Source organism: Zingiber officinale, chromosome 5B, assembly GCF_018446385.1.
Source record: "Zingiber officinale cultivar Zhangliang chromosome 5B, Zo_v1.1, whole genome shotgun sequence".
NCBI classification, from domain to species: Eukaryota; Viridiplantae; Streptophyta; class Magnoliopsida; order Zingiberales; family Zingiberaceae; genus Zingiber; species Zingiber officinale.
Genome location: NC_055995.1, coordinates 35,648,874 through 35,720,962, shown reverse-complemented (window position 1 = coordinate 35,720,962; position 72,089 = coordinate 35,648,874). Strand labels below are relative to the sequence as shown.

The window sequence follows — 72,089 nt, the reverse complement described above, 5'->3', positions numbered from 1 at the left end:
CTGGTCCTGAAAGCTGTCTTGGGTATATCACTTTCTTTAACTCTCACCTGGTGATATCCCAATCTGAGGTCTATTTTAGATAACACTGCTGCTCCCTTTAGCAGATCAAACAGGTCATCTATCCTGGGAAGAGGATACCTATTCTTAATCGTGACCTGGTTTAGTGCCCAGTAGTCTATACACAGGTGCATGCTCCCGTCCTTCTTCTTCACGAACAATACAGGCGCTCCCCATGGTGAGCGACTAGAGCGTATGAAGTCATTGTCGAGCAGCTCCTGTAGTTGCTCCTGAAGTTCCTTCAGTTTTGCTGGAGCCATGCGGTAGGGTGCTTTGAAGATGGGATTTGTACTTGGGACGAGTTCTATCTCAAATTCAATCTCTCTGTCTGGTGCTAGGCCCGGTAACTCCTCAGGGAAAACTGCTGGGTAGTCACATACAACTCGGACCTCTTCTAGCTTCTGGTTCTCATCCTGACTGGTACTGGCTACATGTGCTAGGAATCCTGTACATCTTGAATCCAGTAGTTTCTGTGCTTTCAGAGCTGAGAGAAACTTCTTGGCCTTTCTCTTTGGTTCTTCGATGTACCCAAACTGCACTCCTGCTTCAGGTTGGAATACAACTTTCTGTTTACGGCACTCTATGGAGGCACTGTACTTGATCAGAAAGTCCATTCCCAAGATGACATCATAGTCAGCTATATCTAGCACTATAAGATCACCAAAGAGTTCTCTATCGACTATAATAACTAGCACTGCTCGGAGCCAGTGCATGGATGCCATGATTTCTCATGAAGGTAGTGTTGTCAAAAACTGACCACTGAGTACCTCTGGAGATATTGCCAACTTTTCGGCGAATGCCCTGGATATATAAGAATGGGTTGCCCCAGTATCGAATAAGACAGTTGCACTTTGCTATAAAATACTAATATGACCTGTAACAACTGTCGAGGCATTCGCTACATCCTCTCTGGTTAGTGAGTAGATTCTCGCGTTCGTTGTGGCTGAGGGGGCTTCTAGTCGGCCCTGGCTGATGTGTGGACCATCTAAACCAGTTTGCTTCTGGTGTAACTGTGCTGGGTTACCTCCGTACTGAATCGACTATGGTGGGGAAAAGCTGGTCTTGTTCGGGCATTGTTTGGCCATATGCCCTTCCTGGCCACATTCGAAGCATCCTCGTGTGCCCTTGCGATAAACTCCTGGGTGGAATTTCCCACAAGTGGAGCACTTGGGATAGCTAGGCTGTTTACTAGCTGGCCTTCCTTTTGGGTAACTCCCTGGTTTACGTTTGTGACTGGAGTTCCCTTTCCAGTTAGAGCTGTGGCCCTGGTGTTTCTGAGTACCTGAGCCTCATTGGCCTTTGGACTCTGAGAAGGCTTGTTTCTGCTGCTTGATGTTGTTCTGGTAATGTTTGGTGATCAGAGCACTACTTACCAGTTCTTAAGTGGCTTGCAGCCTATGGACGCCGCTGGCCACATTCAGTGTTATTTCCGGCCTTAACATTTTGAGCATCAGCCGGACTCGTTCTCTTTCGGTGTTGACTAGTTCAGGGCACAGACGAGCCAGCCTGTTGAATTTCTTCAAGGCCTCCTCAACTGAAAGGTTGCCCTGGTGAAATTCAGCGAACTCGTCGTAGTGGCGGTTTGTGACCCTCATGTGAAAGAACTCCTCAAAGAATTCCCTTTCGAAGTCGGCCCATGTCATCTGGTTCACTGGGTGCTTCACTCTAATCCTCTCCCACCACATACGTGCGTCTCCTGCCAGGCAGAAGGAGGCACATTTCACCTTTTCATGTTCTGGCCAGTCCAGAAGCTCCATCGTACTCTCCAGTGTTTTGAACCAGGCTTGGGCATCCCACGGTTCACTGGTGCTTGAGAAGTTCTCTGGCTTGATTTTCTGCCACTGGATCAAATAAGCTTCTCTCCTTGCCCCTGCTGTTGGGGCCACAGGTGCTGTAGGTTGGACTGGTGGAACCTCTATAACTATTAGGGTTGCCTTGTTAGGTTCCGGAGTGGCAGTGGAGTGTTCTGCTGATTAGCCCTTAGGGTGACTATCTCCTGTTGATGTTCAGCTAGTTGTTTCTGTAACTGAGCCACTATCTCTGTAAGGTCTGGGGGAGGTACTGAGTTGTCCGCCCCGTGCAGGGGCTCAGTGGCTGGTGCCCTTTTTGCTGGGCGTCCTCTTACCATTTTCTAGAGAAATAGAGGACATACATAACTAATACAATCATATTTACATAACTACTATTATCATGTTAGATGCTATCATATATAAACATGCTTTAGTTATCTATAAACATGAAAGCAAGAAACATAATAAAGTGAGAGGTATTCTTACTTGGAAGCTGCAGGTTCAATGTTGATGTGTGTGTGGAGGAAGTATGGAACTTGCTCTGATACCACTCTGTAACGCCCCACCTTCTACTGACTAGACTGTAAGGTCGGGAGTTACATTATGCTAAACTATTGTGGGCTATCACTGAATATTAAGGTGCGGAAAAGCTGAACTAATTAAACTCTCTGCTATTTGCTGTAAAATCTGGAATCTAAACTTTCCATATTATATCATACCATGGAACACTATTCTAAGCTATTTAATACTTGTTTCTATGAAATTCAACATGATTTGGAAGTTTCTCAGTACCCCCAACGTTTCATATGGTCAAGGAGCTGAAATCAGATGTTCCTAGACGAAATCAGACTTCCCCAATCGATTGAGGTCGGGACTCAATTGATTGGAACATATCAATCGATCCATTGATCGATTCAACGTGCTTATGTGCACGGAAATCTCGTCTGAATCGATCGGCTGATCAATATAGTCTGGCCAATCGATCAGTTGATCGATCCAGCAGCTCTCTGTTCACAGGAATGAGCTCCCCAATCGATCGGCTGATCGATCCATGGCCAATCGATCAGCTGATCGATTCAACAGCTCTCTGTACGCGGAAGTCGTGTCTCAATCGATCGGCTGATCGATTGAAGACTCCTCAATCGATCAGCTGATCAATTCAGCAACTCTCTGTACGCGGGAAATTTCTTCCCAATCGATCGGCTGATCGATTGAGGACCCTCAATCGATCGGCTGATCGATTGAGGACTCCTCAATCAATCGGTTAATCGATTGAGTTTCTGATTTCACAGAAACTCCACACAATTTCGTACAGAACTCACATAAATCAACTAAAAGCATGAAACAACACTACTAGGCATGTCATTACTCATAGTTTGCTATCTAATATCAAGGCAACTAGTAATCTAAGCATAACATAGTGCATACTTTCACAATTCATGACACTTAAACATCCTAAAAGTGCAGAGTAGTAACAAAATCAGAAATACAAAGAGTGCGTTTGGTTTACACCATTTTCATTTTCATTTTTTGGAAAACGCGCGTTTTCTAGAAAACAGAAAATGACTTTTTGTCATTCTCTGTTTTTCTAGAAAACGATAGTCAATTTTTTAGAAAACGCGCGCGGAAAACGCAAACCAAACACCCTTTTTCAGAAAACGCGCGTTTTCCAGAAAATGAAAATGGAAAACGCGGGTACCAAACGCCCCCTAAGTTTTTAGATTGGCTAGTCCCCAAAAGTCTTTATTCCAAGTTCCTTCTCACACACATCTTGACACATTGACCTCCAGCCTCCGCTAATCCATCTTCCCTTTACCTGTATCTGCAGTATAAGGAAAAAGGAAACTATAAGCTTGGGAGCTTAGTAAGAACCATCTACCTCACAAAACATGCATTCGATGAAATCATGCTTTTAAAAGATGTTATTTGAAACACATGCTGATATTCATACTGGAAATGCTAAAACATGGCATACTAATATATGAGTCATGGCAATCAAATACTGATCATAAAACTATCTTGTTGTATCACTAAGAAAAACTGAACGGATACATAAACTAAGCTAAACTAATGCTAGGCTAATGCTAAATCTGAATTGTATTCACATAACCGAGTTGTGAAGTTTTGAAAAGTATTTTTCATAATAGATAAAAATACTAATCATGCTGCTGTTGGGCCCCGACAACTGTACTTGTTATGCGCGTATCCCTAACTAAACCCGAGGTAGCTAGTCCGAATCTAGTAGGGTTTACTAGGTTATCTAAACCTAGGGATGACTATGGGAGCCCAACCCAAGGACAACTAAGAGTCCAGCACAGTGCCACTGATAAAGTAAAATACTGATTCATATGCTAATTTATCTTATCTTGCTCTTACTAGGTTATCTGAACCTAGAGCTAGGTTATCTGAACCTAGAGGTGGCTATGGGAGCCTACCCATTGGACTGTAGTCCCATATAAATTGAAGCAAGACTAAACATGCTATTTAAAATGCTTCTATGACATTTAACTGAGCTATTAAAATGCCTACTATAACATTTAACTGTACTAGTCATTTTATCGAGCACTTGGTGTGCTCTAACTCTCCTCAAAATAATAATCATGCATATGGTTGAACTAAAAGTATAAAAATGCACGATTAACTACTTATACTGCAGGTGAGGGGTTACTTACTTCCTGCGCTAGGTTTCTTACAATTCTAATCGCTAGGTTTCCGGTGAAGAAGATCTCTTCGGCGATCTTCTTATGTCTACGCGTTCTTCTCGTGGAGAGGAGCATCCTCGTATCGGAGACATCGCCGAAAGGTGCTCCTACAACCCTAGGGATGGAACCCTAGGTTTTCTTAGGCTTGGTGTGCCGAGAGGGTGAGGAAGAGGGAGGGGCGGCGGTGAGGGTTTGAGGGAGAGTTGTCGTTCAAGAATAAAACTCCCACTTAAATTCCTTATTTATATTAAGGGATCAATACAACCCAACTTGATCATAAATATAATTCCTCTCCTCTTCTTTCAGCACACTCTTGCTGGGGCCACCTGGTTACTAAAGTCCTGTATAAATCGTAGGGTCTAATAGGTCACGGGTTCAATTTTCGCTTAGGCTATTTTATGTTTTTATTTAATTTTGCTACCTCTGCTACTCCAAAAATTCCGTAAAAAATATTCTAAAATTCCAGAAAAATAATAAAATATTTATAAAATTTATTTGAGAAATTTTCGGGCATTACAGTGTCACACCTGAACGGTCATCCCGAGCTATCCTTAGCTAAACCCGGATGGGACAGTAAGCACTAGGCGACAGCAATGTCAGGGAATCGTAACCTCCTGTCAGGGAATAACTATCACACATCAGGTAATATTCCAATGGTCTGCTATCATCTACGAAATGAACATTCTTTCCACCAATAAGAAGGCACCACGTGTCCTCCATCACCCGACAGACCCTGACACCCGACATTCTCTGATATCGGTCAAGCTCTAGAGGTACGCATTGTCATATAAGAAGGGAGGTCCTCTCCCTTGAGCAGGTACGCACACATTCGTACTCATCTTCTATAGTCTTTTTTTCCTTCGTACACTGTTCTTCTAGGGAAAAAGTACCTGACTTAAGTGTCAGAGGGCATGTGCCAGGGACTTTTTCCCTAGTTTCTGGTCTCTAATGTTCTGTGTGCTTATCTGAGTATGCGCAGAGCCTAAATACCACTGACCTCATCACCACCGTCCTTGAGCTCCACATGGGTGTCCATACCGTTTGAGGAAAGTAAACACTTCTCATGATGTCCACTTTTCATTAGTTTGACGTTGAATTGCTTCAGGATGGTGTCAACAGTAGGGATCTTATATGTCCAAGTACCGTTTAAAACTACCAAGCCATCTGAGTTTTCCACATGTTCCTCATACAAAAAGAACCTAATTCCTTGAACAAAGGAACCTTCAATCTGCCGAAAAAGAGATAGCGAGATTAATTTGTAGTAAAAGAACTATGAGTTCCCAATGGTGCATTGCAGTCATATGTGCCCAGTCGGATGAAAGATCGGTCAGGCCTAAATGACTTAGCCTTATAAATCTCTCCATATGTGCCCAACTAGATGAAGGATCAGCTGAGCTTGAGGCACTTGACCTTATAAATCTCTCCATATGCGCTCGGCTAGATGAAAGGCTGGTTGAACTTGAGATATTTAACTTCATAAAGCTTTCCATGCATGGCCAACCATAAAGCTTGCCGAAATTAAGAAACCTAGTTGCATGTTTATTTCTAAATGAATCTTTAGTACACACAGTTTATCAAATGGTTGCTTAAATGGATTTCTAGCATGACCAATGTATCATATGAATCTATGACCAAATTTATGATAGCATTAATACAAGGACAAAAACAAGGGTGATCGGCCTTGTTAGCCGGCCAGGATATATTCCGCAGGCAAGCAATAGACAACATTTTAACAATCTATCAGAATTGTCTGAGAGTATTCCTTTTGGGTCTCCTGCGGAGGTTATCTTGTTTCTGTTGGGACCGAAATGTAGCTAGAGGGGGGGGGGTGAATAGCTCTTCGCGTGCTCGTCTTAAGCGTTGCTCGTTTCTTTGAAGATGTGCAGCGGAAATACAAGAAACAAAAACATACAATGCTAACACTTGAGATTTTACTTGGTATCCACCTCACAAGAGGTGACTAGTCCAAGGATCCACGCACACACACACACCTCCACTATGAAACACTCCTTTTCGGTAACTACCGAAGGTGGATAAGCCCTACAAGACTCTCAATACAAGAAGAAAGGAAAGGGAAACAAAATACAAGCGCAAAGCTTACAATGAGTACAGAAAACCCTAACCCTAGCTTCTCTTCTTGGCTTTGATCCGTCTCTTGACTCGGAAACCTCCAAGATCCTTCAAGAACTGGCGATCTGAGCTTTGAGAGTGCTGTGGAGGAGCTGGCGAGAGATCTGAGATGAAAACAGTGGAGAACTACTCAAGGAGACGCCTGCCTGCAGCTCAAATACGACGCAACGGTTGGATCCCGATTGATTCGAAAACTCCCAATCGATCGGGGAGGCTTTGGATCGATCCACGGATCGATCCAAAGTGCCTCTGTGCTCTGGAAAAACGCCTGGATCGATCCACGCATCGATCCAGCGCTTATCGCGCGAAGCAGCAGCGTCCCAATCGATTCACTAATCGATTGGGACCTCTGGATCGATCCACTGATCGATCCAGAGACTTTCTGTGCACTGGGAAAAGCCTGGATCGATCCACTGATCGATCCAGCTCCTGGACTGATCCACTGATTGATCCAGCTCTTGATTTTTGCCCAAAACCAAGTCCCAAGCCTCTCAAATCAACATTCGGTCAACCTTGACCTGTTGGTACATCCTGCCTAGCATTTGGTCACTCCCTTGACCTTCCAGGACTCCCCACCAAGTGTCTGGTCAATCCCTTTGACCTACTTGGACTTTTCTCCTCTTGCCAAGTATCCGGTCAATTCCTTTGACCTACTTGGACTTTCCTTCATCATGCCAAGTATCCGGTCACTCTCTTGACCTACTTGGACTTTCACCTGATGTCTGGTCAACCTTGACCCATCTGGATTTTCCCTCGTTCTTGGCTTCACTCACCAGGACTTCCAATCTGCCTAGCTTCACTCACTAGGACTTCCAATCTGCCTAGCTTCACTCACTAGGACTTCTTTTCCGCCTGACTTCACTCACCAGGACTTCTCTTCTGCCTGGCTTCACTCACCAGAACTTTCACCTAGCTTCACTCACTAGGATTTCTCTTCTGCCTGGCTTCACTCACCAGGACTTCCAATCTGCCTAGCTTCACTCACTAGGACTTTCAATCTGCCTAGCTTCACTCACTAGGACTTCTTTTCCACCTGGCTTCACTCACCAGGACTTCTCTTCTGCCTGGCTTCACTCACCAGGACTTTCACCTAGCTTCACTCACTAGGATTTCTCTTCTGCCTGGCTTCACTCACCAGGACTTTCACCTAGCTTCACTCACTAGGATTTCTCCACTGCCTGGCTTCACTCACCAGGACTTTCACTTCGCCTAACATCCCAGTTAGGACTTCCCAGTCAAGTATCCGGTCAATCCTTGACCTACTTGACTCTTCTTCAATCAACCTTGTATTGTCAAACATCGAAACCCAAACCAAGACTCAAACTTGGTCAACCAGGTCAACCTTGACCTGAGAGATGTTGCACCAACAATCTCCCCCTTTTTGATGTTTGACAATACCACAATAACACTTACAATACCACATGTAAGTTAGGCTAATCCCATAGCCAAAACCTTCTTCATGCCACTAGGTAATGGAAGCATAAGTTAAGCTCTTCATTCTCCCCCTAAGAGGGCAAACTCCCTCTTAGATAATGAAAGCCTAACTTACCCCCTTTCATAAGTCCTTTCATTCTCCCCCTATTGGCACACATCAAACCATGCCCCATTCTTGGACACACATCAACAAATCCACTTATTGAAAACTCTCCCCCTGAAGAGTTGCTCATCGTTGTTCACAACTTCACTCAGTGTGATCAACACGACAATGAAAGTCCCATACCCTTCATTATCCTTAACCCTACATTCTCCCATTAATGTAGTCAAATGCCCATCCTAGAGCATTTCTAACTTAAACCACTTGAACAATGAGGATATCCAATCCCCATTAAAGTTCAAACGCTCAACCTTGAGCATTTTCTGAAAAGAAGGTTAACCACCTTCCAAGGTTCATGAAAAAAATAGTGTTCATATCTTTAAAAAGTCCCTCCCCCTAAAGACATGGTGGTAACTTCTGTCATTGCACCAACAATGACTTGGAATCCCTAAACCTTTAGGAAACCCAAATTTTGAAGTTGTGAGGTTCAAATATTCAAAGCTTTGAAACAAACCTCAACCTAACTTCAACATAGTCTTCCTTAACCAATCCATCCTTGTTTTCAACATGAAAACTCTCTTTTTATGTATACAAATGTATTTTAAGGGATTTGGAATGGTTACCTAGACTAACATAGGTTCAAAATGCTGAAATCAGGCCTTCCCAGCCAAAATCAGCAACTTGGATCGATTGGAGTTGGGTTCCAATCGATTGAACCTTGCTGAATCGATCCATTGATCGATTCAGGATGTGTAGATCGATCGGCTGATCGATCCAGCGAGCTTCTGCTCGCTATAATTGCCTTCTGAATCGATCCACTGATCGATTTAGGCACTCCAATCGATTCATGGATCGATCGGAGCTCTGATAGTTGCTGAATTTCAAATTCAGCCAACTTCAGAAATCCCTAGAAAATTCTACAAAAATCCAAAAATCATGAAATTTCATGTAGACATTATTTAGGGCATACTTTATCATGGAAAAAATAGTTTCCTATGAAAATACATCATATTTTCAAAGATTGGCATATGCTTGAAAACTTGCTAAAAACTTTAGCGTTTTCTTCAAGTTTGTGTCTAACTATTCAATGGTGATTACTGTTAAAAGCTAGCCTTCACCAAGGTTTTCCAAAAGTATTTTAAAATAATTTTCAAAACTAATATCCCATCACATTCCTTGGGCTTAATGCACATGACTTGTACATTAGCTTTCCCAATGATGGGAAAACACATAACTATGTGTTTTGATGAACCTAAAACTCAAAAGAATGCACTACATCAACATCTTGAGTTTTGTTCATCTTCCTAACATCTCACTTGTATTTAATGTGCATTAAAACACATACAAGTCACCTTATAGTCCTTGTGAGATATGGGATTTTGGTTTTGCCCTATTCTAGGGATCATGCATATCTATCTAGGCATTTTAGAGATATTAGACATCCACCTAGGATGTCACTTGTTGATTCCACTTGTTTATAAATGTCATTTGTTTATACCACTTGTTGGTAAAAACATTTGTCCTTAATTTTAAGGAAATAACCATGATGCATGATTATGTTATGGCATACATCAAAAGGAGATAATTTTCAAAAGAAAGTATCCTATAACTACATGATGTATGAATGTCATGACATGGTATTTTTGTATTTTTCATAATAAGTCATGAATGCAAAATACAAAACTAAAACATGATGTCATGACATATAATGGGCAAATAATCATGGCAAGGTTTAGCATAAATAAAATATACCTAGACTACTTATCTAAGTATCCTTAACCATTTAACTAACTCAAAATACACCACTTGTTTTAACTTAACACGTTAAACCTAGATTGCCCTAAATGCTTCAAAGAAATGTCAAAACCTAAATTGACATTTCTATTTCTCTTGATTTGTTTATGCCACTTAAAAATTAAGCATATTCTTAACTGTTTGCACATTCCATTTTTCTTCAAGAGTAATCACATAAATCAAGGCCCGGATTGCCTTAAATTTCTAAGAGAATACCAAAATCCCAACTTGGTATTTCTCTAGGTTTTCCCAATTTATGCCATTTTAAGATAAAATCAATTTTTCCGCCATTAGGCACATTTTACTCTTTCAAGGGGTAAATAATAATTCCATTTCATTTTAAGGTTAACAAAAACCTTGAAAATGCTCCTTAAGTGTCAATTTCCTCAAAGTTGAGTTAACTACCCTTCTAATCGGAGTTGACACTCTCTAACCCATCTATGGGGTAGAGAAGATGCTCCTAGGAACCCAGCACCTATTGGTGCTCCTTGGATACTCTAGGTACTCACTAGGGATAACTTCCCTAGATACCTTCCTAGTGACCTTGTTGGGTTTCTTAGAAGCCTTGGTCACATTTTCTAGGTCAACTCTAAGGATAGCCTCCCTTGTGACCTTGTTAGTGACTTTCTTAGACTTCTTAGAAGTCTTAGTCACTTTGGTTGCAAAGATACTTCTAGGTATATCTTCCCTTGTATCCTTGACTTGACCTCTAGACTTAGGGTTTGTTCCATAACTATATGGAACCCTATGATAACTAGGCACATCCTTTTTAGCTTTGGGTTTGTATCCCAAACCTCTATGGCCATTGGATGACTTTTGTACCCCTAAACCTAGGTTATGCTCATTTTGCCCTAATAGGATATTTTCCAATCTTTTTAGGGTCTTTTCTAACTTATCAAGTCTTGACCTCAAGACTTGATTTTCCCTCACTAAGTCCTTAGTATTTGATTTTTCATTTGATCCATGAGCATTTTTATTCTTGAGCTTGTATCTATTATCCTTAGTGTTCTTGCCCAAATTTTTATCTACCTTCCTAACCTTAGGTTGGGTAGTCTTGGCATGTAGGGCCACATGCTTTTCCTTAACGCCCTCATGCTTTCTATTCTTATGGTAAATTGCATTAAGATGATAACAATTAGAACTATCATGCTTTTTACCATAATGTAAAGGGGTAGGCTCAATAGATATTACCTTCTTCTTTACCTTGGAGGCTCCCCCTTGACTAGTGCCTCCTTGAGCCTTGACCATCTTCTTCCCCTTGGAGCATTGACTTCGGTAATGCCCTTTTTGTTGACACAAGAAGCACACAATGTGCTCCTTGCTCTTATTTGTCCCGGGGTGGTCTCTTTGGGCTTCTCCTTGTCCTTTTATGTCACTTGACCCTTCTTCTTGGCCAAGTTGGGACACTTGCTCTTGTAGTGCCCACTTTCCCTACACTCAAAACATATTATATGATTTTTATTTTTAATTGAAACATTTATACCTTCATGTGTAGAGTCTACCATGTTAAAGATGACCCCTCCTATAAATTAAATTGATGAAGGGCCCTCTCGCATAGCTAATGGTATTTTAGTTTAAGCTCTTTATTAGTAACCATAGCTTAATATGGAAAGAACCTCTTATACCATGGAAAGGTTAGAGGGCAAGCCAGTTATTGAGACTCTTTACTAGTCTAAGTAGTATTATCTTTCTTAGTCATGTAAATATCCTATATTTTCATTACAATTACAGGAGATACACTACTGGAAAGAGGATAGGCTTAGCACAGGGATCAGAACCAACAACTCCCTGCAACAAATTTTAAACTAGATAAAACAAGACCACACAATTAATTTAGGTATCTATTATATGTTAGAGCAATCTGGGTACCCTAGGTTTTGATGTTTGGGCAAAAGTTTAAGTTAGGTTTATTGTTGTATTTGATATGCATTGTGAGTGTGTAGGATATAGGTACAACAAGGAGAGTTCAAGTGTGATCTTGGCAAAGGAGAAAAGTCCAAGGGTGAGTCTTGGCGGTGTAAGTCCAAGCATGTAATCTTGGCAATGTAAGTTCAAGTGTGACTTGGCAATGGATGAAGTTTTGGAGGCACGATCTCTTAGCAAAGGAAGACCTGACAATAATAACAAGGCCGATGGAAGCTCCAGAAGGTAGGACATGAAGGACGGGGAGGCATTTGAGGGATGCAAGGCTAATGGAGGAGGCTAGAAGGTTAGGTCTAGGTTGTGTGTGTTAGGATGTATACTAAAAGTCTAGCTTTTGGTATAAACATTTATCTAGAAATAAGAATCACATTGGTCAAATGTCTACATTTATGATAAATGTAGTTGTTCAATTAATTTATATTGTAGATAACATGGTGTGTGGTGTCACACACAGAGGATCATGTTATCAGTACCTTATAAATTATAAACAGTAGCTCATGGCCAAAATGGAAAGGAACAAACCATTGGAAGGTCGTAGTGTAATTAGATATTAATTTATCTTAACTATATAATTACACTAGTACACTTAGAGTGTATTGAGTAGGACCATTAGAGGTCGTTTCTTTTATACTGACTTTATAAAGGAACAAAGACCTCAGTTTTTATGGAAGTGTGTGCTCTTAATCCTAATATAATAACAAGCACATATATTTGATATTTATTTCTTTAATTTATCAATGGGTGAGATTTAGTTCGATAAATTAATAAGCCCGATAAGTTGGGAAATGATATCACTTATAGTGTGTGTTATTGATTATAGAAGGAAACTGTGTCCTAGTAATCTAGGTTGAGAATGTCCCCAAGAGGAGCTCATAAGGATTGTCATGTTAAACCCTGCAGGTGGACTTAGTCTGATATGACGATAAGGTTGAGTGGTACTACTCTTGGACTAAGATATTAATTAAATGAGTTGTCAGTAACTCACTTAATTAGTGGACATTCGACATCTTAAACACAGGGAGACTAACACACTCATAATAAGAAGGAGCCCAAAATGTAATTTGGGATTGGTGCGGTAGTTCAATAATAGTTCTCTAGTGGAATGAATTATTATTGATAAAATTAAGTTGTGTGTTCGGGGCGAATAAGAGATGCTTAATTTTATCGGGAGACCAAAACCAATTCCTTCTCTCGGTCCCTATCGTAGCCTCTTAATTATAGAGTACTATACCCACCTATACCCACCTTCTTACCCATCCCATAGGGGCCGGCCAAGCTAGCTAGGAGACCAAGCTAGGGCCAGCCAAAGTTTGGTTCATGGGTGCTTCAAGGTGGCCGACCCTAGCTTGGGTTCAAGCTTGGTGTGGCCGGCCCAAATTAAAATAAAAGGATTTTTATTTTTTAAAATTTTCTTATGTGGATAACATGATTTAAAAGAGAGTTTAAAAATTTAAATCTTTCCTTTTATAAGATTCTACAAAAGATTAAGAGAAGAGCTAAATCTCTTTCCTTATTTGTAGGTTAAAAAAGTTGATTTTAATTTTGGTAAAAACTTTCCTTTTAACCATGTTCATGATTTAAAAGTTTAAAAAATTAATAATTCTCTTTTATTAGTTTCTACAAAAGATTAAGAAAAGATTTGATATCTTTCCTTATTTGTAGATTGAAAGGAGATTTTATTTTTAGAGATAACTTTCCGGAAATTATCCACATGTTTAAAGAAAGATTTAATTTATAAAATTTCCTTTTAACCAATCATGAAGGGATAAAAATTATTGGAGAAATTTTTTATAAAATTTTCGGAAGCAAATAAGGAAGTTTTAATTTGTGTTTAAAATTTTTATTTGCTTGGAGATTTGGTTTGGCCGACCATTATAATAATGAGAAGAAAAATTAATTTTTAATTAAATAAATTTTTCCTTTTCATAGCAAAAGAATTAAGGAAGTTTTTATTAAAATTTCCTTATTTGCCAAAACCAAGGATTATAAAAGAGGAGGTGGAGGAGCCTTCATGGGTGAACAACCTTTATTCTTTTCCTCCCTCTCTTCCTTGGTTTTGGTGGCCGGCCCTATTTCTCTCCTCTCCTCTTGTTGGCCGAAACCTATCTTCTTGGTGGAGCTCTTGTTTGTGGCCGGATCAAGGAAGGTGAAGAAGAAGAGAAAGCAAGCCTCGGCTCTAGCATCCCTTGGAGCATTGGTGGTGGCCGAAATTCTTCATCCTTGAAGAAATTTATTGTGGCCAAAATCTAGAAGAAAGAAGGAAGGTGGAAAGGTGGTTCTCATCTCGGAAGATTGTTGCCCACACAACGTCCGAGGTTAGAAGAGGAATACGGTAGAAGATCAAGAGGTCTTTGTCTTCAAAAGAAAGGTATAACTAGTAATGTTTTTCCGCAACATGCTAGTTTTATTTCTTTGTAAAAATACCAAATACAAGAGGCATGCGATTCTAGTATTTCGAATTAGTTTTCGATGTTGTGTTCTTTTGTTTTCTTTTCGAACTTGTGCTTCGATTGCTCTTTTTGGTTGACCTAGAGTTATTTAAGGAAATTAAATATTATCTTTCCTTAAAAGGCTTTGTCTAGTCGGTGGTGGTTGTTTTCATATCCATGAAGGCCATGTGCCTCGCTATGTCAGTACTGGAAGCCAATTTTGGAAATAGATATTTAATTGTCTTCGTAACCTAGGTGATTTGGATCAAACGTGTTAAGTTCCGCAGGAGATCCAAGTCTAAACCTAAAAGAACAAATAAGTTAAACTTAGGATCAAACGTGTTAAGTTCCGCAGCGATCCAAGTTTAATTTAAAAGAACACATGGTAGCTAGGAAAAGGTTCAGACCTTTGTACAAAATTTTTGTACAGTGGAACCGTTAGGCTTTCCGAGTAGCAACCAACAATTGGTATCAGAGCTAGGGTTTATCCTCTGTGTATTTGGTATTAGTTTAATTATGTACATGTCATACATAATTTAGGCAGGTTAATAGTAGGATGTGCTAACTTTGTGGATGCAGGATCCAACTATTATGGCTTATAGTTATTATGTGTGTGATTGGACCCTTGGACATGTCAAGGGCATTTATTGTGTGTGCATGATTGTATTATAAAATACAGCAGGAGCTGTATTTAGTTTTATTAGGATTTTATTTTTGATCTAGTTACATGTACATTCATTTTATGGAATATAGGATCGATGGATGTAAATTTTATTTTATGTTCGATCTAGTTTACATGTACATTCCTTCGAGGAATATAGGGTCGAAAATATAAAATTCTATTTATGTCGCGGATCGAATCTTGCAAGGCGTGGAACCTTTTGAGGACCAGAGGCGCAGCGGAACAAGGAGCAAGATGGATGTGACAACTAGACCCGGTGACGGTGGCCAAAGATGGCAGCAGCTAGGGTTGGCGACACATGAAGGACAACAATAGATAAAAGCCATAATAGTTGAAAATTAGTTTTTCTATTTATTGTTTTTTATGCTGTGTTGTGTGTGCTTGTTAGTATGCATGCTAAGTAGGCATAGTCAAAATTCCTCACTTTAAATAACTAAGTGGGAGAGGGGTTTATTTTTTTAAATAAATTCCACGGTCTTCATTACTGGTTTATAAGTGATGCAACAAGCTTGCGCGTTGGCTCTGAGTGCCTTCCTCCATATCGGATGAGCTTGTTTGTGGATCACTAGATTAAACTTCCATTATGGATGACTATAGGAAGTTAATTAAGAGCGTGTGATCTTCCCCATCGGAAGGGGCACAATCTTATTAATGGACTTAGTGTCAAGTAATGGTATACACTTAGGCACGTCTAATAGTATCCTCCCCATCGGAGTCACTGCTATTATTTGTGTGACCAAGAAAACCAACTATTAATTTGTCAAATAAATAGGTTGACAAGATAATAAAATTAAAAACTCCTCTTACAAATGTTTGATTTTGTATACGTCCACACTATCGTGGCATACAAAATTCACGGTGTTTGAGGTAATTTTATTTTGTCATAAAGATTTATTGACAAGATAATTAATGGGTAAAACCCTCCTCTTACAAATGTTTAAATTTTGTATACGTCCACACTATCGTGGCATGCAAAATTCACGGTGTTTGAGGTGTTGGTGAATTTAAATAATATTATTTGAGGAATCAATGTTATTTTAAATTCAAAAGTTTTGACCAAATATTTGATCAAAGACAGATCAACTATTAATTTTATTCGTCATAAAGTAAAGTTGACGAGATAATAAAATTAATGGATAAAATCTCCTCTTTGATTTTGTATACGTCCACACTATCGTGGCATACAAAATTCATGGGGATTTTAAAGAATTGATCTTGATCAAATATTTTTGTGATTCTTAGGATTTAAAATGTTTGTCAATTCCCTAGTTGTTATACTATAGAAAAGACTTAGTAGTCCCAATTGTAATGATTGGAAATAGGACTTGGACATTAAGGTTGACTGTCTTCTTAGAACTAAGAACAATATAGGTGTATTTAATTCATTAGTTGAAACATGTTTAGTGGTGTTATCTACCAGAACCTGGAGTGTAGATACAGATGCCATTAATCATGTCCGCAATTGATTGCAGGGTTCCAGGAAACCCGACAACTAAATGAAAATAAAAACACCGTCCACATGGGCACTGCTATAAAAATGGCAGCTGTTGCAGTGGGAGATGTTTATCTTTTGATAAGAATAAAATATGGATTTTAAGTAATTGTCTTTACGTACCAAGTTTAGAAAGAACTAGTTTTCAGTTTCTAAACTATTCAAAGAACTTGATATTCTACCTCTTTTAATAACAAAGTTGTTATTAAGAAAAAGAGGGAAGTTATCTGTTCTGGTACGTTGGTTGGTAATTTATAAATCCAATAACTCCCACGATGCAACAAATGGAAATTAGTAACACATCTTCTAACTTTAAGAGAAAGCAACCTTCGGAAATGAACTAATTATATCTTTGACATCTAAGGCTAGGTTATATTAACTTGAGTAGGATTCATTGGTAGTTGATGAACTTTTGAGTTCATTGGTAGTGGAAATCTTTCCAACCTGCGAGTCTTACTTGGAAGGAAAAATAACCGAGAAGCTTTTAAATATAAGGGGTATGGAGCCAAAGATACATTGGAATAGGTTCATTCTGATTTGTGTGATCCTATGACAAGAGTTAGTATCGAATATTTCGTCTATTTTACAGACAACTATTCAAGATACAAATACATTTACTTGATGTGCCGCAAGACTAAGTGCTTTGATTAGTTCAAAGAGTACAAGGCTGATGCGGAGAAATATTAAAGTAAAAGTATTAAGTCACTATGGTAAGATCATAGTGGCAAGTACCTCTTGGGATAATTTAGGAGTCACTTATCAGAAGTCGGGACTCAATCCCAACTAGTTGCACCTAGTACACCCCAATAGAATGGCGTAATAGAAAGAAGGTATAGGACTCTTATGGAAATAAGTAGATTGATGATAATTTAATTACCAAATTCGTTTTAAAGATATACACTAGAAACAGAAGTGAACATAATACCTTCTAAAGTCAGAACTCTCTACTCCCATAGAATTGCAGAATAGGCGTAAGCCTAGTCTGAAGCATATTCGGATTTGGGTGGTCTAGCACATGAGAGACACTGATAAGTTGGGCAGGAGTTCACTTGTTTGTGAGTTATCCTAAAGAAACGAAAGTAGGTTTATAGTCTTAAAAAATCAGAAGGTCATTGTTAGAATCAATGACCGATTTTTAGAAAAGGACTATGTAATAAACCACAAGCCCATAAGTAAATTTGTTCTTAAAGAAATTATAAAGGACATGTCTAATCTAGTACCAACTGTACAAGATGAAGTATCACAAGAAACTGCAACACATATCATAAATGATACATAGACAGTGGCTCATCGTAGTAGGAGGGTTGTCAAGCAAACATAAAAAATTCATGTTTTGGGAGAGTTTTTGGACTTGATCCCAAATGAACATGAGTCTGATCCTGGACATATGATGAAGCACTCCAAGATAAAGATGCAGCATCTTGGCAAAGAGCAATGAATACAGAATTAGAATATATATATTCTAATAAAATATGGAAGCTTGTAGAATCACCAGATGGTGTAAAAGTCATTGGGTAAAAATAGGTCTACAATAGGAAAAGATGGATAGACAGGAAGGTGGAAACTTTCAAGGCCAGGCTTGATGAAAAAGGAAACTTTTTCACTGGTAGCCATGCTTAAGTCTATCTGGATTCTTTTATCTATTTGACAAGTGGATGTCAAGACAGCATTCCTTAATGGAAGTCTTGAAGAAAGCATCCATATAAAGTAACCAGAAGAGTTCATTGCAAAGGGCGAAGAGCATCTTGTGTGCAAGCTCAATCAGTCTATGGACTTAAGCAAAGCTTCAAGGTCTTGGAACATCCGGTTTATCAAAATAATCCAGACCTATGGATTTATTTAGTAACCGGATAAGTCTTGTGTATACAAAAAGTGTGATGGAAATATGGTGGTATTTCTTGTACTATACGTAGATAACATTTTTGGTAGTTGGAAACAATATCAAAATGTTATCAGAAGTAAGAGTATGGTTGTCCAAGCAATTCGATATGAAGGACTTGGGAGAATGTATATATTCTTGAGATCAAAGTAATAAGGGATCGCAAGAAAAGAATATTTTACTTATCCCAAGCTTCATATATCAAAAAAATCCTTGCTCGTTTTAAGCATGCAAAACTCCAAGAAAGGTTTCTTACCTTTTTAGCATGGAGTAACTTTATCTAAAGAAATGTCTCCGTAGACATCAAAGGAGATAGAGGAAATGAAAGGCAGTTCTTTATGCTTCGGCTGTCGAAAGCCTAATGTATGCTATGCACGAGATCAGAAATCTATTTTGCCAAGGGCATAGTTAGCAGATATCAAAGTAATCCTGGACAAGGACATTGGACTGCAGTAAAGCATATATTGAAGTACCTTAGAGGCACTAGAGATTATATGCTAGCTTACAAGGCAGTTATTTTGGTCCCTGTGGGTTGCACGGATTTTGACTTCCAGTCGGATAGGGACAATAGTAAGTCAACCTCGGGGTTTTGTGTTTACTTTAGGAGGTAAAGTCATAACTATGGAAGAGTGATAAGCATAGGTGTTTTTCTGGACTCCACCATAGAAGCTGAGTATATGGCAAACCTCTGAGGTAGTCATAAAAGTTGAATGACTCAATAACCTCAAGATAGACTTAGATATGATTTTCTAGTTTGTCCAAAGATTATTACAATTTATTGTAATAATAGTGGTGCAGTAGCAAACTCGAAGAAACCATGAGTCTATAAGGCAAGTAAACACAATATAGCGCAAGTACCACCCATTATGAGAAATCGTATAAACAAGGAAAAGTTGTTGCTGCCTAGATTGCATCAGATGATGACCTATAGATCTTTTCACTAAGGCCCTTAAGGCAAGAGCTTTTGTTGGGCATGTTGAAGGGTTGGGAATCAGATATAGCAGCTTAGTCTTTTAGTATAAGTGGGAGATTGTTAGGATGTATACTAAAAGTCTAGCTTTTGGTATAAACATTTATCTAGAAATAAGAATCACATTGGTCAAATGTCTATATTTATGATAAATGTAGTTGTTCAATTAATTTATATTGTAGATAACATGGTGTGTGGTGTCACACACAGAGGATATGTTATCAGTACCTTATAAATTATAAACAGTAGCTCACGGCCAAAATGGAAAGGAACAAACCATTGGAAGGTCGTAGTGTAATTAGATATTAGTTTATCTTAACTATATAATTACACTAGTACACTTAGAGTGTATTGAGTAGGACCATTAGAGGTCGTTTCTTTTATACTGACTTTATAAAGGAACAAAGACCTCAGTTTTTATGGAAGTGTGTGCTCTTAATCCTAATATAATAACAAGCACATATATTTGATATTTATTTCTTTAATTTATCAATGGGTGAGATTTAGTTCGATAAATTAATAAGCCCGATAAGTTGGGAAATGATATCACTTATAGTGTGTGTTATTGATTATAGAAGGAAACTGTGTCCTAGTAATCTAGGTTGAGAATGTCCCCAAGAGGAGCTCATAAGGATTGTCATGTTAAACCCTGCAGGTGGACTTAGTCTGATATGACGATAAGGTTGAGTGGTACTACTCTTGGACTAAGATATTAATTAAATGAGTTGTCAGTAACTCACTTAATTAGTGGACATTCGACATCTTAAACACAGAGAGACTAACACACTCATAATAAGAAGGAGCCCAAAATGTAATTTGGGATTGGTGCGGTAGTTCAATAATAGTTCTCTAGTGGAATGAATTATTATTGATAAAATTAAGTTGTGTGTTCAGGGCGAATACGGGATGCTTAATTTTATCGGGAGACCAAAACTAATTCCTCCTCTCGGTCCCTATCGTAGTCTCTTAATTATAGAGTACTATACCCACCTATACCCACCTTCTTACCCATCCCATAGGGGCCGGCCAAGCTAGCTAGGAGACCAAGCTAGGGCCGGCCAAAGTTTGGTTCATGGGTGCTTCAAGGTGGCCGGCCCTAGCTTGGGTTCAAGCTTGGTGTGGCCGGCCCAAATTAAAATAAAAGGATTTTTATTTTTTAAAATTTTCTTATGTGGATAACATGATTTAAAAGAGAGTTTAAAAATTTAAATCTTTCCTTTTATAAGATTCTACAAAAGATTAAGAGAAAAGCTAAATCTCTTTCCTTATTTGTAGATTAAAAAAGTTGATTTTAATTTTGGTAAAAACTTTCCTTTTAACCATGTTCATGATTTAAAAGTTTAAAAAATTAATAATTCTCTTTTATTAGTTTCTACAAAAGATTAAGAAAAGATTTGATATCTTTCCTTATTTGTAGATTGAAAGGAGATTTTATTTTTATAGATAACTTTCCAGAAATTATCCACATGTTTAAAGAAAGATTTAATTTATAAAATTTCCTTTTAACCAATCATGAAGGGATAAAAATTATTGGAGAAATTTTTTATAAAATTTCCAGAAGCAAATAAGGAAGTTTTAATTTGTGTTTAAAATTTTTATTTGCTTGGAGATTTGGTTTGGCCGACCATTATAATAATGAGAAGAAAAATTATTTTTAATTAAATAAAATTTTCCTTTTCATAGCAAAAGAATTAAGGAAGTTTTTATTAAAATTTCCTTATTTGCCAAGACCAAGGATTATAAAAGAGGAGGTGGAGGAGCCTTCATGGGTGAACAACCTTTATTCTTTTCCTCCCTCTCTTCCTTGGTTTTGGTGGTCGGCCCTATTTCTCTCCTCTCCTCTTGTTGGCCGAAACCTATCTTCTTGGTGGAGCTCTTGTTTGTGGCCGGATCAAGGAAGGAGAAGAAGAAGAGAAAGCAAGCCTCGGCTCTAGCATCCCTTGGAGCATTGGTGGTGGCCGAAATTCTTCATCCTTGAAGAAATTTATTGTGGCCAAAATCTAGAAGAAAGAAGGAAGGTGGAAAGGTGGTTCTCATCTCGGAAGATCGTTGCCCACACAACGTCCGAGGTTAGAAGAGGAATACGGTAGAAGATCAAGAGGTCTTTGTCTTCAAAAGAAAGGTATAACTAGTAATGTTTTTCCGCATCATGCTAGTTTTATTTCTTTGTAAAAATACCAAATACAAGAGGCATGCGATTCTAGTATTTCGAATTAGTTTTCGATGTTGTGTTCTTTTGTTTTCTTTTCGAACTTGTGCTTCGATTGCTCTTTTTGGTTGACCTAGAGTTATTTAAGGAAATTAAATATTATTTTTCCTTAAAAGGCTTTGTCTAGTCGGTGGTGGTTGTTCTCATATCCAAGAAGGCCATGTGCCTCGCCACGTCAGTACTGGAAGCCAATTTTGGAAATAGATATTTAATTGTCTTCGTAACCTAGGTGATTTGGATCAAACGTGTTAAGTTCCGCAGGAGATCTAAGTCTAAACCTAAAAGAACAAATAAGTTAAACTTAGGATCAAACGTGTTAAGTTCCACAGGCGATCCAAGTTTAATTTAAAAGAACACATGGTAGCTAGGAAAAGGTTCAGACCTTTGTACAAAATTTTTGTACAGTGGAACCGTTAGGCTTTCTGAGTAGCAACCAACAGTGCGGGCAATGACGAGTGCATTAGAGATTGTACTTAGGGTAAATTTTCAGTATTACTGTAGTGTTAATGTTGCATTACTGTATCAGTCAACTAATGTTTTCATCAGTCGACTGGTAGCCGACCATTGGTTTGTAATGATCAAATTACACTTAGGACCAGTTGACTGGCGGTTGTACCAGCCGACTGGTGGCAGGAAAATAGTTTGGTGTTTTCCTCCCGAGCTCTATTTAATAGAGCTCGGGGTGCTTGAGTATAGTTGACAAAATTAGTGGTGGTTAACCCTAATTAGAGTATCCAAGTGCTTAAGTGATCTAATGTGGTCTTGTGCCAATTGTTGTGAGGTTTCTCCACCCACAAGGAGCTACGCAAGCTAGCCAGAAGTTCTCTGGAGAATCATCCACCAATGGATCGGGATCATTTACCTTACAGACACCCGTGAAGTAGGAGCTTTATCTCCGAACCACGTAAACGAGCATATCTTTGTGGCTTGCTTATCTTCATTCTTCTTGTTTTAGTTTAGTTTTCCATTTGTTAATTTGTTTTGTATTCCGCTGTGCACTAACATTATAGGAAGTGAACGATTTGGGTGAGACTCTATTCACCCCCTAGTAAACTTCAAGGTCCCAACATTATATACATCACTTACCTTCTTTCAGGCTTTTGCAACTGATTTCTTCACAATTTGTTCAATTTTAGATTGTTTCCTCTTTGTGGATGGGCAACCTCGAGATCTTACTTTTAATGGAGAATGTATTACTTTTGCACCGGATGTAGATACTGTTGGAACCCCAAGGTTGTTTTGGTGTGATCAACAAGTTAAGTTAGGTCTTGTGTATTTTTAACCTTGTGTCTAAGTGTGCAAAAGCTTAGGAGCACAGGTAGTCGAGCAGAAGACATAGCTAGCGAGAAGGACGACATGCAGTGCGTTCGAGGGATGAGGCGCTGCGGAAGAGTACACCGGCGGACGAGAAGGAAGCGTGCAGTGGTTCCAAGGGACGAGAAGCCGGAGCGGAAGACTGCTCGGAGAGCAAGAGACGCAGCTAGCGAGAAGGTCGGCACAGGGTGCGACCGAGGGACGAAAACTGCGGATGAGTACGCTGGCAGACGAGAAGTAAGAACGCGACGATTCTGAGGGATGAGAAGTCGGAGCGGAAGCCTGCTTGAGAAGACCGGAAGTTGGGTTCGGGTGAGCCCTATTACGGATGTCCCAGATCACCCAAGCGAGTGAAAGACTCGGACTGAGACGAACTGAGCCGGAGCAGAAGACCCGGGCTAAAAAAGTCAACAATGTTGACTTTCCCCATCCGGGGCGCCTGGAACAGTCCGGGGTGCCCGGACCGAAAGTATATTCAGATCTCGATCAAATCGAGATCTGTGCATTGGGGATAAAATTTTATCCCCCCTAGGGTGCCCGGAACACTTCGGGATGCCCCGACTAAGGCTATAAAAATAGCCTTGATCCAGAAGCTTTTAAAAAAACACAAGCAATTCATTTCCAACACTTGTACGCTTTATTTCTATATTAGCTTATCTGTTTTGCGCTTCATTACTGTAAGAGGCTTCTCAGCCTGAAGGAGATAGTTAGTGCGACACTTTCCTTGGATTAACAACCTCTCCAGTTGTAACCAAGTAAATCCCGGTGTGCCTCTTCTTTATTATTCTCTATCTATTTATTTTATACAAGTTTTATTCTGTTGAGAGTTCGAGAAGGGTTGTGCTTTTGTTTTTGCAAGCTATTCAACCCCTCTTCTAGTTGGTCGCAGCGTTTCAACAAGTGGTATCAGAGCCAAGGTGCTTCAGGAGAACTAATCGCCGAAAGAAGCAATGAAATAATGGTCGGACCAAGCATCTACCTGCCGAAGTTCGAAGGGGAATTCATTAGCTAGAAAAAGCGAATGCAGGTATTTTTTAAGACTGATTTTGATTTATTATTAATTATGGATTTCAGCTTTACAGCACCAGAAGGCAAAGAAAAGTATTAGTGGTAAAAAAAGAGAGCAGGCCGACTACGTGGCAAACGACAAATGAGAGTACCATTTGCTGAGCATTCTCCCACCACAAGAAGTCAACTGGATCGGCAACTACGACTTCGCGAAGGAGCTTTGGGAGAAGTTCCTTGAGATGCACGAAGGAATGTCCGAAGCTAAGCTCGCAAAATGAGATTTACTCCGCAACCAACTCACCAGCTTGTGACTTGGGGAAGACGAGACAGTTGCGCATCTGCACTCAAGAATTAAGGAAATCATCACCAGACTCTCGAATCTTGGAGAAAAGGTAAGTAACCGAAATTCGCTAAGGTACGCCCTCAATTTATTTCCTAGAAATACAAAATAGGCATCACTAGTAGATGCCTTTTACATTTAGAAAGATTTAGAAAAAATTACATTAGAAGAATTCTTTTCCATATTTGAAGTGCATGAATCAAGATATGCAGATACGCAGGAGCCCAAACACAACATCACCCTCAAAGTATCGAGAGATGAACCTGAGTCAGAGTCCTCTCTCGACGATGAGGAAATGGTAATGATGGTAAGGCGATTTAAGAAGTTATGTAATTCTAGAAAAACTAACTATCCGCAGGGTAAAAAGAAAAGGACGATCCGCTGCTACCACTGCAACGAAGAAGGGCACGTCAAGGACAACTGCCCCAAGCTGAGGAATAAGGGCATGGATAAAGGTAAGAAGCCTGTTCAAAAATGCAAGGCATTAAAAGCTACGTGGGACGATACGTCATCCGAATCATAAGTCGAAGCCTTCTCCGGACTTGCACTAATGGCAAGTCATCAAGACGACGACTACGAGTCAAGCTCTTCCGAAATGAGCATCGAGAGCATTGATAAAGGGGGAGCCACGTCGGAAGATAGCAGCAGTTCAAGGGGAGAAACGGACAACGAGATCGACAAGATAAGTCAGGTACGATATCTTCCTCCCACAAACTATTTAAGTTTATTAAATTGTTAACTAAGGATTGCTGTAAATTAGAAAAAGAAATTAAGAATTTAAAAACAATATTAGCTAAATCTTGCCCAATAGAAGAATTCGACAGAATTAAATTAGAAAATGAAAAATTAAAAGTAGAAAATGATAATTTAAAAGTACAAGTAAATAACTTGAAAAACCATGCATGCTCATCTAATACCAATGTTAGAAAATTTAACAATGTAAATTGGTATTTTAGGTATCATAAGAGACAAATTAGGAACATTTCAAAAAGATATGTCCCTAAGAAATTCTTAATTAATCCAGTTGGTTGGAACTTATATTGAGTTCCTAAGTCTTGCTTAATCTAAATTTTAATCAGATTTAGCGCTCTCAGCGAGAAAATTAAACAGTGAGTTTCTTTATGAGGTTTTGTCTAAGGAAGTGGTTGTTGCTCCAATAACCAAGAAGGTCTAGTGCCTCGCCACGACCTGGAAGCCAAAATATTAAAATAAAATGTTTAATTAACTTTCTGATAAAGCATTAAGGTTGAAATTTAATAATGCTTTAAAAAGTCTTTTTAACATTTTTTTTAAAGTTTGCCATATATATATATATATATATATATATGCATAGAAAATTGTCTTGTGTAAATTTTTTTCTTAGAAATTTCTGCTTAATTTTTTTTACTTAGAAAAATTTTCAAAAATATTTTTGCAAAGTTTCCTAAGTCAGAATTTTTTTAAAAATTCTTTTACTTAAAGTTTTACTTAGAAAATTTTCTTACTTAGAGTTTTCTTAGAAAAAATTTCTTACTTAAAGTTTACTTAGAAATTTTTTTACTTAGAGACTCTTTATATGAAAATTATTGCAAAATTTTTGAAAGTTTTCAAAATTTTTACCCTTAGAGTTTTTCCTAGAACCTCAATTTTTTATGTGATCAAAGGGGGAGAAGAAAAATTATAAGTCTATGGGGAGGTAGACCAATTTTTTCCATTTTTTTTTCACTTTATTGCTATATTAGTTAATTTACTTTTATGTCTATTTACCCTAGCTTAACTTGGGTTGCTCACATTAAAAAGGGGGAGATTGTTGGAACCCCAATGTTGTTTTGGTGTGATCAACAAGTTAAGTTAGGTCCTGTGTGTTTTTAACCTTGTGTCTAAGTGTGCAGGAGCTTAGGAGCACAGGTAGTCAAGCGGAAGACGCAGCTAGCGAGAAAGACGGCACGCGATGCGTCCGAGGGACGAGGTACTGCGGAAGAGTACACTGACGGACGAGAAGGAAGCATGCGGTGGTTCCGAGGGACGAGAAGCCGGAGCGGAAGACTGCTCGGGGAGCAAGATGTAAGACCGTTAGATTCGATAGAGGGGGGGTGAATATCGATTCGAAAATCTCGAGTTAAAACGCAGCGGAAAAGTAAAGAAGTAAGGAGATGAACACTGTTGATTTTTACTTCGTTCGGAGCCTATGACGACTCCTACTCGAAGGCCCGTACTCCTTGAGTACTTTCGTTGGGCAATTCACTAGCAATTCGGATAATTACAGTTTACGTACAAATATTGCTAATGAAAAAGAAAGAAAACAAAGCTAACCGACAAACAATGAATTAAAAAGAGAGCCGGAGTGAGTCGTCGGAGCTTTGTGAACGTTGTTGGAGCGCAGAGCAGCAGAGTGATTGGACTCGGAGTTCTCGGAAGACTTATTGTTGAAGCTCCTGCCTGGGGCTTCTTTTATATGCTGCTCCGGGCGCCTGGATCTGTCGCACCGAAACTGAACCAAGACTCAAGCATGCTCACAGTGTCAGCGTTGTCCTGGGATAAATTTGCACCAACACATCTTTCCTGCAAAACAATGTTAGTCCGAGGCAAATAAATACCTACAAGCATAGTTTGTTAGCACATTTTATAAGTTCAATATAAAAGGTATGACTTAGATTCCGTCTTTCCGAGACCGGAATCTAGTCACGATCTCGACTTAGATATCCGAAATGGATCTAAGCCGGATCGACGCCTAATGTTCCCTTCCCGGGAACGCGTCCTCGCAGTCACTCCCCTCCAGTGACTTACCTCACTTACCTGCCAGACGTCCGGTCAGCTCGTCGACCCGTCTGGACTTCTTGCAAAGCGTCCGGTCAGCCCGTCGACCCGCTTGGACTTCTCGCCAGCTATCCGGTCAGCCCGTCGACCTAGCTGGACTTCTCGCCAAGCGTCTGGTCAGCCCGTCGACCCGCTTGGACTTCTCGCCAGCTATCCGGTCAGCCCGTCGACCTAGCTGAACTTTTCCTGCACACTTGATAAAAGTGTCAGACAACAACACAACTAACTTAACCCATTTGCCATTCATCAAAACCTGGGTTAGACCGTTAGTGCTACCCGCACCAACAATCTCCCCCTTTTTGATGGAATGACAACCTGGTTAAGTTAGTGAAAGCATATGTACGAAACAACATGCATTTGTGTGGTTTTAAAGTTAGTTTGAGTTTTCAAATTGGTTTAGCTAACTTAACCACCTAACCCTCCTCCCCCTTTGTCATTCATCAAAAAAGAACAAGGGTAAATAAGCATAGTTTTTAAGTTACCTAATCATGAAAAATAACTGAGTTTGGTTCAAAATTCAAGGATAAAAGTACACTCTTTAAATCCAAGAAAAATCAATTTGACTTTGGGGGAGTTTAAAAAAACTTGTTTAACGCATTTGTTCTTTAGCTTTTGAAAATTTGCTAAGTGTAGATTGTCTAATTTTCAATCATAAGTGTATAAGGTCTAATGTTTCAAACCAAATTTCCAAAACAAGTTTGAGAAAATATATTTTTCAAAACTGATTTATTTTTCAACACTAAGTTTGTAAAAGATTCAATTTTCAAAATCAAAGAAAATGATTTTGAGAAGCTTAGTTTGTAAAATTTAGCTTTGAAATTAAGATCATATTTTTAGAATGTGTTTGTAAAATTTGTTTTCTAAAATCAAATTTTCAAAGTGTAAAAGTGTTAAACCCATGGTTTAAAATACTTGAAAAGGTCAGTTTTCAAAGACTAGGAAAAATGGATAAAAAGTTTGTGAGGTAAAAGAATTTCACAATTTTAAACAAGTTGTTTTTAAACTTTGATTTTCAAAATTAAGTTTAAAATTCAATTTGGAAAACTAAAGTAGTTTTATTTCTCCCCCTGAAATTGATACTTAACTCTAACCAGCTGTCTAACCAATTAGGTACTAACTAACTATCAGAAGATAGTAGCTTTCACTAGGTTAGTCAGATTAAGGAAATTATAATCAGTCAGTGTTTGACTTGACTGATGAACTTTAATCTGATTAATATCTGAATTGTATTTAACGTCCAAACTTATGTTGATGCACTGAAATAAGCATCTTAAGTCCAGACAGTTGGCCTATGCATCTCACCCCTTTCTATGTTTGTCAAACACAAGCAAGGTAACCCTAGGGTGTTGGTGAGATGCTCAAAAACTAGTCCTATGGGTACATGCTTTCTAAGGATGTAAACCTAGTCTAAGGCCAAAACTGTTTTTGAAAATCTAAAAATGGAAAGTTTGAAAACAAACAAGTTTAGCCTATAAGTTGGTGAAATCAATTTCGAAAGTATTTTTGAGATTTCCTAGTCTATTAAGATAGAACATATTCAATGTAAGTTTGAAATGCCACTAGATAAATCCAAAATATTTTACAAATAGTGTAGCTACAGAAGTAGGTCATCACTAAAGCTACTGAGATGATGAAGGGGGTGGTCCAGATCCCAAGGATCGAAGAAGTGCCATCAGCTCAGTGTGGCGGGTGTCCCCGGCAGCTCGTAACTCGGCAACCTCTCGCCGTATGTCCCGATGAAAGTCGGAGTTCTCCTGCTGGAGACTCGCCATGACTCTCTCTAGTCCGGTTATACGGTCGGCTAGAGTGCGGGGAGCGTGTCGTGGTGCTCGAGCTGGGGGTGGTGGTGGAGCCGGTGCGGCTTCCTCCGGAAATAGTGCGAGCATGAACTCGTCCATCTGTGCGTCTGGATCGGGCTGTGCCCCCCTCCGCCAAGTCATAGTCCCATCATCTCTATCTACCTGGATGCCGGCTAGGGAAAAGTTCCGAGAGGATATAACATCGAACTTGGTCATATGGGCAACGTCTCCTCTAGTGACATCAATGTGCAGCGAGGACATATAGGCTGTCAGAATGTGACCAAATGGCATATGGACTTGACTGTCAGTCACGTATCCGGCTGAGTAAATGATGGTGGAAAAGATATGTAGGCTAATGTCAATCTCTAACCTATGAATCAGGGCATAAAGTAGGAATGAATGGAATGGGCGCATCACAGCGATGTCCCGAGTGGTCAGTGGTAAAATGCAAAGAACTACAACCCTATAAAGAGCGTAGTCCTGGACTCTAAGTTCTACTGGCCTAAACTGTGTCACAGTGGGATCTCTCGCTCCCCCAAAAAAATACGAATACATCGTATCGAGAGTAATATGTGAGTAGGGATCGTCGAACGGTAGATCCCTCGGAGGATAGCATAAAAAGGGGCAAGTAGAAGGACGCAACTCTAAAAACTCTCGGATAGTCGTAGGGGAAAATACGATATCAGTGCCTGCCGCCCTAGTGGTATAGGTGAAGTCGTCTACTTTTACTAGGTTATTGCAAAATTCGGCACATAGACTTATGTTTATTGGACTGGTACATTCGACAAGGTTCCTTAAATTGTAGTGGCCTATAACCTCTAAGGCAGAGGGACATGACCTTAGGAAGAACGCTCTATCTATGCAAGTAGTCCTAATGGCCTTATAAATGGTGGACTCAAATTTAATCCTAAGTTCGTCTGTGGGAAACCTAGGGTCTGTACTAGCATTGGAGGGTCCAGCACCAGTATTTGTTCGTTTCCTACTGTATATAAAGAATATTTAAAAAAAATTTAGAAGACAAAAGAAATTTTTAGAGAGTGGAAGAGTGTTTTACCGAGGAGCCATCGAAGAAAAAAAAATATAGATTTGACGACCTCGGTTGAATCGCAACAGCGTCGTCACCGCAAGAAGATTTTGATTTAGAGTACTTTCGCACTGAGGTTCAAAGTGAACCTTGGCAAAAGTGAGAGGGAGTGGGGCAGATGTTGGGGGCGCCTGCTGCCCCTTATTTATAGGGGACTCCGGGCGCCCGGGGTTGCTGGGGCGGGGCGCCCGGAACCCCTTCCGGGCGCCCCCGACCAGAATACCAGGGGCGCCCGCCCCTGGTTTTGGACTTCCTTTTTTTTTTTGAAATTAATTTAAGTTAAAGTTTTTTTTTTTTGAAAATAATTTTTAAGTTAAAAATTTAAGTTAAAATTTTGAAAATAATTTTTAAGTTTAAAATTTTTAAGTTAAAATTTTGAAAATAATTTTTAAGTTTAAAGTTTTTAAGTTAAAATTTTGAAAATAATTTTTAAGTTTTGAAAATAATTTTTAAGCTAAAATTTTGAAAATAATTTTTAAGTTTAAAATTTTGAAGATAATTTTTAAGTTTAAAATTAAAGTTTTTAAGTTAAAATTTTGAAAATAATTTTTAAGTTTTGAAAATAATTTTTAAGTTAAAATTTTAAAAATAATTTTTAAGTTAAAATTTTGAAAATAATTTTTAAGTTTAAAATTTTGAAAATAATTTTTAAGTTAAAATTTTGAAAATAATTTTTAAGTTTAAAATTTTTGAAAATAATTTTTAAGTTGAAAATTTTGAAAATAATTTTTAAGTTTAAAAAAATTTAAAGATTAAATTTTGAAATTAATTTAAGTTTAAAATTAAATTTTGAAATTAATTTAAGTTTTAAAATTTAAAATTTTGAAATTAATTTAAAGATTAAAATTAAAAATTTGAAATTAATTTTTAAGTTAAAATTAAAATTTTGAAATTAATTTTTAAGGCCTTATTCATCTCACCCGAACTATATTATCAATCAGGGAAACCTATGGTTTTGTGAGATGAAATTGGTTTGATTATAGAGTTTTGGTTTAACTAGTGTTAGATTCAGACTTAGCTTTGGTTTCCACAAATAGGCATTCTTCGGATAAACTTCTAAGCTTGGTGAGTCTCATGGACATCATTAGAAGTAACCAACCTTTCGAAGTTTTCCGAATAGTCCTATCCACGGAACTTAGTACTAAATCTTGGTCTAACTGATTAGGATTCGTTTAAGGGTAGCTTCGGTCAGTTCCACTTGGCCAAATGCACCAGATCGAAGCCATATCTTTCTAGACATGCGATGCCCAAGCTTCCCTAACGTACTATCATCCAAAAACTTCACCAGTACCATGAGTCAAGTTAAACTTGGTCTCTTTTTACTAATCCTAATTACCCTGTCGGGTTAGTTTGTTTTGGGTTACCCTGTCGGGTATGTTAGTTTTGGAGGTGCCATTGGAGCCTCCCCCTGAATTATTGGCCATTAATTTAGATTTTGGGTTTGTGTCGATTCTTTTTATAGTTATAATCAACTTGGTGATAATCTAAATTTTGTTGAGTTTTGAATTTTGATTTTAAGTTAAATTTATATTTTAGTTTTTGATCTGATTTATTCAAGTTTATATAATGTATTTTATCTTTAGGTATATAGAATTGATTAAGTCCTACTTGCGTGGTTAAGCACGCTTTCGGGACCCAAGCTTGTTTAGTTGCTTTGTGTTGGGTTAATAATGATTTAAAGGTTTTGTTTGAATTTGACTTATATCCAAGTCCGGTTTTATTATAGCATGCCTTTTGGTTATTTAGAATTAAATCTAAATTTTTAGATCTTGTTGTGAATTTTTCCAACAATTCTTTTAACTTATTAATTTCATTTTTTAATGATAAATTCTCCTCCTCAAGTGTTCGATCTTGAGTTGGATTCGAATTTTTTAATTGTTCCTTGAGGTTTTGATTTTCCTCAAGAAGCGATTTATTTTCATTTTCCAATTTAACTAATTTTTTATTTAAACACGAGATAATTCTAAAGAATTTACGATTTAAGTTTAGGTATACCTCTTCGAAACCTTCGGAAACGAGTGCGGACTCGTGGCTCGATTCGGGTTCAGACCCGTCTTCCGATTCCTCTGATTCGTCTTCCGTTTCAGCTTCGCGAGCCATCAGCGCGAGGTGACTTTGGTGCTTTTGCCTTTCTCCTTCCGATTCGTCTGAGGAGGAATCGTCCCATGTTGCTTTGAGGGCTTTCTTCTTTGTTGACTTTGGTTTGTCAAGTTTCAATCTTGGGCATTCATTCTTGTAGTGCCCCTTTTTGTTACATCCGAAACATGTGACATTTCTTGAGTCGGCTGGCGAACTGATCTTCTGAAGATCCTGTTTGCTGAAGCTTCTCTTTTTCCTGGTGAACATTTTCCTTACCAGGTTCACCAGGTGTTCTTCGTCTTCAGAGTCTTGATCGGAATCTTCTTCAGATTCGGGTTTGTTCTTCTTTTCTTTAGAGGAACCTGCAAATAAAGCTACACCTTTCTCGACCTCGGCGTTAGTTTGCTCATGAAGTTCTAATTCACAGAAGAGTTCATCCAATTTTAATTTAGATAAATTTTTTGAAATTTTGTAGGCATCTACGATTGATGCCCACAAATTGTTTCGCGGAAAAGCATTTAACGCGTACCTGATTAAGTCTCGGTTCTCCATTTGGTGGCCTATCGCGTGGAGACCGTTGAGGATATCTTTGACCCTCGCGTGGAGCTGACTTGCCGTTTCTCCTTCCTGCATTTTTATATTAAAAATTTTATTTAACAACAAATCTCTTTTTGTTACCTTTGCGTCGCTTGTTCCTTCGTGCAGCTCGATCAGTTTATCCCAAAGCTCCTTAGTGTTTTCATGTGGTCCGACCCGGTTCAGTTCTTCTCGTGTTAGTCCACAGTGTAGAGTATTGATGGCTTTGTTTTCAATTGATGCCTTTTTCTTTATATCATTTGTTCATTCTTCAGGGTCTACTATTTTCCCGGAGTTGTCTACTGGAATTTTGTAAGCCTTTGTGACGCACATCCATTGGTCGTAGTCTGTCTTCATGTAGACCTCCATTCTCCTCTTCAGTATGAAAAGTCATCCCCGTTGAATAGGGGAGGACGTACTGTGCTGAAGCCTTCTTGTTGAGACATCTTATCCTGCACACACTAAATTAACTGAAAAAAAATCCCAAGACTTCGTCTTGGATTAGCAGTGCGGGAGAAATAGAAACTCTAAGTTGGTGTTGTACCAATTTTGATTTTAAATGCAACGAAAAAAAACTTCCAAAAAGATAATAATATCAGTTTGGAATTGAAAAAAATATTCACCCCCTGTCTGATTGGTGGTTGCACCAAATCGGAGCAACTCCGATACCACTTGTAAGACCGTTAGATTCGATAGGGGGTGAATATCGATTCAAAATCGAAGTAAACGCAGTGGAAAAGTAAAGTAAAAAGAGATGAACACTATTGATTTTACTTCGAGCCTGTGTGACTCCTACTCGAAGGCCCGTACTCCTTGAGTACTTTCGTTGGGTAATTCACTAGCAATTGGATAATTACAGTTTACGTACAAATATTGCTAATGAAAAGAAAGAAACAAAGCTAACCGACAAACAATGAATTAAAAAGAGAGCCGGAGTGAGTCGTCGAGCTTTGTGAACGTTGTTGGAGCGCAGAGCGGAGTGATTGGACTCGAGTTCTCGAAGACCGATATTTTGAAGCTCTCACTGGGCTTCTTTTATATCTTGCTCGGGCGCTGGATCCCTCCGGCGCTCGGAATGTGACACTCCCAACCAAAGGCATGCTCCAAGTGTCAACGCGTCGTCCAGGATAAAATTTGCCTCGGGCGCTTCGGCGCCGAGCCATTCCGGCGCCGGACTCCCTTTTTCCTACACAAAGCGGTGTTCGTCGAGGCAAATAAACCCTGACGCAGTTTGTTAGCACATTTTTGCAGATAAAATTAGCATCCAGAGTATGACTTAGATTCCGTCTTTCCGAGACCGGAATCTAGTCACGATCTCGACTTAGATATCCGAAATGGATCTAAGCCGGATCGACGCCTAATGTTCCCTTCCCGGGAACGCGTCCTCGCAGTCACTCCCCTCCAGTGACTTACCTCACTTACCTGCCAGATATCCGGTCAGCCCGTCGACCCGTCTGGACTTCTTGCCAAGCGTCCGGTCAGCCCGTCGACTCGCTTGGACTTCTCGCCAGCTATCCGGTCAGCCCGTCGACCTAGCTGGACTTCTCGCCAAGCGTCCGGTCAGCCCGTCGACCCGCTTGGACTTCTCGCCAGCTATCCGGTCAGCCCGTCGACCTAGCTGGACTTTTCCTGCACACTTGATAAAAGTGTCAGACAACAACACAACTAACTTAACCCATTTGTCATTCATCAAAACCTGGGTTAGACCGTTAGTGCTACCCACACCAACACAAGAGACGCAGCTAGTGAGAAGGTCGGCACAGGGTGCGGCCGAGGTACGAAGACTGCGGATGAGCACGCTGGCGGACAAGAAGGAAGCACGCGACGATTCTGAGGGACGAGAAGCCAGAGCGGAAGCCGGCTCGAGAAGAACGGAAGTTGGGGTTGGGTGAGCTCTATTCCGGATGGTCGAGATCATCCAAGAGAGCGAAAGACTCGAACTGAGGCGAACAGAGCCAGAGCAGAAGACCCGGGCTGAAAAAGTTAACAATGTTGACTTTCCCCATCCAGGGCGCTCAGAACTGTCCGGGGTGCCCAGAACAGTCCGGGGCGCTCGGACCGAAAGTATATCCAGATTTCGGTTAAATCGAGATCTGTGCGTTGGGGATAAAGTTTTATCCCCTCAGGGCGCCCGGAACACTTCGGGGTGCCCCGACCAAGGCTATAAAAACAGCCTTAGTCCAGAAGCTTTTAAAAAAACACAAGCAATTTATTTCCAACACTTGTAGACTTTATTTCTAGATTAGCTTCTCTGTTTTGCACTTCATTGCTGCAAGAGGCTTCTCCGCCTGAAGGAGATAGTTAGTGCGACACTTTCCTTAGATTAACAACTTCTCCGATTGTAACCAAGTAAATCCCGGTGTGCCTCTTCTTTATTATTCTCTGTCTATTTATTTTATACAAGTGTTATTCTGTTGAGAGTTCGAGAAGGGTTGTGCTTTTGTTTTTGTAGACTATTCAACCCCCTTTCTAGCCGGTCGAGCGGTCCAACAGATACTTCTTTCAGTTGTTCAACTCTTGAATGCTTAAGATCACCTGCAATTGGTTTTCCCTTCGTGTCTTTCAAGATTTTCACTAAAATAGAACAACTGTCGTCATTTTTTGGGCCAAGTTGTTGAACCTCTTGTATTAATGGAGTGAGAATATTATACTGATGTATTTCTCCACCACAACCATAATCATCATAGATGTTACTGATACTTTGATACGCACGCTTAATATCTTTGCGCCATCGATCAATAATATAATTCATAAGAACCTCAATCGCCTTCATTCTTATCAACACTTTGATCACATGCCTATATAAAATTCCTCGAAACTCAAATAGACAACACACTCACTTCAATTGGCAATATAACTCTGTATAATATACTCTAAATGAAATTTCTCTTACAAATTCTTCATTTTTTCCCAACATAGTTTCTACTACTTCAAATATTAAAGTTGTTCCTTATTCCTTCAACAAAGAGGCATTGCAAAATATCAACATTCTTATTTCATCTTGGAACAACTTAAATAAGTTGTTAGGGTAAGCATTTTAAATTGTCTTTCAATTGAATGACCAAGAATAACTAGCATGATAAAATTAAATGAAATAAAATCCAAATATTTTTCATTCTCAATCTTCTTTTTTAAAACACTATCATACTACTTAATAAATTGCTTCAAGGATGTTTTAAAATGGACGTAGTCATCAAAAAATATATTCATACTTTCACTTTTTTGAAATGTGGGCATACATACCCAAAACTGATCTTTAATGTATACAAGATGTATTTCATTCTTTATGCAAAGATTTCAATCAATCATTGTTCTCCAAATTAAACTTCTCAATCTTTTCAACCAATTCTCATCACACTCATCAATTGTAAGCGAGTTATAAACAATGTTCTTCAATTATTTCTTTATCATTTTGTATTGAGCATGACCACCTAATTTTGCTGGAAGTTTTCTCATGATATGTCAAAGACACATATGATGATGAGAATTCGAAAATATCTCTTCAATTGCAATTGTCATGCTGCGACATTGGTCTGTAATTATAGCCTTTAGAGCACGTCTGAGCATACATGTCAACCAAGATTTGAACAACTATATGAAAATTGTTGAGTCTTTGCTTGATAATAATCCACATCCCTGCAAAATTGATTGACTATCATGATTCACTCTAACATATGGTGTAAATAACATGTCATAATTATTAGTCAAATAAGTTGTATCAAAAGTTATGACATCAAAAAAGTAATCATAAGTAGCTCTACATCTTACATCTGCCCAAAAAATATTTCTTATTTGAGATTCACCATCTAAATCAAGTACATAAAAAATATTTGAGTTTCTACTTTGCATGTGAAAAAATAATAACTCAAAGTTTCAGCATCTCCATCCCCTAACCTCAACCTTCTAGCTTCTGAAATATAATTTTTACAGTTTCTTTCATCAAATGCCAAATTCTCATGGCCTCCAGGCTCAACTACAAAAGATTGAGAACTTTTGTTAAAGTTATTCCATCTAAAATGTCATGACTTTCCAGGGCTCAAGATATAATTATGTTCAAGGCATATACTAGTTATCACAAAGCTATGATCTTTCGAATAGTGATATTAATCTTAGCTTTGCAATTCGTCTTAGAAGAAGGTCGAGGGAATAAAATATTTTTAGCTTGAGATACTTTCCTACCATTTTTGGCACATCCAATAGAGAAATATTTTTTACTTTCCATCATCTTCATTTCTATCACCTAATTTGCAAATACTGAAATCAACATTCCGAGCATAGGAATTATAAAAGCTATGAACTTCTTCTTCAGAGGAAAATGTCATTCCAATATCAGGAAGCTTGACTTCATTTATACTAAATGGAAATGGATCTTGATCTGCATGGTCATTGTTATGCTTTATCTCATTTGAATTAATTTTTCCTTCTTCCATTATACTTTTTTCACCTATGTGTATTAAAAACCGACCAAAAAGACACGATCAAAAGGAGCAGTCAATATGAAGGTAAATCCATCGGTTCAAAATCCACTTGAAATCTAACAGCACATGATACTACGCCACATAATAGATGACAATTCATAATATGAATGTTGAACTACTTTGTTTAGAGTTCATATGAAGAAAAAACTTTCATTTCATAGTACTACCACATATATGTTTTCTTTTTTTTTGTATCAAAATTAAGTTTATGCACTAATCCCACCTACTAGTAAAACTCAGAGACACTCAGAGACAATCTACAACATCTACAAAAAGAAGAAAAAGAAGAAGAAGAAGTTGATTGCCTCAAAGAGTACTCAAACTCAATGTCACTGCTCCTTGCTACTATAACTTGACTTGCTTCTTTGATTCCTTGGAAGAGAGAGGGAAGAAGAAGGAGGAGGTGTGGATGAGTTAGGGCTGGGTTACCACGAATTGAAGAAAGAAAAGATGTAGAAGAAGAAGTTGATTACCTCAAAGAGTACTCAAACTCAAAGTTACTGCTCCTTGCTGGTATAACTTGATGTGCTTCTTCGATTCCTTGGAGAACGCTAAGGGAGACGAGCCTCACTGAGGAAGGCGAGCCTCACTGAGGGAGAACGATAAGGGAGAACGCTCCTCTCTTCGAGAATGCTGGGAGGAGGAAGACTAGGCTCTCTGGGAGGAGGAAGAGAACAGAAGGAGAAGCAGCTACATCGTTTTTGAAGAAGGTAGGGCACGCGAGGCAATTTGTCGTGAGTAAACTTCATTCGCGAAGCGGAGAGAGAGGGTTGAGGTGGAGTTGGTCATGTGGGTTGCCAATGGGGCCGCGGAGAGTTGTCACGGTAATTTGTTGCGCCCAGTATCATTTCTCTAGTTTTATTAATGAGCGAAGACATACAAATCATCTCACTATGACTTAACATGAAAGTTTTATGTGCACTGTGTAATGCGACTTGACTTAAAATATCAATTATCAATCCAAATTATTTCAGCATCCGAGTGTGTTCTCAGAGTCTCCAATGCAAGAGGCAAGTATTAGTCATACGTAAGGATCATCCCCTTAATACCTTGCATTACCCACATAAAAGGTTTCAAATGAGTAATCAATGTTAAGGTCAACTAATAGTAACCATGATGTCTCAAAGGGTACCTAATCGCTTATACTGATTGTCAAAACACTTTTTTTTTTCTTCACATTTTTTGAAAGATCAAACCAAAAATTGTTTTCTTTATATATATATAGTCCCTAAGAAAACTAAGATATTAGTCCAAATTAATATAATATTTTAGTATATTCAACTCTCGAAATCAAGTTTTATGTGAAAATAAGATACTAAATAAGTAGACCAATAATGAAACTCTCTAACTCAATAGCACTTGTGTTAAAAGTAATACATTATATTTATTTATGCTGCAAAAGGCGGGTTCCGCCGCCCAGCGGCCCCCTACGCCTGCCTCATGGTATTGTAAGAGGAAGGTAAATCAGGGTGAATGCTGGGTTGGCAAGTTGATGGTTGTTCGAGGCTTTAAGCCAGCAGACGGGGATATTATCCCACATTGCAACTGGCGACACTCGAACCGTCGCTCCATGCTGCAAATATATCACCAATTTACCAATTGATCCAGTCCCTGGGGGACATTATATTTATTTATGATAGCCTTAGAGGAAGAAAGGGTAAGATTAGATGTTAGGTTGAATATGAGATAATTTTACTTATAACCAATAGCAAGAACCACCGTTGAAAATCTACTTTATCAAGGCTTAACTTATTGTTGGTTAGATTATTCAAAGAAATAAGGATATGAAAACTTGAGATTTTTTTTTCTTATCCCTAGATGGTTTTTAATTGTTTTAGAACTTTGTATCGTGTTATTTTATTTATATGTAATTAAATATTATTTAAAATAAAATGATATATAATTTTGAGTATGTTAATGTAATCCTAAAATCTAGTCTCACGTTTTGATATAATTGGTATTTATATGTAGTATTACTTTAATAGATGATCGATTTTCAATGTGTGTAAAATGCAATGTGTATCACTTGATCTCATGTAAAGAACCATTATGCTAGATGAAGTTCTACGTAATTTATCTTTCTTCCAAATCATATGAGATAGTATAGAAGAGATTTTTGAGATGAGGATTATCACATTTTAACCCTAAACTTTAAAACTCTACTCGATCGGATAACGTTGTGTAACTTTCCAGTCATAGTATGCTAATTGAGCATTCAAATTACGCCTTCATGTTGCTTTGTTGATAGGGATGGCCCGAATTCAATGGAGAATCTAATATCCAACCCGAATGGAAAAGAATATAAAGGCACTATCGATACCCGATATCCAACTCAAATATCCGATTATATATATATATTAAAGAAAATTTTCTTTTCCTAAAATCCACTAATTATTTTTGTTGATATTAGGAGGTCGATGTTTAATATATTTTATATATATATATAATCCTAATTTTAATATGTTTTTATTGAATGATAATAGTTGGAAGGATTAAAGAAAAATTAATAGGTATAGAAGATATCCGATCCTTCAATAATATGAATATACTCATCGGATATCCTATATCCGTTGGATATAGAGATGGAGGATATAGAATCCTACTCAAACATTGTCATCCATATTTATTGTGTTTATCCTCTGTCTGGGAGGAGATGAGTGAAGGGGAGGGAAGGGTAAATAAGGGCAAGGAGAATTTTTACTCTTGTTTGGAAGGGAGTGAGTTATGGAGGGGAAGGGGAGAGAAGGATAAGAATTACCCTTACATGCTTGGGAATCAGTAAAATTTCTTACATCCTAATTTTGGATGCAAGAAAGGAAAAGGAGAGGAAAAGATAAATTATTCTAATTTTATTTTTATTTTTTTTATATGTAAATTTATTTTTTTTAAAAAGGATGTTTTTATAATTTTATATATTTAATCTTCATTCTCTTCCCCTTTCTCTGAATAAACCTTCCCTCCTTTCCAAAAAGTAAGATAAATTCTTAACTTTTTCTTCCCTTTCTCTTTCTTTCCCTCCTATTAATGGTGGCAAAAGGCGAATACGCTCGCCCCCAGCGCCCCCGTCAACACGTCCCAGGGTCAACACGGAGAAGGTAAATCACAGACGATTACTAACCTTTGAAATAATAATTAGCACATAAAGAAAATATACTTTCCCTCCTATTAATGATAATCTCAGTTAGCCTCATTGACTATCTCTGGGGGTGACCGGCCCGGCCCCACGGAAGTTTCCCACCTGCCACCAGGGTAAATCGGGAAGCGCACGTGGCAGCCAGCCCAGAAGCCTAGCATCCTTTGATAACACTCCCCATTTGAAGGAAAAATTTCTACAAATACGCCATAGCTGGGGTTCAAACCATGAATACTTAGGAGATAATCTAAATGTTCTACTGCGATACCATGACCCCAGAGACACTTTCCCTCCTATTAATGAACCTTCATTCATCTCATCTAAACAAAAATTTAATTGCATTGGCACTATCATTCCAGTAGATGGGCCAATTGTTAGTCCGAAGCAGCCCAACGCCCAATCCGTTTTGCCCACGGTGAGAGAGAGAGAGTGTGGAAACCCTAGCTTTGGACTATATAAAATCAGAGACGTTGCCCACTTACGCGAGCCGAGTGAGACAGAAGGTCTTGTTTCCCCGAGGTCGGCGTCGAAGAAGGTGAAGATGGTCTCTGGCTCGGGGCTCTGCTCGGGACGGGTGGTGGTGGATGCTCGCCACCACATGCTGGGGCGGCTGGCGTCGATCCTCGCCAAGGAGCTGCTCAACGGACAGCGCGTGGTGGTAGTCCGCTGCGAGGAGATCTGCCTCTCCGGTGGGTTAGTCCGACAGAAGATGAAGTACCTCCGCTTCCTCCGCAAACGGATGAACACCAAACCATCCCACGGTCCCATCCACTTCCGCGCCCCCTCGAAGATCCTCTGGCGCACCATCCGTGGGTAACTAATCATTTCGCTCCGCAAATTGATGTTTTTCTTCTTCATTTGATGCTAGCACATTCCTTGTGATGATTGAAGTCATACACATTGTTCGACGGCTTTGTGGATTAATAGATCTATCTCGAGTTCTGACTTTTTCTATATTAAGGATGATTCCGCACAAGACTAAGCGTGGTGCTGCAGCGTTGTCAAGGCTAAAGGCGTACGAGGGCGTGCCGCCGCCTTATGACAAAACGAAAAGAATGGTTATTCCAGATGCTCTCAAGTATGGAGGTTTTGGTCAAGCAATTTTATTTAGAAAATATACGAAATGGGATTTACTCGGCTTTTCAATGACCATCTGACTTTTGTTCTAGGGTATTGAGGCTTCGACCTGGACACAGGTATTGCTTGCTTGGTCACCTCTCATCTGAAGTTGGATGGAATCACTCCGATACTATCAAGGTCAGAAATTTTCCTCCTGTTCCCTCATCTGTGTTTTGAAATAAAACAAGGGTAGCTGCGTTGGACATTCTTTCTATGTATAGTGTATATTTTCTTCTTGATAACAGCATATGTTTTCGACGTGTGTATATACAAATAGGGTCAGAAATTTTGCCTTTTTCTCTTTCTAACTAATAGTTCTCAAACTAAACTCAATTGCTTATTTATTTGCATTTAGTTTTCTGGCTCAGCAGTTGAGAACTCTTATTTGCCCATCTTGGTAGCCTGATAGTAATTAAAATATAGTGGTGATTGCTTTTGTTTGTAAATGATATAATGGAGATTCTCTTTAGCTCTTTGGAAGAGTTTGCAGTTGGGGTAATTATTTTACTTACAAAAAATGGTTAGTGATTTTCTTCTAGAGTGGTACTGCTTTATTTGTTTTCTTTTTTCAAACTTCAACAAATTGTAATTAAGTTGATAACTGCATGATGAAAATTTTCTTTGTTTTTCTTTTGCTGTATGCTCCTAAACTTCCTACTATTACTCAAAAAGATAAGCGGTAACAGATTCCAACTATTTGAAATCATGTGGATATTCATGTTTCCACCAAATCATGTACTCTTTTCGCCTTTCTTTTGTTTGTAAGATGCCCTCTTGCCTTTTAATTCCTTGATCCTCTTGTATGTATAGTATAGAGTGCCCTCATGATTATTTCTCAGTGTCCAGAGTAGTAAAACTTTGTTAGAATGGGAAGGAGTCATCACATTGTATTTTATTCCAATCTTTTGTCTTTATTTATGTTTGTGTAAACATGGGTAGTCACTGACCAACATGTTAATGTATCAATACAGGAACTTGAGGAGAAGAGAAAAGCCAGGGCCAAGGTAGCTTATGACAGGAGAAAGCAGCTTACGAACCTTAGGGGAAAGGCAGAGAAAGCTATTGATGAGACGCTTGGTTCTCAGCTCGACATACTTGCTCCCCTCAAGTACTGAGGTGATTGTCCTATTTTAGTCGGATTGCTAGTTGTTTCATGCCATTTTTGTTTTATTCAGACTGAAGTTCAGACTGAAGGACAAACGTCTGATTGAGTAACTTTGCGTCATCAGTGTTTTAAGATACCAGATTATTTTGAAATTAAATTTGGTTTTCGTACTGTTGGCTCTCTTGATTAATAATTATTTCTACATCAGAAGTTTCTAAAATTATACTTGTGAAATTGCTTTTTTTTTTTATAGTTTCGTATCATTATGTAAATATCCTTGAAGGAGTTGGTTATAGCGGGAAACTATGTTTCAGTTGGAAGTTACTTATTCCAAAACTAATAGAAAGTCTAAATGTTTCTTAGATGGTTAAAATTTGAACATTGATAGAGTTCAGTGGGCTTCTTCCGTGTACATTTTTTGGAATGTCCAACGCTACACAGCAAAATGTAATGATGGATGTTAGCTTTCAAAAGATAAAACATAAACTTGTATTTTCTTGTGATGTATAAACTTAAGATTATCTCGGTGAGTTCATCAATGTCACTTCAAGTTAAAACATCACATGCATGCACTCCAGATTATAATCCTGATAGGTTTAATGAACATGCCTACTCGGATTAAACGAAGAGGGCTCGAATCGTTATTGATTGTAAATTTTAATTATATCTTTGAAAAAAACAGAATAATCTCAAAAGTTGACTAGAAACGCAGCGGACTTGATTTTTTTTGGCTGATCAGCTTTATTTCACCCGAATCAATTTTTTATGGCTCTAAAAAGAATAAATAGTGTATGTTTGATTTGCATATGTAAACAATTCCAAGCCTCTAAAATTTCAATCCTCTAAGAATGCGAATCAACTCAAGCCTGAGAATGGCTAGTTGGCTTGAGAATGACTATTTGTATATGATAGTAAAAGATGGAACCTATCATTTTATCAATCTCACACGATCAGTCATAGAAGGTAAATTGGAAAATTACAATTGATCAATGTGGGGGAAAGATTTTTTTTTCGTCTTTACGAAGATTCGAACTCTTATCTTATGATAGCAATTTTATCCCGTACTAGTCAACTCAACTATGCCTCAGGAGTTGGGGATGTGTGTATGTGGCCGAATAGATAGTGGTTGTAAACTATTGATTTCTTCAACACCGCACAAACTCATTGGTAGTGACTTGTGATCAAGAGGTTAGATATATTATAGGAACAACTCTATAATCACATTAGGTTTATTATATATAGCTTTATTTTATATTACGAAAATCTATTTTTGTGACACCATGTCAAGGTCCCCTTTAAATTAAATAAATTATGAAAATAAAATTATAAAAAATAAACACTTGCTAGACTGTTCAATATCTTAGATTCCTTTGAGAATTTGTTTAGTTTGAGCGTAAAAAGATTAAAATGAAAATTAAGAGTTCTTGATGCTCAAAAGCTCCACAAGAGTTTTATGCCTATAGCCCCAACCCCAACTTCACTTGACTAAAATCATATGTCGACGTGTAACCATAAGCAATTTAAATATTGGATTCTAACAATGTTGTTCACTCAGCTGCTCTTGGTCATTCAGTTAATTGATGGTTGTACAATTGATACCCTAGTCAGTCAATTGAACTCAAACTAAATATACTGTTTGTCTAAATCCTACATTTAGCTAACATATCCTATTTAAGTCAAGTAATCTCCTCTAGTTAGTTGAAACTCTCTAGTTGATTGACATGATTAAATAACTCTCCTTACATTACTTATAGAGCTATCGTATAATCTAGAGCTTGCTTTGTAGTCAACGTTAAAAATCAAGTTCTAGATAGCCCACCAAATACTTAGCAATCAGCCAACAACTCATCAATATATTTTACATGCCCCCAAAAATCTCAAGATCACAACACTATAATCATGATAGAAGGTTCATATTTTTGGAGATTTCAACTCTTCAATCTAGATTACCTTTCATCAATTTGCCCATGCACCTCCATTCCTTCCCTTGAAGCTTTCATCTTCCTCCTTGATCCATACCGCTTAACCTCGAGTCATCTGAACATCTCTTCGATTTGAGCCAACTGTGCTCGCTCGAGATGGAGCTAGTAGCTCATGATTCAACAAATGTCAAGATGGATGCACTTATTCAAGAGGATGTTGGTTCGATGGAGATTGAGAAGGACTCAGAAGATGGTCAAGATTGTAGGGCTTAGACACTAAAGGATTATTGTAGGCTTGTCGAGAATTATTAAAGTAATTTATTAACCTAATTAGTCAACTAGTTGGAGTAGTTGATAGAAAAAGTTTTGAGTCCACCGAAGGACTATTCGTTGTTAGGATAAAGATTCACAACAACAAGCTTTGAGAAGACTAGAATTGGAGTCAATCGAAGGTAAATCATCAATTATAAAGTCATGGCTTTAAAGTCGTTGCTAGAAAATGTTAAGAGCTTATTTAGTTTAGTTCTACTGCAAATTTTATGTCGAGATCAACCTTTTAGCCAACTAGGAGAAGATCTATTAATACGAAGGGTGTTTATATGGTTTGTGTGAGGGAGAGCTTGTCAACAACCTTTTAGGTAGACGTGCAAAATTAGTGACATGGTTGTTGCATGCCATCGCAGAGATTGGTGACGATTGAGAAGGTTGTGTGCATGTGTGGTAGTGACAACACGAGTTTACAAAGGACCAACAATGCCAAATTATAGGTGATGTTGTGTGGGTGCAATGATAATGTTTGGAGGTATGCAAGGTCACATTGGTGCGTGGTGTTGCCTCGGTGCACGATGAAGTCGAGTTAGGGGGTCATTCACGGAGTGGTGAGAGAGAAAGATGGAGGAGTCAAATGATAGGTTGTTAGGGGTCAACCTCTTAAGCCTGAGAAATTTAACTAGATTAAAATGGTCCATCTTTGGTTCTATTAGGATTTAGTCAAATTGAGTTCAAGTCTAAACCACAATCTAATAAAAAACCTACTAGAATCTCAACCATTTTGCCTAAATTACTCCAAATTAGAATTCGATACTCTTAAATTAGCTTCAAATGCATCAAATTGCCCTCAAATAATTAGCCTAAACTCCTACTCCATTGTTTATCCAAACTTACAACAAATCATATTTTAATATCCCTAAATCAGGCTTAAAATGTATCTAATTCCCTTCACTTAGCTAGCCTAAATTTCTATTATAACAACAACCAAATCTTTATCCTACTAAATGAGATCAACTATGTGGATCCTCATATGCCATTAGGCTTGATCTCCTACTATAATATTATTTATATTTAATTGAATTATATTTTATTTTATCATTAATAATCAAGTCTTATTTGATCTTCATCTTCCTTAATTAATATGTGTATTTATCATGCTCTCACATCATCTAATGAAGACATTTATTGGTTATCTAAGTACATGCTCATACAATCTTAAATACATCTATTGAAACTTCTCTCAATAGATACAATTTTATTTTTCTCTAACATTTTCATTTCTTATTTGTCTATCCTTATATGTCTGTATCCATCTCAATATTCTCATTTGTACGACTCTTATCTTCTGTTTGTGTGCTCACTTTATAGCTCAATATTCAACTGCATATAATATAATATGTCTAATTGTTGTTTTATAAAACTTTTCTTTAAGTTTTAAACACATCTTATAATCACAAAAAAAGAGAGAAGATATTCTCCTCCATTTCAAATATCCTACTTGCATCTTATGTAAAATATTTCTATTAACCCCTTCATTCTTTTATCAAAATGAACATAGATACTTAAAGCTCTTAATTATAGATAACTCATCATCTCTTATTTAACAATTGTCTTGTTACATCTACTACTACCAAACTTAAATCTCATATATTATGTTTATTACTCTATTGAGTCAAAAACCTTTTATTTTCAGTGTTCCCATCAAAATTCAAACTTAGCATTTATTCCTTTATATGTGAAACGACCTAGACTTGTCACATTCTACTCATGACCCAAAAGTTGCAACCACTACCAATCACATATGGACAACATATCAGATAGACTACCACAGAACAATTGAAAACATGAATCAACAGGAAGCTTGCAATACATATGGACCATCATCTCAAACTCTATTATGTAGTTATGAGGTTTATGAAATTTTATCAAGTTTTCAGCAAAACTATAAACTCCAACACATAACTACATGACAAATTCTAAAAGACATTTCCTTCACAGCCTCCTAGGGATTTTTGGATAGTGTGTCATGCCTCTATCTCATCTCCTCGGCTACTCCATCCCCATGCCCTCTACCATATCCTTGGAGGTATCTCCTTCACTGCATCATTTACATCATGAGTCTTCAGACTCAGCAAGCACATTCCAATAGTAGATATACGAAAGGCATGACGAAGAAAACACAGTAGCTAGGAAACATGAAATATGAACTCATTTATGTTGGTGCAATCGACCTCCAAGGTTTTAATGTACAACAAATATATTTAAGTATGAAGCTTGATGTAAAATACCGAAAATAGGCGAATATTAATAAGGGAATTTTCCGGAATTTTTGGAAATTTTTTGGAGCTCGTACGGACGAGTTAACGGGGACAAAAACGGAGTCCGGAAAAGCCTGTTTAAGCTACCCCATTTAAGTGAGGAAATGTTTATATTTACATTTCCTTTTTCTTTTATTTTCTTTATTTGTTTTTCTTCTCTGCCTCGCCGAACCCCCCCCCCCCCGTGCCCGAGCCTTCTTCCCCGCGCGAACCCGAACCCTAACCGCACGACAGTTTCCTCCACCTTCTCCATTTTTGTCTTCCTCCCGAGCCGCACACCTGAAGCCTTCTCCTCTTCTCCTCTCCTCTGCCGCCACCACAGCGCCAGCCGTGCCCTAATTGGGTTGTGCCGCCGCCGAGATTGCTTCGCCGCCATCGACCTAGTGCTGCCGCCGGCCTTCCTCCGCCCTACAGCTGACTTCCACCGGTGTCCTAGCCTCCAGCCGCGTGCCCTAGGCAACGCCTTCTCCCCTTCACCGACGCTGATCCAGCCGAGCCCTAGGGTCGGCTGCCACCACTGTGCCGTGCCTTAGATCGCCGGGAGCCGAGAGCCGCCGTCGCACAGAGCAGTGCCGGCCACCATATCTGTTCCGAGACCCCCTCACTCTCGATCACCCCTGCGCCAATACTGTGCCCTATCACTGCTTTGCGGCCTCTTCCGTACCCTAGTTCCTTACTGTCGTGCCAACAAGGTAAGTTTGTTGTACATGGAACGATTGGTTGAATTAGGGATCTGGTTCTATATCTAGTTGGATTCTTGAACTCTTCCTGTTCTGTTCAGAGAAGGAGTTCAGCTGAAAGGGGTGTTCGGTGGGTTTCCTAGGTTTCCAGCAGCAATCAACCCTTGCTGGCAGCAACAAACCTTCAATGGATCAGTGATCCCTGCTGTGAATTTAGGTAAGGTGTAGATGGTATAATCTTTACTGAGTTTGGGTTCCATTTGATTAATGAAGGTATTGGAATTAGTGTTAGAACGTGTTTAAATGTGATAGTTTGGTTATTTTGAGAGGTGATTGATGTTAATAAGAAGAAAGGATAAGATTATTAAATAGGTTTGGAGATTTTTATTTAGCTATATAGCTAAATACAATATCTGTTTGATATCACAGGACTTTGACTCGAGACGGTGTCTCGACGAGGGATCTATTTTGGATACGACCTTTCCTATTGGAGGCGGGTACTTTTGACTTATGTCATTTGATATACATAGTAGTGAATATAACAAGTTGCATTAATTATGTTTCTTATTTATTCCGGTTAATCACTACCCGATACTTGTTACATGATTGATTGATTGCTTATTTTGCATCTCATGTATTCCTTACCTGTTGATACATGCTTATAGGGGTAGTGATATACCATGCTTCACCATGTTCAGGACCTAGGTTTTATACCTTCTGTGTACCTGTGATTTGATTTGACTCGTTGACCTATGATGCACTTTTATATATATATGGATTAGGTCCGGACCAGCTCAAGGTGCCTGGACCAGCTTTTTCCAGCCCCTTATTTTTTGCAAAATAAAGTTAGTCCAGGCATAAAACAATATATAAAACTAAAATTTGACAGCTTCTGATTGTTCGATTCTAACTTTGAGTTTCGTCGAAACTCTAGGTCGAACCGACGCCTACTGTTCCTTCGCCGGGGAACGCGTCCTCACCTACTCCTCTCAGGAGAGTTTATCTGTTGTCAAATCGGTCCGGACTTTCTGTGTAGGGTTACCACCACCTAGGACCTAGGGTTACCACCCTCTAAGGTTTTCCTCAGCCTAGGATTACTACGCCCTAGGGTTTTCTCCAGCCTAGGGTTACCACCCCCTAGGACCTAGGATCACCACCCCTAGGGTTTTCCACCTGCCTAACCATAGCTAGGACTTTCCACCACCTAGGGTTACCACCCTGTAACGCCCGAAAATTCTTAAAACTATTTTAGAAATATTCTATAATTTTTTTGGGATTTTAGAATATTTTTATGGAATTTTTAGAGTAGCGGAAGTAGCAAAAATAAATAGAAAACGAAAATGGCCTAAGCGGGGATTGAACCCGAGACCTGTTGGGTCCTACGACTTATAGATAGTTTTGGTAACCAAGTGAACCCAGCAGGGCCGTGCTGAAAGGAATGAGAAACAATTAAATTTATATTTGAGTTGGGCCGAATTACCCACTTAATATAAATAGGGAAATAAATTAGTGAAGAGTTATTTTTGATCGTGACTTTTCTCCTCCTCACCCTAGCCACGCCACCCCCTTTCCCTCTCCTTCTCTCGGCGCCAACCACAAGAACCAACCTAGGGTTCCTTCCCTAGGGCTTCAAGGACACCTTCCGGCGACGACTCCAGCACAAGAACGTTCCCCTCCGCGAGAAGAACACGTAGACGCGAGAGGATCGTCGAGAAGATCGTCTCCACTGGAAATCTAGCGATTAGAATCGTAAGAAAATCTGAACAGGAGGTAAGAAACCCCTCACCTGCAGTATAAGTAGTTATTCGTGTGATTTTTATGCATTAGTTTAGTCGTATGCAAATTTTGGCACATAAGGTGTGCACTAGCGTACACCAAGTGCTTGATAGAATGTTTAGCACAGTCAAATGCAAATTAGGCATTTTATTAGCTTGGATAAATGCACTAGAAGCATTTACACAGCCTATTTAGTCTTGCTTCAGCTTTTACAGGACTAGATGTCCAATGGGTGGGCTCCCACAGTCGCCTCTAGGTTCAGACAACCTAGCTCTAGGTTCAGATAACCTAGAAAGAGCAAGACAAGCAATAATTAGCTATGTTCAGTATTTTACTTTTCAGTGGCACTGTACTGGATTAGATATCCATTGGGTTGGACTTCCACAGTCGTCCCTAGGTTTAGATAACCTAGTAACTCTACTAAATTCGGGACTTGCAAACCCGGATCTGGTTAGGGATGCGCGCATAGCACGTACAGATGTCGGGCCCATCATTAGCATGATTAGTATTTTCACCTATTATATGTACATAATTTTCAAACTCTCACGAGATAATTAGGTGAATTCAGTACAGCTTTAGCACTAGCTAGAATTAGCTCAGTTTAGCTTTTCTATCAGTTTAGTTCTCAGTTGACACAACATGATAGTTTATGATTAGTTTTATTGCCATGTTCAGTTTCTTAGTTCCATGTTTTGAATGCCAGTATGCCATGTCTTAGCATGTTCAACACATATTTTAAATATCAAGTTTTGAAACCATGAATTGCATCGTATGCATGTTTTAGTGAGGTAGATAGTTTTCTTACTAAGCTCTCGAGCTTACAGATACTTTTTCCTTATACTGCAGATAAAGGTAAAGGAAAAATGGACTAGCGGAGGCTGGAGGTCAATGCGATGAAGATGTGTATGGATGGAACTTGGAATAAAGATCTTAGGAAATCTCAGCAAGTTTAACAATTAGAACTTTGTAATTTGTAGTTTTTGCAGTTCAGTTTGCTTAGTTTTAAGCACCAAAACCTTTTAGCATTTTATTATTTTGCACCTTAGTATGCTAATTGCTATGAATTAGTTAATCATGCACCCTATCATGCTTATAACACTGGTTATATGATGTTAGAATGTTTTGCATGTAGTTTAGAATGGATATAAGCGATTTTGGAACGAAACAGTGCTGAAATCAGACTCCTGTGTACGAAATCAGAAACCCCAATCGATCGGCCGATCGATTGAGACGTTCGTACCGCGAACAGTAAGCTCCTGGATCGATCAGCCGATCGATCCAGATGCATTCTGTCACGAACAGAAAGCCCTGGAATCGGTCACTGATCGATCCACCAGTTCGGATCGATCAGCCGATAGATCCAGACGGGACCTTCGTGCACAGTAGTGTGCTGAGTCGATCGCTGTATCGATCGGGAATTGGCCTCGCGAACAGAGAGCTCCCGAATCGATCCTTGGATCGATTGATTAGCTTGGATCGATCAGCCGATTGATCTAGAGTTTTACCCGAGTACAGTAGCCACCTGAATCGATCAATGGATCGATCAAGCCACTCCAATCGATCCGTGGATCGATTGGGAGGCCTGATAATAACTGGGAAACTCTTAGTTAAGTTCCTTGACCATTAGGAGATGTAATATATGTTAGGAATATTTAGATTACACCCCTTAGCACCTATAGTATCAAGAAAAGATAATAGATTAGCAAAGTTTTAATTAGTACAGCTTCCGCACCTAGATTTGACGATGGTTTTGGAATAGTTAGCACAGCATAATGTGACGATCGGCCTTACAGCTTAGTTAGTAGAAGGCGGGCCGTTACAGAGTGGTATCAGAGCAGTTTCAATACTTCCTACACACACACCAGCATTGAACCTGCGTCTTCCAAGTAAGAGCATCTCTCACCTTATTTATGTTTCCTGTTTTCATGTTAGAAGTAAATGAAGCATGTTTATTTATGATAGTACCTAACATGATAACCATAGATATGCAATTATGATTGTATTAGTTATGTATGTCCTCTATGTCTCTAGAATGACACGAGGACGCCCAGCTAGAAGGGCACCAGCTACTGAGCCCCAGCATGAGGCAGGCAGTTCAGTGCCTCCCCCAAACCTTACAGTATTAGTGGCTCAGTTACAACAGCAGCTAGCTGAACAACAACAGGAAATAACCACCTTGAAGGCTAATCAGCAGAATACTCCCACAGTCACCCCGGAACCAAACTTAGCAACGCTAGTAGTCTTAGAGGTTCCCCCAGTCCAGCCTACAGCACCAGTAGCCCCAGTAGCAGAGGCAAAGAGAGAAGCCTATCTGATCCAGTGGCAGAGAGTCAAGCCCGAGAACTTCTCAGGCAGCAGTGAACCATGGGATGCTCAAGCCTGATTCAAAACACTGGAGAGTACGATGGAGCTTCTGGACTGGCCAGAACATGAGAAGGTGAAGTGCGCCTTCTTCTGTCTGACAGGAGATGCACACATGTGGTGGGAGAGAATTAGAGCGAAGCGCCCAGTAAACTAGATGACATGAGCAGACTTCGAGAAAGAATTCTTTGAGGAGTTCTTTCACATGCGGGTTACAAACCGCCACTACGACGAGTTCACGGAGTTTCGTTAGGGCAACCTATCAGTTGAGGAAGCCTTGAAGAAATTCAATAGATTGGCTCGTCTATGACCTGAACTAGTCAGCATAGAAAAAGAACGAGTTCGGTTGATGCTCAAGATGCTCAGGCCGGAAATAGCGATGAACGTGGCTGGCGGCATTCATAGGCCGGAAACCACTGAAGAACTAGTTAGCAGCACCCAGACCACGGAGCATTACCAGAATAGCATCAAGTAGTAGAAGCAAGTTCTCTCAGAATCTAAAGGTCAAGGAGGCTCAAGCGCTCAGAAACACTAGGGCCATAGCTCCCACGGCTCTAACAGGAAAGGGAACTCTAGCAACAAGCGCAAACCAGGGAGTTACCCAAAAGGAGGACCAGCTAGTAAACAAGCCAGTTACCCAAAGTGTGCTACTTGTGGGAAATTCCATCCTGGAGTTTGTCGTAAGGGCACACGAGGATGCTTTGAGTGTGAACAAGAAGGGCACATGGCCAAGCAGTGTCCGAACAAGGCCAGCTTTCCTCCACCACAGCCGATCCAGTACGAAGCCAAGACAGCACAGTTGCATCAGATGCAGGCCACTTTAGATGGTCCACGCATCTGCCATGGAAGATTAGAAGCCCCTCCAGCTACGACCAATGCGAGGATCTACTCACTCACCAGGGAGGACGTAGCAAATGCCTCGACAGTTGTTTCAGGTCAGATTAGTATTTTACAGCAAAGTACAACTGTCTTATTCGATACTGGGGAAACCCATTCATATATATCTAGGGCATTTGCCGAGAAGTTAGCAATACCCCCAGAGGTACTCAGTAGTCAGTTTCTGACGACGTTACCTTCAAGAGAAATTATGGCATCCACGCATTGGATCAGAGCAGTGCCAGTCAGTATAGCAGACAGAGAGCACTTTTGTGATCTGATAGTGCTAAATATGACTGACTACGACGTCATATTTGGAATGAACTTCTTGATCAAATACGGTGCCTCAATAGAATGCCGTAAGCAGAAAGTTGTATTCTAACCTGAAGCAGAAGCACAGTTCGAGTTCGTCGGAGAACCAAAGAGAAAGCCCAAGAAATTTCTCACAGCTATGAAGGCACAGAGATTAATGGATTAAGGATGTACGGGATTTTTAGCACATGTAGTCAGTACCAGTCAGGACAGGGACCAACAGCTAGCAGAGGTCCGAGTCGTATGTGACTACCCAGCAGTCTTCCCTGAAGAGTTACCAGGCTTAGCACCAGACAGGGAGAGTGAATTCGAGATAGAACTCATTCCCGGTACAAATCCTATCTCCAAAGCGCCTTATCGCATGGCTCCAGAAAAACTGAAGGAACTTTATGAGCAACTCAGAAGCTGCTTGACAAAGGCTTCATACGCCCTAGTCACTCACCATGGGGAGCTCCTGTATTGTTCGTGAAGAAGAAGGACGGGAGCATGCGCCTGTGTATAGATTACCGGGCACTAAACCAAGTCACGATCAAGAACAGATATCCTCTTCCCAGAATAGATGACCTGTTCGATCAGCTAAAGGGAGCAGCAGTGTTCTCTAAGATAGACCTCAGATCAGGTTTTCATCAGGTGAAAGTTAAAGAAGGGGATATATCCAAGACAACATTCAGGACCAGATACGGACATTACGAGTTCGTAGTCATGCCCTTTGGCGTGACAAATGCTCCAGCTACTTTCATGGACCTCATGAACAGGGTTTTCAGAGAATACTTAGATAAGTTCGTTATCGTATTCATCAATGACATTCTTATCTATTCAGAAACTCAGGAAGAACACGCAGAGCACCTGAAAATAGTACTATAGACCCTTCAGTAGAACCAGTTGTACGCCAAGTTCACGAAATATGAATTTTGGTTAGATCAGGTGTCCTTCCTGGGTCACATCATCTCAAATGATGGTATCATGGTAGACCCCAGTAAGATAGAAGCTGTGAGTAACTGGAAAAGACCCAAGAACGCTAGCGAGATCAGAAGTTTTCTGGGATTAGCAGGTTATTACCGGAAATTCGTAGAGGACTTCTCCAGGATAGCCCCCCCACTGACAGCTCTTACCAGAAAGAACAGAAAGTATCAGTGGACAGAGGACTGTGAGAAAAGTTTCAACGAGCTGAAAAGGAGATTGACTAGTGCACCTATTCTGACTCTACCAGAGAACGCAGACAGCTTTGGCATTTATAGTGATGCCTCTAAGTTGGGACTAGGAGCAATGCTGATGCAAGACGGCAAGGTAATCACGTACGCCTCCAGACAACTCAAGGATTATGAGAGGAATTACCCTACTCATGACCTTGAGCTTGCAGCAGTGGTGTTCGCTCTCAAAATTTGGAGACATTACTTGTATGGAGCACAGTGCAGAGTGTATACAGATCATCAGAGTCTGAAGTACTTCTTCACTCAGAAGGATCTGAATTTGCGACAACGCAGATGGCTAGAATTGGTCAAAGACTACGACATAGACATCCTCTACCACCCAGGAAAAGCAAATAGGGTAGCAGACGCCCTTAGCAGAAAGTCCAGTGCTGCCCTATTATCTCTAGTAGCCATGTCACCGCCCTACAGAAAGTGATCACAGATTTCGGTCTCGAACTCATAGTCGGACAGCTCTCTACTATGACATTAGAGTCTACCTTGCTTGGTGACATCCAGACAGCTCAGGAGCAGGATCCTGAAATTCAGAAAATCAAGCAAGGGATAGCAGAATCAGAAGGTGGAGAGTTTAGGATATCAGATAGCGGGATACTATATTTTGGTGACAGACTATGTGTTCTAGATCAGGAGGAACTACGCAGGAAGATCTTAGATGAGGCTCACAAGACTCCTTATGCGATGCATCCTGGCTCCACCAAGATGTACCAGGACTTAAAGAAACGTTTTTGGTTGCTTGGGATGAAGAGATACATCGCTCGATATGTTAGCACCTGCCTAACCTGTCATAGGATTAAGGTAGAACATCAGAGACCAGGAGGAGTTTTGCAGCCATTCAGATTCCAGAATGGAAGTGGGAAGACATTTCTATGGATTTCATAGTGGGATTACCCAGAACCACGAATAGTTTTGATACCATCTGGGTGATAGTCGACAGATTGACTAAATCAGCCCACTTCTTAGCCATCAGGATATCTTACTCTATGGAACAGCTAGCTCAGTTGTATCTCAAGGAGATCGTTAGATTACATGGAGTCCCCCGAACCATTATATCAGACAGAGACAGTAGGTTCACATCACACTTCTGGAAGTGTGTACAGTCAAATTTGGGCACGAAGTTAAAATTCAGCACAGCTTTCCATCCTCAGACAGATGGACAGACAGAGCGAGTAAATCAGGTACTCGAAGATATGCTCCGAGCATGTGCCCTAGATTTCAAAGGAAGTTGATTCAAATATCTGAGTCTAGCAGAATTTGCATACAACAACAGCTATCAGGCCACTATCGGTATGACACCTTATGAGGCTCTCTATGGGCGGAGGTGTAAATTCTCAAAACTATTTTATAAATATTCTATAATTTTTCTAGGATTTTAGAATATTTTTTTTAGGATTTTTAGAGTAGCGGAAGTAGCAAAAATAAATAGAAAACGAAAATGGCCTAAGCGGGGATTGAACCCGAGACCTGTTGGGTCCTACGACTTATAGATAGTTTTGGTAACCAAGTGAACCCAGCAGGGTCGTGCTGAAAGGAATGAGAAACAATTAAATTTTTATTTGAGTTGGTCTGAATTACCCACTTAATATAAATAGGGAAATAAATTAGTGAAGAATTATTTTTGATCGTGACTTTTCTCCTCCTCACCCTAGCCACGCCACCCCCTTTCCCTCTCCTTCTCTCGGCGCCAACCACAAGAACCAACCTAGGGTTCCTTTCCTAGGGCTTCAAGGACACTTTCCGACGACGACTCCAGCACGAGAACGTTCCCCTCCGCGAGAAGAATACGTAGACGCGAGAGGATCGTCGAGAAGATCGTCTCCACCGGAAATCTAGCGATTAGAATCGTAAGAAAATCTGAACAGGAGGTAAGAAACCCCTCACCTGCAGTATAAGTAGTTATTTGTGTGATTTTTATGCATTAGTTTAGTCGTATGCAAATTTTGGCACATAAGGTGTGCACTAGCGTGCACCAAGTGCTTGATAGAATGTTTAGCACAGTCAAATGCAAATTAGGCATTTTATTAGCTTGGATAAATGCACTAGAAGCATTTACACAGCCTATTTAGTCTTGCTTCAGCTTTTACAGGACTAGATGTCCAATGGGTGGGCTCCCACAGTCGCCTCTAGGTTCAGACGACCTAGCTCTAGGTTCAGATAACCTAGAAAGAGCAGGACAAGCAATAATTAGCTATGTTCAGTATTTTACTTTTCAGTGGCACTGTACTGGATTAGATATCCATTGGGTTGGACTTCCACAGTCGTCCCTAGGTTTAGATAACCTAGTAACTCTACTAAATTCGGGACTTGCAAACCCGGATCTGGTTAGGGATGCGCGCATAGCACGTACAGATGTCGGGCCCATCAGCAGCATGATTAGTATTTTCACCTATTATATGTACATAATTTTCAAACTCTCACGAGATAGTTAGGTGAATTCAGTACAGCTTTAGCATTAGCTAGAATTAGCTCAGTTTAGCTTTTCTATCAGTTTAGTTCTCTGTTGACACAACATGATTGTTTATGATTAGTTTTATTGTCATGTTCAGTTTCTTAGTTCCATGTTTTGAATGCCAGTATGCCATGTCTTAGCATGTTCAGCACATATTTTAAATTTCATGTTTTGAAACGATGAATTGCATCGTATGCATGTTTTAGTGAGGTAGATGGTTTTCTTACTAAGCTCTCGAGCTTACAGATACTTTTTCCTTATACTGCAAATAAAGGTAATGAAAAAATGGACTAGCAGAGGCTGGAGGTCAATGCGATGAAGATGTGTGTGAATGGAACTTGGAATAAAGATCTTAGGAAATCTCAGCAAGTTTAATAATTAGAACTTTGTCATTTTTAGTTTTTGCAGTTCAGTTTGCTTAGTTTTAAGCACAAAAACCTTTTAGGATTTTATTATTTTGCACCTTAGTATGCTAATTGCTATGAATTAGTTAATCATGCACCCTATCATGCTTAGAACACTGGTTATATGATGTTAGAATGTTTTGCATGTAGTTTAGAATGGATATAAGCGATTTTGGAACGAAACAGTGCTGAAATCAGACTCCTGTGTACGAAATCAGAAACCCCAATCTATCGGCCGATCGATTGGAGGCTTCTCAATCGATCGGCCGATTGATTGAGACGTTCGTACCGCGAACAGTAAGCTCCTGGATCGATCAGCCGATCGATCCTGATGCATTCTGTCGCGAACAGAAAGCCCTAGAATCGATCACTGATCGATCCACCAGTTCGGATCGATCAGCCGATCGATCCAGACGGGACCTTCGTGCACAGTAGTGTGCTGAGTCGATCGCTGGATCGATCGGGAATTGGCCTCGCGAACAGAGAGCTCCCGAATCGATCCTTGGATCGATTGATTAGCTTGGATCGATCAGCCGATCGATCCAGAGTTTTACCCGAGTACAGTAGCCACCTGAATCGATCAATGGATAGATCAAGCCACTCCAATCGATCCACGGATCGATTGGAGTGGCTTGATCTATCCATTGATCGATTCAGGTGGCTACTGTACTCGGGTAATAGCTGGGAAACTCTTAGTTAAGTTCCTTGACCATTGGGGGATGTAATATATGTTAGGAATAGTTAGATTACACCCCTTAGCACCTATAGAATCAAGAAAAGATAATAGATTAGCATAGTTTTAATTAGTACAGCTTCCGCATCTAGATTTGACGATGGTTTTGGAATAGTTAGCACAGCATAATGTGACGATCGACCTTACAGCTTAGTTAGTAGAAGGCGGGCTGTTACAGAGTGGTATCAGAGCAGTTTCCATACTTCCTACACACACACCAGCATTGAACCTGGGGCTTCCAAGTAAGAGCATCTCTCACCTTATTTATGTTTCCTGTTTTCATGTTAGAAGTAAATGAAGCATGTTTATTTATGATAGTACCTAACATGATAACCATAGATATGCAATTATGATTGTATTAGTTATGTATGTCCTCTATGTCTCTAGAATGGCACGAGGACGCCCTGCTAGAAGGGCACCAGCTACTGAGCCCCAGCATGAGGCAGGCAGTTCAGTGCCTCCCCCAGACCTTACAGCATTAGTGGCTCAGTTACAGCAGCAGCTAGCAGAACATCAATAGGAAATAGCCACCTTGAAGGCTAATCAGCAGAATACTTCCACAGTCACCCCGGAACCAAACTTAGCAACGCCAGTAGTCTTAGAGGTTCCCCCAGTCCAGCATACAGCACCAGTAGGCCCAGCAGCAGAGGCAAAGAGAGAAGCCTATCTGATCCAGTGGCAGAGAGTCAAGCCCGAGAACTTCTCAGGCACCAGTGAACCATGGGATGCTCAAACCTGGTTCAAAAAACTGGAGAGTACGATGGATCTTTTGGACTGGCCAGAACATGAGAAGGTGAAGTGCGCCTCCTTCTGTCTGACAGGGGATGCACGCCTGTGGTGGGAGAGAATTAGAGCGAAGCGCCCAGTAAACCAGATCACATGGGCAGACTTCGAGAAAGAATTCTTTGAGGAGTTCTTTCACATGCGGGTTACAAACCGCCACTACGACGAGTTCACGGAGTTTCGTCAAGGCAACCTATCAGTTGAGGAAGCCGTGAAGAAATTCAATAGATTGGCTCGTCTATTCCCTGAACTAGTCAGCACATAAAAAGAACGAGTTCGGTTGATGCTCAAGATGCTGAGGCCGGAAATAGCGATGAACGTGGCTGGCGGCATTCATAGGCCGCAAACCACTAAAGAACTAGTTAGCAGCGCCCTGACCACGGAGCATTACCAAAATATCATCAAGCAGCAGAAGCAAGTTCTCTCAGAATCTAAAGGTCAAGGAGGCTTGGCGCTCAGAATCACCAGGGCCACAGCTCCCACGACTCTAACTGGAAAGGGAACTCTAGCAACAAGCGCAAACCAGGGAGTTACCCAAAAGGAGGACCAGCTAGTAAACAGCCCAGTTACCCAAAGTGTGCTACTTGTGGGAAATTCCATCCAGGAGTTTGTCGTAAGGGCATACGAGGATGCTTTGAGTGTGGACAAGAAGTGCACATGGCCAAGCAGTGTCCAAACAAGGCCAGCTTTCCTCCACCACAGTCGATCCAGTACGAAGCCAAGCCAGCACAGTTGCATCAGATGCAGGCCGCTTTAGATGGTCCACGCATCAGCGAGGGCAGATTAGAAGCCCCTCCAGCTAGGACCAATGCGAGGATCTACTCACTGACCAGGGAGGACGTAGCAAATGCCTCGACAGTTGTTTCAGGTCAGATTAGTATTTTACAGCAAAGTACAACTGTCTTATTCGATACTGGGGCAACCCATTCATATATATCCAGGGCATTTGCCGAGAAGTTAGCAATACCCCCAGAGGTACTCAGTAGTCAGTTTCTGACGACGTTACCTTCAGGAGAAATTATGGCATCCACGCACTGGCTCAGAGCAGTGCCAGTCAGTATAGTAGACAGAGAGCTCTTTTTTGATATGATAGTGCTAAATATGACTGACTACGACGTCATATTTGGAATGGACTTCTTGATCAAATACGGTGCCTCAATAGAATGCCGTAAGCAGAAAGTTGTATTCCAACCTGAAGCAGAAGCACAGTTCGAGTTCGTCAGAGAACCAAAGACTAAGCCCAAGAAATTTCTCTCAGCTATGAAGGCACAAAGATTAATGGATTCAGGATGTACGGGATTTTTAGCACATGTAGTCAGTACCAGTCAGGACAGGGAACAACAGCTAGCAGAGGTCCGAGTCGTATGTGACTACCCAGCAGTCTTCCCTGAAGAGTTACCAGGCTTAACACCAAACAGGGAGAGTGAATTCGAGATAGAACTCATTCCCGGTACAAATCCTATCTCCAAAGCGCCTTATCGCATGGCTCCAGCAGAACTGAAGGAACTTCATGAGCAACTACAGGAGCTGCTTGACAAAGGCTTCATACTCCCTAGTCACTCACCATGGGGAGCGCCTGTATTGTTCGTGAAGAAGAAGGACGGGAGCATGCGCCTGTGTATAGATTACCGGGCACTAAACCAAGTCACGATCAAGAACAGATATCCTCTTCGCAGAATAGATGACCTGTTCGATCAGCTAAAGGGAGCAGCAGTGTTCTCTAAGATAGACCTCAGATCAGGTTTTCATCAGGTGAAAGTTAAAGAAGGGGATATACCCAAGACAGCATTCAGGACCAGATACGGACATTACGAGTTCGTAGTCATGCCCTTTGGCGTGACAAATGCTCCAACTAGTTTAATGGACCTCATGAACAGGGTATTCAGAGAATACTTAGATAAGTTCGTTATCGTATTCATCGATGACATTCTTATCTATTCAGGAACTCAGGAAGAACACGCAGAACACCTGAAAATAGTACTGCAGACCCTTCAGCAGAACCAGTTGTACGCCAAGTTCACGAAATATGAATTTTGGTTAGATCAGGTGTCCTTCCTGGGTCACATCATCTCAAAGGATGGTATCATGGTAGACCCCAGTAAGATAGAAGCTGTGAGTAACTGGAAAAGACCCAAGAACGCTAGCGAGATCAGAAGTTTTCTGGGATTAGCAGGTTATTACCAGAAATTCGTAGAGGACTTCTTCAGGATAGCCTCCCCACTGATAGCTCTTACCAGAAAGAACAGAAAGTATCAGTGGACAGAGGACTGTGAGAACAGTTTCAGCGAGCTGAAAAGGAGATTGACCAGTGCACCTATTCTGACTCTACCAGAGAACGCAGACAGCTTTGGCATTTATAGTGATGCCTCTAAGTTGGGGCTAGGAGCAGTGCTGATGCAAGACGGCAAGGTAATCGCGTACGCCTCCAGACAACTCAAGGATTATGAGAGGAATTACCCTACTCATGACCTTGTGCTTGCAGCAGTGGTGTTCGCTCTCAAAATTTGGAGACATTACTTGTATGGAGCTCAGTGCAGAGTGTAAACAGATCATCAGAGCCTGAAGTACTTCTTCACTCAGAAGGATCTGAATATGCGACAGCGCAGATGGCTAGAACTGGTCAAAGACTACAACATAGACATCCTCTACCACCCAGGAAAAGCAAATAGGGTAGCAGACGCCCTTAGCAGAAAGTCCAGTGCTGCCCTATTATCTCTAGCAGCCATGTCACAGCCCCTACAGAAAGAGATCACAGATTTCGGTCTCGAACTCATAGTCGGACAGCTTTCTACTATGACATTAGAGTCTACCTTGCTTGGTGACATCCAGACAGCTCAGGAGCAGGATCCTGAAATTCAGAAAATCAAGCAAGGGATAACAGAATCAGAAGGTGGAGAGTTCAGGATACCAGATAGCGGGATACTATATTTTGGTGACAGACTATGTGTTCTAGATCAGGAGGAACTACGTAGGAAGATCTTAGATGAGGCTCACAAGACTCCTTATGCGATGCATCCTGGCTCCACCAAGATGTACCAGGACTTGAAGAAACGTTTTTGGTGGCCTGGAATGAAGAGATACATCGCTCGATATGTCAGCACCTGCCTAACCTGTCAGAGGGTTAAGGTAGAACACCAGAGACCAGGAGGAGTTTTGCAGCCCATTCAGATTCCAGAATGGAAGTGGGAAGACATTTCTATGGATTTCATAGTGGAATTACCCAGAATCACGAATGGTTTTGATATCATCTGGGTGATAGTTGACAGATTGACTAAATCAGCCCACTTCTTAGCCATCAGGATATCTTACTCCATGGAACAGCTAGCTCAGTTGTATCTCAAGGAGATCGTTAGATTACATGGAGTCCCCCGAACCATTATATCAGACAGAGACAGTAGGTTCACATTGTTGGAACCCCAAGGTTAGTTTTGGTGTGATCAACAAGTTAAGTTAGGTCCTGCTTTGTTTCTAACCTTGTGTCTAAGTATGCAGGAGCTTAGGAGCACAGGTACTCGAGCGGAAGACGCAGCTAGCGAGAAGGACGACACGCGGTGCGTCCGAGGGACGAGGTGCTGCGGAAGAGTACACCGGCGGACGAGAAGGAAGTGCACGCGGTGGTTCCGAGGTACGAAAGCCGGAGCGGAAGATTGCTCGGGGAGAAAGAGACGCAGCTAGCCCGAAGGTCGGCACGGGGTGCGACCGAGGGACGAAGTCTACGGATGAGTACGCTGGTGGACGAGAAGGGACACGCGGCAATTCCGAGGGACGAGAAGCCGGAGGGAAGCACGCTCGAGAAGATCGGAAGATGGGTTCGGGTGAGCCCTATTCCGGATGTCAGAGATCACCCAAGGTAGAGGATCGAGACCGAAAAAGTCAACGAGTTGACTTTTGGACGGTGCCCAAAACGTACCGGGGCGCCTGGAGTGATTTTTCAGGATCGAGCTTCGATCGAACTTGGGGGATAAAATTTTATCCCCAGGCGCCTGGAATCTTCAGGGCGCCACCAAGGCTATAAATATAGCCTTGGTCCAGAAGCTTTTCAACAATCACGATCATTCTATTTCCAAACACTTGTATGCTTTAGTTATAGTTAAGCTTCTGTTTTCTGTGCCTAAATGCTGTAAGAGGCTTCTCCGCCTGAAGGAGTTTTTGAGCTTAATCTTCCTTGGATTAACAACCACATCGGTTGTAACCAAGTAAACATCTGGTGCCTCATCTTTTCTTTTATGCTTTTATTTATCTGCTTAATTCATTTTACAAGTGTTAGCTTAATCGTTCGAGGAAGGGTTGTTTGTTTTTAATTGACAGGTTATTTACCAACCCTTCTAGCCAACCCAACGGTCCTACAAGTGGTATCAGAGCTGAGTACGGCTCAGAAGGACTAACCGCCATCTGAAGCAACAAAACGATGACCGGAGCTAGCGAATATCCACCAGCATTCAAGGGGGAGTTTTCTTCATGGAAGAAACAAATGGAGGTATATCTTAATTCCGATGTTGGTATTTCTTTCATATTAAAATCTGGCTATGAAGCACCAAAGACAACGAATGGAGAAGAACTCGATCTACGCCTCTGGAACAAGAAGCAATGTGACGAGTTTGTGGCAAACGGGCGAGCTGAATTCCATCTTCTAACCGTAATACGAAAAGAAGATCTCGACAGCGTCGGAGAGTACAAAAATGAAAAAGAACTTTGGGAAAAGTTCTTGAAGATCTACGAAGAACCAGCCAATGTCGAGGATGAATCCAACACCGATTCAACGCTAGAACAGTCCGAGAATGAGGAAACTGTCGAGATAGTCGATCTCCATCCCGAGGACACAGAAAGCTCATCCCAAGTGAGCATCAATGAAGGGGGAGAGATATTGGAAGAAAGCAACTCAACAGGGGGAGAATCAACAGCCGACGAGGTAAGTAAGGTATGGTCTCTACCTTCTGAACAACCGGTTAATTCAATAGAAAAATTGCCTGAAGATTTTTGCAATTTAAAAATTGAATTACCGAAAAAGTTTTTTGAATTAGAAAATTAATTGTCTTGCAAATTAGAAATATTATCAAAAGAAATTTGCAAATTTAAAAATATTTTGACAAAAGAATTATGCAAATTAGAAGAATTTTTTGAATTACAAATTTCTCTCTCGAAAGAATTTTGCGATTTAGAAATTGAGTCACCGAAAAGGTGTTTCGGATTAAGAAATCTGTTAATAGATTCCTGTAAATTAGAATTTTTGTTGTTAAAAAATTCTTACAAATTACAAAATATTCTTTTGAACGAATTTTGCACATTCCCGAAAGAATTTTTTATATTGTCGAAAAATTTTATCAAGTTAGAATCTATGCTATTTGAATATTTTTGTGAAGTTGCAATTCAAAAAATAATAGAAATTAACATGATACAAATTATTGTATGTTTAATATCTGTGGCTTTAATTTTGAAAAAGTGTAATTTGAGAAGTTATGAAAAATTGAAATGGAAATTTAAAACTTGTTGATATAAGTATCAGTATAAAATAAATAAAAAAATAAATAAATGCATAGAAAAATTTTTTATGCTATCAATTTTTTTAAATTTTCTTGCATAAATTTTTGGGCTTAGAAAGATTTATTTTTGGTGAAAACTTAGAAATTTTTCAAAAGTCATTCTTTGACATAGAAATTTTTTTTAACTTGGAAATATTTTTTCTCCGAAAAACATTGAAATAGATTTCTATAACTTTTCTAAGTGTCAAACCCTTAGATTGTTTTTCTTGAAACCCCATTTTTATTGTGATCAAAGGGGGAGAAGGGAAAGTATAAGTCTAGGGGGAGGTAGAAAATTGAAAATTAAAATTTGAAAATTTTGAAATTCAATTTTTTCTATCATGTTGCATGTTATTGCAATAAATTGTTTTTATTCTATGTCTATTTGTAACCCTAGCTTAACTTGGGTTGATCACACCAAAAAGGGGGAGATTGTTGGAACCACAAGGTTGGTTTTGGTGTGATCAACAAGTTAAGTTAGGTCCTGCGTTGTTTCTAACCTTATGTCTAAGTGTGCAGGAGCTTAGGAGCACAGGTACTCGAGCGGAAGACGCAGCTAGCGAGAAGGACGGCACGCGGTGCGTCCGAGGGATGAGGTGCTGCAGAAGAGTACACCGGCGGACGAGAAGGAAGTGCACGCGGTGGTTCCGAGGTACGAAAGTCGGAGCAGAAGATTGCTCGGGGAGCAAGAGACGCAGCTAGCGCAAAGGTCGGCACGGGGTGCGACCGAGGGACGAAGTCTGCGGATGAGTACGCTGGTGGACGAGAAGGGACACGCGGCAATTCCGAGGGACGAGAAGCCGGAGGGAAGCACGCTCGAGAAGACCGGAAGATGGGTTCGGATGAGCCCTATTCCGGATGTCAGAGATCACCCAAGCAAGCGGAGCCGGAGCAGAAAGACCCGGACCGTTGGCGAGCTGAACTGGAGAAGATAGCACGGACCAAAAGTCAACAGGTTGACTTTTGGCTCCGGGGCGCCCGGAACTGTCCGGGGCGCCCGGAGCTGTCCGGGGCGCCCGGAACTGTCCAGGGCGCCCGGAAGTGACTTTTTCCCAGGATCGAGCTTTGACTCGATCCAACCGTTGGGGGATAAATTTTATCCCCCCCAGGGCGCCCGGAACCCTTCCAGGCGCCCCGACCAAGGCTATAAATATAGCCTTGGTCCAAAAGCTTTTCAACAATCACGATCATTCTATTTCCAAACACTTGTATGCTTTACTTGTAGTTAAGCTTCTGTTTTCTGTGCCTAAACGCTGTAAGAGGCTTCTCCGCCTGAAGGAGTTTTTGAGCTTAATCTTTCTTGGATTAACAACCACATCGGTTGTAACCAAGTAAACATCTGGTGCCTCATCTTTTCTTTTATGCTCTTATTTATCTGCTTAATTCATTTTACAAGTGTTAGCTTAATCGTTCGAGGAAGGGTTGTTTGTTTTTAATTGATAGGTTATTTACCAACCCTTCAAGCCGGCCCAACGGTCCTACACGCATCACACTTCTGGGAGTGTGTACAGTCAGCTTTGGGCACGAAGTTAAAATTCAGCACAGCTTTCCATCCTTAGACAGATGGACAGACGGAGCGAGTAAATCAGGTACTCGAAGATATGCTCCGAGCATGTGCCCTAGATTTCAAAGGAAGTTGGTGCAAATATCTGAGTCTAGCAGAATTTGCATACAACAACAGCTATCAGGCCACTATCGGTATGACACCTTATGAGGCTCTCTATGGGCGGAGGTGTAGATCTCCAATCTGCTGGTATGAGAGTGGTGAACCGAAGGAACTAGAACTTCAAACAGATCTAGTGGCAGATACCACAGCAGCTATACAGCAGATCCGCCAGATGATAGAGAAAGCTCAGAGCCGCCAGAAAAGCTATGCTGATACACGGTGCAGACCTTTAGAGTTCTCAGTGTTAGGACCAAAAGTAGCTAGAGGGGGGGGGTGAATAGCTCGTCGCGTGCTCGTCGCTCGGCGTGGCTTGTTTCTCCAAGGATATGCAGCGGAAAATAACAGAAACAAACACACAACGCTAACAAGGTTGGTTTACTTGGTATCCACCTCACAAGAGGTGACTAGTCCAAGGATCCACACCACGCACGCACCCTCCACTATGAAAACACTCCTTTTCGATAACTACCGAGGGCGGAGAAGCCCTACAAGACTCTCAGTACAAGAAGAAAGGAAAGGGAAACTAAATACAAGCGCAAAGCTTACAATGAGTACAGAAAACCCTAACCCTAGCTTCTCTTCTTGTCTTTGATCCGCCTCTTGACTTGGAAAGCTTCCAAGATCCTTCAAGAACTGGCGATCTGATCTTTGAGAGCGCTGTGGAGAAGTTGGCGAAAGATCTGGAGTGAATCGGAGAAGAGATGCCGAAGACAACGTCCACCTGCGGCTATAAACCCGACGCAACGGTCGGATCCCGATCGATTCGAATGTTCCCAATCGATCGGGGAGGCTTTGGATCGATCCATGGATCGATCCAGAGCGCCTCTGTGCTCTGGAAAAACGCCTGGATCGATCCAGCGCTTATCGCGCGAAGCAGCCGCGTCCCAATCGATCCACTGATCGATTGGGACATCTGGATCGATCCACTGATCGATCCAGCTCCTGGATCGATCCACTGATCGATCCAGTACTTGGTTTTTGCCCAAAACCAAGTCCCAAGCCTACCAAACCAACACTCGGTCAACCTTGACCCGTTGGTACATCATGCCTAGCATCTGGTCACTCCTTTGACCTGCTAGGACTTCCCACCAAGTGTCTGGTCAATCCCTTTGACCCACTTGGACTTTTCTAGTCGTGCCAAGTATCCGGTCACTCCCTTGACCTACTTGGACTTTCCAACTCCAGATGTCCGATCATCCTTGATCCATCTGAATTTTCCCTTGCCTGGCTTCACTCACCAGGACTTTCACCTAGTTTCACTCACTAGGGTTTTCCATCTGCCTAGCTTTACTCACTAGGACTTTCCATCTGCCTAGCTTCACTCACTAGGACTTTCCATCTGCCTAGCTTCACTCACTAGGACTTTCCATCTGCCTAGCTTCACTCACTAGGACTTTCACCTAGCTTCACTCACTAGGATTTTCATCTGCCTAACATCCCAGTCAGGACTTTCACCTGGCTTCACTCACCAGGATTTCCTTCTGCCTAACATCCCAGTCAGGACTTTCACCTGGCTTCACTCACCAGGATTTTCTTCTGCCTAACATCCCAGTCAGGACTTCCCAGTCAAGTATCCGGTCAACCTTGACCTACTTGACTCTCCTTCAATCAGTATCTTATTGTCAAACATCTAAACCCAAACCAAGACTCAGCTTGGTTAACCAGGTCAACCTTGACCTGAGGGATATTGCACCAACAATCTCCCCCTTTTTGATGTTTGACAATACCACAATAACACTTACAATCTCACATGTAAGTTAGGCTAATCCTATAGCCTCCTTCTTCATGCCACTAGGTAATGAACACATAAGTTAAGCTTTTCATTCTCCCCCTAAGAGGGCAAACTCCCTCTAGGTAATGAAAACCTACCTTACTTCCTTTTATTCTCCCCCTATTGGCACACATCAACCCCCTACTGATAAAACACATCAACCCATCTTTGGGCACACATCAACCCATGCCCCAATTTTGGGTATACATCAACAAATCCATTTGTTGACAACTCTCCCCCTGAAGAGTTGCTCATCGTTGTTCACAACATCACTCGTTGTGATCAACACGACAATGAAGGTCTCATACCCTTCATTTATCCTTAACTTCACCCTCAATGTAGACAAATACCCAACCTTGAGCATTTTCTAACCACTTGAGTTTCCACTTGAAATAATGAGGATATTCACTCCCCATTTCAAGTTCAAAAGCTCGTCCATGAGCATTTTCCTTAAAGAAGGTTAACCACCTTCCAAGGTTCATGAAAAATAATTTTCATGCCTTTAAAGAGTCCCTCCCCCTAAAGACATGGTGGTAACTTCTGTCATTGCACCAACAATGACTTGGAATCCCTAAACCTTTAGGAAACCCAAATTTAGAAGTTTTGAGGTTCAAATGTTCAAAATTTGAAACAAACCTCAACCTAAACTTCAACTTAGCCTTCCTTTACCATTCCATCCTTGTTTTCAACACGAAAACACCCTTTTTATGTATACAAATGTATTTTAAGGGTTTGGAATGGTTACATAGACTAACCATGGTTCAAAGATGCTGAAGTCAGGTCTTCCCAGCCAAAATCAGCAACTTGAATCGATTGGAGTTGGGATCCAATCGATTGAACCATCCGAATCGATCCACTGATCGATTCAGTATGTGTGGATCGATCCACTGATCGATCCAGCGAGCTTCTGCTCGCAAGATTTACCTTCTGAATCGATCCACGGATCGATTCAAGAACTCTAATCGATCCATGGATCGATCGAAGTTGTGATAGTTGCTGAAATTCCATTTCAGTCAACTTCAGAAACCCCTAGAAAATTCTACAAAAATTCAAAAATCATGAAATTTCGTGTAGACATTATTTAGGGCATACTTAATCATGGAAAAATAGCTTTCTATGAAAATACTTTATATTTTCAAATATTGACACAAACTTGAAAACTTGCAAAAACTTTAGCGTTTTCTTCAAGTTTGTGTCTAACTATTCAATGGTGATTACTATCAAAAGATAGTCTTCACCAAGGTTTTCCAAAAACATTTTAAAAACATTTTCAAAACCAATATCCCATCATGTTCCTTGGGCATAATGCACATGACTTGTACATTAGCTTTCCCAACGATGGGAAAACACATAACTATGTGTTTTGATGAACTTAAAACTCAAAAGAATGCACTAAATCAACATCTTGAGTTTTGTTCATCATCCTAACATCTCACTTGTATCTAATGTACACTGAAACACATACAAGTCATCTTATAGGTCTTTGTGAGATGTAAGATTTTGGTTTTGCCCTATTCTAGGGATCATGCATATCTATCTAGGCATTTTGAGAGGTAGACATCCACAAAGGATGTTACTTGTTGATTTACTTGTTAAACAAATGTCACTTGTTTATTCCACTTGTTGTAAACAAATGCCACTTGTTTAACTAATGCCATATGTCCTTAATTTTTAAGGAAATAAACATAATGCATGATAATGTTATGGCATACATCAAAATAAAATAGCTTTCAAAAGAAAGATTCCTATAACTACATGATGTATGTATGACATGACATGGTATTTTTGGATTTTGCATAATAAAACATGAATGCAAAAATAGACATGATGTCATGGCATATGATGGGCAAACAATCATGGCAAGATTTAGCATAAATAAAGTATTCCTAGATTAACTATCTAAGTATCCTTAAAATCTTAGCTAAACTTACAACTTAAACCTAGATTGCCCTAAAGTGCTTCAAGAAAATGCCAAAGCCTAAATTGACATTTCTAATTCCCTTGATTAATGTATGCCAATTGAAAGTAAGCATATCCTCAACTGTTGGCATATTTCATTTTTCCACAAGAGTAGCACTTTTAAATTAAGGCCCGGATTGCCTTAAATTTCCTAAGAACATACCAGAATCCCAACTTGGTAGTTCTTATGAATTTCCCAATATGTGCCATTTAAGACTAAAATCAATTCTTCCACCATTAGGCACATTTTACTCTTTCAAGGAGTAAATAATAATTCCATTTCATTTTCAAAGGTTAACAAAAACCTTGAAAATGCTCCTTGAGTGTCAATTTCCTCAAAGTTGGGTTAACTACCCTTCTAATCGGAGTTGACACTCTCTAACCCATTTATGGGGTAGAGAAAATGCTCCTAGGAACCCAACACCTATTGGTGCTCCTTGGATGCTCTAGGTACTCACTAGGGATAACTTCCCTAGATACCTTCCTAGTGACCTTGTTTGGCTTCTTGGAGGCCTTGGTCACACTTTCTAGGTCAACTCTAGGGATAGCCTCCCTTGTGACCTTGTTTGTGACTTTCTTAGACTTCTTAGAAGCCTTAGTCACATTTATTGCAAAAATACTCTTAGGGATGACTTCCCTAGTATTTTTGGCTTGACCACTAGACCTAGGGTTTGTTCCATAACTATATGGAACTCTATGGTAAGAGGGCACATCCTTCTTAGCCTTTGGTTTGTATCCCAAACCTCTATGGCCATTGGATGGCTTTTGTACCCCTAAACCTAGGTTATGCTCTTTTTGCCCTAATAGGATATTTTCCATCCTTTTTAGGGTCTTTTCCATTTTATCAAGTCTTGACCTCAAGACTTGATTTTCCATCACTAAGTCCTTAGTTTTTGTTTTTCCATTAAGTTCATGAGCATTTTTGTTTCTAGGCTTGTAGCTACAATCCTTAGAGTTCTTGCCTAGACTTTTACCTACATTCCTAGCCTTAGGTGTAGTAGTTTTGGCATGTAGGGCCACATGCTTTTCCTTAAAGCCCTCATGCTTCCTATTCTTATGGTAAATCGCATTAAAATGATAAAAATTAGAACTATCATGCTTTTTACCATAATGTAAAGGAGTAGACTCAATAAATGTTACCTTCTTCTTTACCTTGGAGGCTCCCCCTTGACTAATGCCTCCTTGAGCCTTGATCATCTTCTTCCCCTTGAGGCATTGACTCCGGTAATGCCCCTTTTGATTGCAAGAGAAGCATATGATATGCTCCTTGCTCTTCTTTGTTCCGGGAATGGTCTCCTCGGGCTTCTCCTTGCCCTTTTGCGTCACTTGACCCTTCTTCTTGGCCAAGTTGGGACACTTGCTCTTGTAGTGCCCACTTTCCCTACACTCAAAACATATTATATGATTTTTATTTTTAATTGAAACATTTATACCTTCTTGTGTAGGGATGGCACTTGCTCCTCCATTTGCTATTTCTTGAATTTCGGAGGTGGCACCATCTTCTTCTTCTTCACTTGACCCGGATGTAGAAGCTTCTCCTTCTTCTTGATCCGGCGTCACCAAGGATTGCTCCCCCTCAATCCTAGAGGTGGAGGCTTCATCATCTTGAACATGAAACAAGGAGTATGCTCCCTCCTTGTTCCCTTCGTTGCATTCCCTTGAGGATGAAGCTTCTTGGATTTCCTCTTCTTCGGAGGTTGAGCATCTCTCAACCTCGGAGTCCTCCTCTTGGTCTTGCTCTAAAGAGTCACCCTCTCTGGATTCTTCATGATCTTGTACAGTGGAGGGGATCTCTTTATGAAGCTTGTCCAATTTGCTCCATAATTCCTTTGCATCTTCAAATTCTCCAATTTTGCAAAGGATGGTGCTTGGCAATAAATTGACCAAAAGCTTGGTCACTTTGTCATTAGCCTCGCACCTTTGGACTTGCTCTTGGCTCCACTTGCTCCTCTTGAGAACTTTGCCCTTTGAATTTCTTGGAGCCTTGAAGCCTTCCATTAGAGCAAACCATTGCTCTATCTCCATCATAAGAAAATTTTCGATTCTTGATTTTCAAGAATCGAAACTCATAGAAGTGTATGGTGGAGCCACCCTTGTGTCAAAACTAAGTCCATCTTGGAATTGCATCTTGAAGTTGAGCTTGATAAAGTCTTGAACTTAAAGAATTTGCTCCAACTTCTTCACCCTCTAGCTTTTCTTGTTATGCTTGACCCTTCCGGCGATGATTCCGGTGAAGAGCGGCCTCGCTCTGATATCACTTGTTAGGACCAAAAGTAGCTAGAGGGGCTCGTCGCTCGGCGTGGCTTGTTTCTTCAAGGATATGCAGCGGAAAATAACAGAAACAAACACACAACGCTAACAAGGTTGGTTTACTTGGTATCCACCTCACAAGAGGTGACTAGTCCAAGGATCCACACCACGCACGCACCCTCCACTATGAAAACACTCCTTTTCGGTAACTACCGAGGGCGGAGAAGCCCTACAAGACTCTCAGTACAAGAAGAAAGGAAAGGGAAACTAAATACAAGCGCAAAGCTTACAATGAGTACAGAAAACCCTAACCCTAGCTTCTCTTCTTGCCTTTGATCCGCCTCTTGACTTGGAAAGCTTCCAAGATCCTTCAAGAACTGGCGATCTGATCTTTGAGAGCGCTGTGGAGAAGT

The 72,089-nt window shown here is 40.1% G+C and overlaps 1 protein-coding gene across 1 annotated transcript; it reads left to right on the top strand.

Moving 5' to 3' along the window:
- The first annotated feature begins 40,659 nt into the window (after positions 1–40,659).
- Positions 40,660–42,593, top strand: LOC121984346 (60S ribosomal protein L13a-2-like). The gene is made up of 4 exons (XM_042537236.1): positions 40,660–41,011; positions 41,160–41,276; positions 41,368–41,455; positions 42,289–42,593. The coding sequence occupies exons 1-4, from the start codon at positions 40,740–40,742 to the stop codon at positions 42,430–42,432; spliced, it is 621 nt and encodes a 206-aa protein (XP_042393170.1). The 5' UTR covers positions 40,660–40,739; the 3' UTR covers positions 42,433–42,593.
- Positions 42,594–72,089: the final 29,496 nt, after the last annotated feature.

What these genes read in the sequence shown, in the direction of transcription:
- LOC121984346 (XM_042537236.1), top strand. Translation starts at nt 40,740, where the DNA reads ATGGTCTCTGGCTCGGGGCTCTGCTCGGGACGGGTGGTGGTGGATGCT. An exon ending in CTCTGGCGCACCATCCGTGG is followed by an intron (nt 41,012 to 41,159) that starts GTAACTAATCAT and finishes TTCTATATTAAG; the next exon opens with GATGATTCCGCACAAGACTA. An exon ending in GTTATTCCAGATGCTCTCAA is followed by an intron (nt 41,277 to 41,367) that starts GTATGGAGGTTT and finishes CTTTTGTTCTAG; the next exon opens with GGTATTGAGGCTTCGACCTG.